Genomic DNA, 72,089 nt, shown 5'->3' with positions numbered 1-72,089 from the left:
ATTTGTGAAGGAGGTCATCAAGAACTAATTACCTTTGACCTTATAGCAGCCCCGCAATTTGGGTTGATTCTGGGAATGCCATGGTTAAGATTACATAACCCGCAAATTGATTGGGCACTACGGACAGTAAGGTTTGATGAACAACGGTGTCAAGAAAACATGCTACTTGAAACAGGCCCCACAGCATTGTTAATTGAGAAGGTAGTAGGGCCCCAAGTGGTGGGAGCAGTGGAAAAAAGAATTCCCTCACAGTACATGGAATTTGCAAAAGTGTATGACAAAAGAGTGGCGGAGCAGTTGCCTCCTCATAGGACCTATGATTGTGTTATTGAACTAGAAGAAGGGGCGAAGTTACCTTGTAGTAGAATATATGCCCTTACAGAAAAGGAAAATGAACACTTACGAGAGTATCTTGATGAAATGTTGTCTAAAGGATTTATTAGGCACTCTACTTCTCTAGTTTCTTCTCCATTATTTTTTGTCCCTAAAAAGGAAGGGACGCTACGCACATGCATAGACTATCGGGCATTAAACAAGGTGACCATCAAGAATCGATTCCCTTTACCTTTGATTTCGGTTCTATTGGACCAAGTAAAGAATGCAAAGATTTATACCAAATTGGATTTAAGGGGAGCCTATCATTTGATACTGGTAAAGGAGGGAGATGAGTGGAAGACGGCATTCAGAACAAAGTTTGGATTATTTGAGTATCTTGTCATGCCGTTTGGTTTGTGTAATGCCCCTGCTGCTTTTCAGTTTTTTATGCAAGAAGTATTGCATGAGTTTACTGATCTCTTTGTAATTGTGTACATTGATGATATTTTGATTTATTCAGATTCCCCAGAACAACATGTAAAACATGTAACAGCAGTGTTGAAAAGGTTACAAGAATATCAATTATGTGTGAAATCAGAGAAATGCGCATTTCATGTAAGTCAGGTGGAATTTCTGGGTTTTATATTGACAAACACCGGGATTGTGATGGACCCAAGGAAGGTGCAAGCAGTAGTGCATTGGCCTTCTCCACAATGTATAAAAGATATACAATCCTTCTTGGGGTTTGCTAATTTCTACAGACGTTTTATTGGCAATTTCTCCGAGATCGTTAGTCCAATTACACAACTACTAAAAAAGGCAGTGAGATTTACATGGAGTGTGGAGGCAGAGCAAGCATTTCAACAACTAAAAACAGCATTTACTACCGCTCCTGTGTTAAGGCATCCTAAACTAGAGAGAGCCTTTCAGGTGGAAACTGATGCTAGTAATGTGGCAGTAGGAGCTATTCTATCACAGAGGGAAGAAGAGAGGGTTGTTACAGCCCTTACCAACCCCAAGTCAGCTATGGACTTCCATTTCGATGGATTTCATTACGGATTTACCTCCTGATAATGGTTATGATACCATTTGGGTAGTAGTGGACTTCATGTCTAAGCAGGCTCACTTTGTTCCATGTGCAGGAATACCAGGAGCAGGAAAGTTGGCAGAGGTATTCTTGCAACATGTGGTCAGATTGCATGGGTTACCAAAGTGTATAATATCGGATAGAGGTTCACAATTCACCTCCAGGTTTTGGCGTGCCTTTTGTCAGATGCTGGGAATCAACTGTGCGCTCTCTACCAGCTATCATCCTCAAACTGATGGGCAAACAGAGCGCGTTAATCAGACCCTAGAGCAATATTTAAGAGGGTACTTGGGAGATGGCAGAGATTCTTGGGTACAAGCGTTATGGTTGGCAGAATTCACATACAATAATACCTATCACACTTCCCTGGGAATGGCACCAAATGAATATTTATATGGACAAGTGCAGAATATGCTACCCGAACATTTGCCAGAAGTGGGACAAATCCCCGCGTTACAAGAGCGAAAGCAGTTGCTTCTGGAGATCAGGCAAAAGGCACGGGCAAATTTAGAACAAGCCAAAAGACAATACAAAAGTCAAGCTGACAGACATAGACAAGCAGGTCCTAAATATGCAGTGGGAGATAAGGTGTGGTTATCCACACAAAATTTAGCCTTGATAGGCTCGCGAAAATTTCTGCCTCGTTTCATTGGGCCCTACGTGATAATTAAATGTGTGTCAGCCACTGCAATGAAATTACGTTTGCCAAAAAATGTACCTATCCATCCGGTATTCCATGTCTCTTTACTTAAACCCGCAGCATCGGGGATGACTGCTAAGAGACCACCAGCCATCATGAAAGAAGGTCAGATGGAGTATGAAGTGAAAAGTATTCTGGATGCAAAAATAAGGAATCAACGGTTATGGTACCTGATTAACTGGAAAGGTTATGGGCCGGAGGACTGTTCCTGGGAGCTGGCGGAATCAGTACATGCTCCAAGGTTGGTTAAACAATTTCATCGACAACATCCGGGTAAACCAGGTCCTGGGAAGGGCCCTCGGAGAGGAGGTAATGTCAGGAATAAGGGCAAGCATGTGTACACTGGGCTCAGAGAGCTAAAACACTGAAAAAGTCCAACAAAACTACAATTCCCAGCAGTACTTGGGAGGCTGGGTAGTTTACTGCCGTGCGCGCGTGGGGCCAGCTGATCTTGATTGCTAACGGTTTATGAGCGGCCCACGCCGCGCGGCAGGTGTGGCTTATTTTGTTTGGAGGTCGAAGCTGCGTCGGTCGAAGCAGCATTCGGAGAAGTCAGGAGCCGCCCGCTATGAAATTGGCAGGAACACGGAGGCGGCGGGCGTGAGCATTTTGCAGCGGGGAGAGGAGTGATCTTCACGGCTGCTACGGGCAACAGCATTCAACGTCCGGGAAGGCTCAGGAGCTTCCCGGACACAAGATAAGTGCGGAAAGGGTTTATTGGTCATTGATGAAATGCACATGTGATTACGAGCATGCTCATAGAAGTACCCAGCGTATGCTTTGCGAAAACACAAGATGGTGGGCAGTACGCAGTGGTGTCGGTAGAATTTGCATTGTACCACCTTTTTCCAACCCAGTAGGGGTTGCTACGGGGTCTTTATGGTGACAACGACCTACTGAGAGACTGTGCACATTTTTCTGTTATGCTGCAAGGAAGCATTCGACAAATCTTTATGTTCTACACGTTTAATTACTTGTTGTGCTTGTTGTACTTGTTAGTTGCTATAAGTGTTGCATATACCAGCCCAGGGGGCCATGTGTCATGTCTTCATCTTGGGAGTATTCCCATCGTATGTTTCATCTGCTAATCATGCTTTGTTTGTTTCATGTCAATGACATACAGTGTGTGAGATACATGTATTAAGATGTTCTCAAGGTATGGGTTATCAGGTAACAGGCAGTAATACCACATATGAAATCAAGTATTCAGAGTATTGCAGAGTATGATGTTATAAGTATTACTAAGTGTAGGATTTTTCCCTGTACTTCCCCCAGTCCTATCCAAACTAGGTTTTCCTCTACCCTCTATCCGGTATTCCTAAAACTCCTCACCCTGTCCACAACCTCTCCCTAACCCTCTGGCTGCCACGTGGTGTCCTGTCGATATATATATATATCAGGTACCTGTGCCAACCACGGTGGGAGGGTCGACTTCATTCGGCTTCTGTGGTTCGGGGGAGAGTGTCGACCTCTCCTCCTATTATTGTGTATTGTGACATAATGTGTTTCTTTTACAATTGCAGTGAAGACCATTCTCCTGAAAAGAAGCAGCCACATTTGAAGTACAAAGAACAAATAAGAAGTAACCTGCTCATTTTAGAAAAAAAGTAAGTTGAATACCAGCATAATATTTGTATTATTACTCAAACACACTGTAAGGTTAATTAATGCTATTTCTGTGCCTAAAAATAGAGATTGTGCACCATTCTGTCCAAAAATCCCTATTTCTTAAACAGCGAATTATAGCCAGAATGGCCCACAAATTCCTATTTTTTGACACACAAATTACCCAACTCAGCCGCTAGAATTTTGATGTTATAGAGCAAACAACTGTTTTAATTGTATAGCATTAGATTTACTATTTGTACTTCTCCACACCACTAGCTTATTTTTTTCTTTCATGTGAACCACAGTTTAGTAACACATTAATTCAAGAATACCCATCCCTACTAGTTGTAGTTGCCCAATGCACAATCACACACCATTACATACATCTTTATCATCTTACTCAAACAATCATGCACACAGCAAACATGCATTGCAGAACACCCATACCCTCTTTATTTTTTTCAACAGACCCTAAAGAATGCCTACCAAAAATGAAGTCCGTAGAAAGCAACGCAGAAGCAGAGCAAATGAAACATAGCAACATAGGCATCCATCTCTAGCAGAATGTGTAAGAAAAGTTGAAACAAAACAGCTAATACAGTCATTTAGTGAAACAAAAGAAGTTTCAAGTATAAACACTTTGCCTCCTCTATCACAATGTAAAACAAACCAGAAAACAGTTAACAAAAAAACAGCTATCACTACAGATAAAACTGCTTCTATAAATCTTGATATAGTGCAAAGTAAGCTTGCCAAGAAAAGTATTTTAGCCAAAATGTTCCGTCACTGAGTCCTTCAAAATCTTATAAAAACAGGAGTGAAACCAGGTTCAACCCTAAAACCTATTGTAGGAAATTAATCTTAGAAGTATTGATAGACAATGCAATTCTTCTCAAAAGAAAGTTATTTATTTTAGTGTTAAACAAAATGAAACCACTAACAAAACTAATGACTAAATTACAAAAAAGACTTCTCAATAAACGAAATGTCAACAGAAAGAACTTTTTTAAATATCTGCAGAGGTGAATGGAGTCACACTACAAGCACAGAACCATACTTTAATGAAGAAGCATACAAAGAAAAGCAAACAAATACAATTGCCATACATAGCAGTGGTCGAGGTTATGAAAAAGTTAATAACACCATAATGGAACAAGAAGTACTGCTTACAAAAATATGCCCTGAAAACTTAGAATTACCTCTCCATTCAACTGTATCAGAACGTCTAGTGTACAAATGGCCATGCACGTCAATGTGTACCGTTCCCAAAAAAAAAGTCTTTACACCAATTCCTCAATCAATATGTGAAAGTCAAAGACAAAATCAAAATTAAACTACTGCAAAATATGGATACCTGTCCAGTGCGCAAGTACACAGGACTACAAGGACATTCTTTGGCCTGCATTACAGGACCTATTTGCTAAACCACCTTCCATGATATCAAAAGGATATCAACACATCATTCAACTATAAGACATTTAGTCTATAAACTGTACTATGCTAAAAGTCCTGCTTTAGCACTAGCCAATTTAAATAACATTCGTCTACATGGTACACCAAAAGACCTACTTGAAGAAATCAACTATATCCAGAAAAAATATTTTGGAAGTGAAAGCCACTTACAAAATGAAATAGCTTTAAACCAAATTAGCAACAATTCTACACATGGCAAACTTTTACTACACACATACAAAAAAGAAATACTAACATTTAAAAGTACGTCAGCTGAAGTACCAAATCATGTGTGTGTATGTTGCCGCAGAACTTTTTATAAAAGTAACACAAAATATGTAGACCTATCATACAAAATAGAAGACAATGAAGATTATAAATGGTTTGAATTAGCTCTCTACCTTATAGCAGAAAACAAATACGAAATAACTGACCCCGTAATACTTTGTAGTTACTGCACTACAAAACTTGACAACAACCAAACTCCTTAACGTGCTATCACAAATAATTTGGAATTATATCCTCTACCAAAACCCCTACAACAACTTAATTTATATGAGAGCATCATAATTCAAACAGTACACCCATTTCAAGCAATAATACGCCAACAACCAAAAACAGCAAAATTACCTCCCTCTGAATTAGTGAAAGGTATTTGTGGAAAAACCATTACATCTAAAAGAAAATGTGCATACTCTAGGAGTGCAACGTCCAATGCAGCAATCTTTAATTATGTTAGTAAATGGAGTGCCTACAAAAGACAAAAAAATATGGCAACAGCTTGTAGATTTACATAAAGTTAGACAAGCCTTGCAATATCTTAAAGAAAATAATGAATACTACAAAGAAATTAATATTGAAGAAAACTTGAAGGATACAACTGAAATAATTCAAGAGACACAAGAAGCTGGTCAATTTGAGCTCCTAGATCCTGCTACAATATCAAATACTTTACAGCATTATACAATTCATCCAGTGCACTCTAATGACACCATAGAAGATGCACTAGAAGCATACCAAATGCGTCAAACAAAAGGATCACCAATCAGCATATGGGAAAAAAAGTATAGAAGCATGTGCTTTTCCTCTACTCTTTGCTACTGGCAAAGGAGGAAGGTACGATGATAGACCTATTCAAATATCAGCATCAGAATACCGCTCATTACAGATGTATTCTGAAGATCCCAGATTTAGACAAAATGTGAAATACATATTCCACCTACTCTTTGAAAGTGAACTAGCAACTTTATGTTACTGAGTTGCACAAACATTAAAATCAGGATCCCACTTTCAAAATATGTGAGCTACACAATTATTACAAAAAGTACAAAAAAAGATGAGGTTTTACAATCAAATATTGCAAATCTATTAGCAAACATGCGTGGTACTAAAGAGTACTGGTTTCAACGTCATGGAGATGTACGTTGTATGATCAGAATCCTTGGCCCACCCACTTGGTTTGTTACATTAAGTTGCGCCGAATATGCATGGGAAGATTTACATGATTTCCTACGCATATCAAACAATAACAAAACAAACATAGATATACTAACACCTGGAGAACTTTGTTCGCTGGATCCTGTTAATGTTTCAAGATATTTTCACCATCACTTCATTGCTATGCTACACTTTATTTGTTATAAAACTGTTCCTCCCCTTGGAGAAGTGCAACACTTCTTTTGGAGAAAAGAAAACCAAGCCAGAGGAGCACCACATATCCACATGCTTTTATGGATTAAAGATGCTCCTAAATTTGGTCAAGACAGTGAAAGCCACTGTTTTACAGTTTATTGAAAAATATGTCACTTGTGAAATTCCATCAGAAGCCACAAATAGTGATCTTCATGCACAATTTTACAATTTCAAAGACACAAATGTGTCAAATATTGTCGTTGCAAATACAAAAAACAAAGGGAAATATTACACCAAATGCGGCTTTGGTTTCCCTGGACCAGTTACAAATACAGGTCAAGTGAACACCCTCATGTCTTCAGTTAGACATAGTGTTAAAGGTAAGTCACCTAAAATACATATTACATAAGAAGAACAGAAGAAGAAAAATATATCGATGATTACAATGCAATCATTGCCCACTTATGGAATGCAAACATAGTTGTGCAGTAGATTGCAGACAATTCCACTGCAGTTGCACGATATGTTACAGCATACTTAACCAAAGCAGAAAAAACAGCTCCAAGACCTCTGGAATTACCTGTCATCAGATAAAACAGTGTCTCAGAAATTTTACAGCTTGGGCATAAAAATGCTCTCCCATAGAGAATGTGGATCCTATGAAGCAGCAGATCATTTAACTGGTACTGCATTATATGGTAGATCTGAAAATATAGTATGGCTAAGTCTTGGTCCTGCTAAATCTAGAAAAATAGTTCTAAAATCATACGAAGATATAGAAACAGTAGCCAAACATAATCCCAACAGCCAATACATTTTAAAAAACAATTTATTGGGCATATACTACCCAAACAGAAGTAATACTTTGGAAACCATGTGTCTATACCACATAGCCCAAAACTTCACATACAAAAATAATATTAAACTTGATGAAAAAAAAGGTAAATACAGAGTGACAGACTGTGAAGGCAGCTTAGTAAAACTCACCAGACCAAATTTAATTTATCATATCAAATTCTCATTAAAGACTCCTCAAAATAAAGAACTATATTAAATGTCCCTGCTACAACTCTTTAAACCATGGAGACAAGAAGAAGAAATACTAGATAACTATGACTCATATGAAGACGCTTTCAAAGCAAATGAAAGCACTATAACTGATGTAAACTTTACACAGTACAAAACAATGTTGCACAATGAACAGCAACACGAAGAAGAACTGCAGGCCCAACTAGATAAGGACACTCTTGACAGTTGTCAACCTTCTGTAAAAGGAAGCCAAGAACCACTGGGAGAACCACTAATAACAAATGAGGCATAATAACTATGACAGAAGTAGAAAACACCATGTGTCAGTATGAAGATAAAGAAGACTTAACTATACTACAATCAAAACTAAACAATGAGCAACATAGCATTTTTCAAGAAGTAACAAAAGAAATTGCACATGGTGTACAACATGAAAACAAAGAATGCACCTGCCAAAATTACAAACCTATACTACTGTACGTCAGTGGTGAAGCTGGTTCTAGCAAAACATTCCTAATCAAAATCATTAGTAAATTCCTTCAACAATTGACAAACAACAAACTGTCAGCTGTTGTCACTGCCCCCACAGGTTTAGCTGCCTACAACATAGACGGTGTCACTTTACAACGATTACTATTCTTGCCAGTAGAACACCAAAACAAATTAGACTATTACAATATTTCTACAGAAGCTGCAACGGAACTACGCAGAGTATTAAAACATATGAAAATGCTACTAATAGATGAAGTGAGCATGGTGCCCAACCTAATGTCGGCTTTGATTCACCTCAGATTACAAGAAGTACTCAAAAGAACCACGAAGAGGTCTTTGCAGGAAAACACATTATTGTTTTCGGAGATCTTCTTCAATTGACACCAGTAAAAGGTGAGCCTATTTTCAAAACATTAGGACACAAACTCTGCCGTAAATCTGTTGGCAGCATTGGAAATGTCAACCTTTGGCAACATTTCCAATACAGAGAATTAACAGAAAACATGTACCAATCTTTAGACCTCCCTTATGCCAACATCTTAAAAAATATTAGAGTTGGTATACTATCTAAAGAAGCACAAGCAATATTGAAAACCCGGCACATACATGCACTTTATGGCGATAATGCATGTGCTACAGATGTTATGGAACAATTAGTCCATAAAAATGTCAATTATATGGCCTTAATGCCAACTCTTGCAAGCTGTTTCAAATTCAATGAAATAATGTTAACTAAAGAAATGCAACCAATAATGGAAATTAGCGCCACAGACAAACTAGATGTACATGGTATGACACTACCCATGTGTGAGCAAGCCACAACAAGACTAAATAGTTTAGAAAATTCAATCTTCAGCACAGCTGGGTTGGAAAAGATATTAAAATTATCCTTAAATTGCAGAGTAATGCTTAAACGTAACATTGACGTGGACCAAGGACTAGTTAATGGAGCACTGGGTACAGTTGTTGACTTTCAAACATACCCACGTGACAACAAAATTCAGTTTGTCAATATTCTCTTGACAAACTTTCAGAAGTAAAAAGGAGAGGACGCTCAACAGCTCGATTCCTTCTCTTCAAAGACATGTATGTACGCAGAGAACAATTTTCTCTAACTCTTGCATACGCAGTCACCATTCATAAATCACAAGGTCTTACCCTAGACAAAGCAATGATAGACATTGGTAACACAGTCTTTAAAAAAGGCATGAGCTACCTAGCACTATCACTCTTACGTTCACTTGACGGTGTATTTCTAATCATCTTTAATGCAAGTAAAGTAAACGCTGATATTCCTTGCATTTTAGAATACAATAGATGTCGCTCACTATACACCCCCATCTAAACACATATTCTGTTCCACAAAAAATAAAACGTTGTAAAAGAAAACTAAATCAAACAGAAATACAACAGGATGTCACTGCAAATCCTCCAAAGAGAGTAAAAGAAACAAATACTTCATCAAGTACCACAAACATAAAAGAACCAATTAGGGAAAGTAAACCAGGTACTTCATTAAAGAAGGAAGAGAAACTCAAAAAAAGCACTCAGATACAGAACTACCTGGTCCATTTAAACTTTCAAATATAAGTGGTGTAAGTTGCTATGCAAATGTAGCAATGAATATTCTATTTCAATTGCCACCAATTGTTGACAACATTTATTTACACAGTACAGATCAATTGTGTTTGCAAATGTTAGTACCACATAGAAACGCAACAAACTATCCTGACAACACGTATAGTGTTTATGGAATAAGACAACAATTGGACTACTGTGGTGACATTCAGTATAAACTCAAAGGAAGATCCACAAGAATTTCGAATGTACTTACTACAAGTACTGGAAAACAAAAACATACATATGAATGAAATCTTCCAGATTTCATACATGTGGAAACATACATGCACTCTCTGCAACAATGTGACACAAGAACAAATCCCCAATGAGAGCTTTGTGTATGTATCAATACCTAATTGTGAATCCGTTCCATTTCAGCAACTTGTACAAAATGCAAACCATGGTAGATTATGTACTACCTCCAATTTGGATAATAGCTCCAGCTTACTAATACAAACACATAGTAAATTTGTAATACTAATGCTTCTACGTTACAATGAAAATGGTACCAAAAACAACTGCAAGCTGACTCGATTCACACATGGCCAAGTATCACTTGGTAAGAAAACCTTCACAACAATAGGTATAATCTACCACACAGGAGCCACAACCAATGCAGGTCACTATTTTGCATATATAAAAAAAATGTGGATGGTTCGAATGTAATGATAGTACCATTACTCTAAAGCAGTGATTACCAGCAAATATTACAAACACTTATTTAATCTTCTTAACACTAAAATGTATTAACTAAACTGTACTTAAACATTAACAACACTTCTATTAAAAAACTATTAACTGTTAGAATATGCCAACAGCTATCTAGCGGCTGCAAGATTCTACAACAACTAAACAGATAAATGAATACCACTAAATTATATCAAACAATAAACAGTTAGAATACGCCAACTGGTATCTAACTACCCCAAGATTTTCAATAACCAAACAGATACATCAATACCACTACATTATAACAAAAAATAGATAGTTAGAATAAGCCAACTTGTATCTAACTGACCCAAGATTTTACAATATCCAAACAGATAAATCAATGCCACTTCATTATAACAAAAAATAGACTATTAGAATATGCCAAAAGGTATCTAACTGCCCCAAGATTCTACAACAACTAAACAGATAAATGAATACCACTAAATGATATAAAAAAATAAACAGATAGAATACGCCAACTGGTATCTAACTGCCCCAAGATTTTCAATAACCAAATGGATAAATTCAATACCACTACATTATAACAAAAAATAGACAGTTAGAATATGCCAAATGGTATCTAACTGCCCCAAGATTTTACAATATCCAAACAGATAAATCAATACCACTTCATTGTAACAAAAAATAGACAGTTACAATATGTCAACAGGTATCTAACTGCTCCAAAAATCTGCAACAAGCCAACATATATAACATTAGCCAGAAACAACAATTGAACACTGAAAACAAACAAAAAAATAGACTGTAGCATAACAAGAAAATGTTTTTTTTAATCCGACATGGATTTCTTTTCCCCACAGACCCAATGATTTTATCAACAAACACAGAAACAGAGCAAATTGCACAGTACACTGGTTTGTAATCTACTAAATGAGGGTAAAAAAATATTGATTATTCAATTTTATAAGTCGTTACAAAATACCAATACTAACATGATCTTTTCTTTTATCACAGAAATTAAAAAGGAATATATGTACTCCAGTTACTAAACCAAACAGTAAGTATATTATAATAAGTACAACCATCACAGCGAATCACACCCATAGTGACTTAAAACTTCACTGTTTATAAATTTGATCTTGTCCATGCACCCAAGACTCTAGGCCCTGCCCACAACCACCACAGCATATCACACTCATACTGGCTTATAACTTTGTTGCTTATAAATTTCTTCTTGGTTCCCAAAGTTATAAGCCACTATGGGTGTGATATGCTGCGGTGGTTGTGGCCAGGGCATAGAGTCTTGGGTGCATGGCCTTATGGCCTTATGGCCATGCACCCAAGACTCTATGCCCTGGCTACAACCACCGCAGCATTTCACACCCATAGAGTCAAACATTTTAACTATGCCATATGGGCACTTTTGATGTCTGCGAACATGATGAGTGTTCTTAGAACAGTTTCAACTTGCCTACAAACAGTACGGACAGGTATAGCGTCCTCAGGACACCCCCATTTCGTTTATTTACAAACATTTCAGAACACCGCGCGTGTTCTTAGAAGAGTTTCAACTTGCCTGCGAAGAATACGGACGGGCATAGTGTCCTCAGGACACACCCATTTTGTTTATTTCCGAACATTTCAGGATACTGCCTGTGTTCTTAGAACAGTTTAAACTCGCCTGCAAACAATACGGACAGGCATAGCGTCCTGAGGTTACCCCATTTTGTTTATTTATGAACATCCTGGGACACTTCATGTGTTCTTAGAACAGTTTCAACCTACTTACGAACAGCACAGACAGGTCTAGCGTCCTCAGGACACCCCCATTTTGCAAATTTACGAACATTTCTGGACACTGCATGTGTTAGTTTGATTGCGGACATCCTGGACAACGAATGTGTTCTTAGAACAGTTTCAACTTGCATGTGAACAGTACGGACAGGTATAGTGGCCTTAGGATGCCCCCTATTTTTATTTCTTTACAGGCATTCTGGACACCCGCGCTATCCGCGGACACCTCAACTGCTTTTTAAAAAAGAACAAGAAATGAATTAGGACACAATATAATAATTTTACTTTATTATATGTGGATGCTAAATTTTTGACAGAGAAAGTGAAGCAGAAACTGAGACAAACACAGGAGAATTGGGGGTTTCAAGAGGATTTATATGAGGTGAAGAAGGGATGGAAGTCTAAGAATGGGATATGGTGAGGGGGGACAGGTACATGTGGGACAATGGTATCTAGTTTTTTTCTTTCAAGTGATCCTCCACAAAGTTTTTTAAATTGTTGAAATTTTCCATGAGTATGTCCATTTTTTCTTCCATGTGCTGGAGAGTCTTATCCAATATTTCTTTTTGTTTACTATTTTCAATGTTTGTATGGTCTGTACAACAAAAATGTATATGTTAAATGTATATAAAATAATATTTATCAATTGGTTTATACATAAAAGTGTCTACCATTAGGTTCATTATCTTCAGACATTTCCTCACGTGGGAAATGCCCCTCTAGCCACTCCAGAGTACTAGACATTTCTGTGAGAAAAAAAAAAAAAAACTTTTTTTGTATCTAATACAGACATTTTAGAAATATATGAGTAAAATGAAGTACACTTACTAGCTTCTGGTAAGGTCTGTTCTTACTGGTCTGTAGATCTGCTGTTGCTCTTAGTTGTGGAGTTTCTGTGAGGTAATCATGTTGGAAGCCTATCTTTCTTCTTTTGGTATATTCCATTTTAGAACATATTGCATTTAAATGAGTGGTTAATGTGTTATATATATATATGGGTTACACTTCTTATGTATTACTACATATAATGTGTATGTGTGCTGGTTTAAGAATTTGTGCAGTGTTCATATGTTATGATAAAACAATTAAAGATACCCCCCAGAATTTTTGGGTAGTGCTGCTGTTGTCTGCCCCTGTCCGCGGACATAAGAAGAGTTTGCGGACATCAAATTCAGAAGACGGGGTTCAGTATGTTCCATGTTACATGTACATACATTCAGGGATATTACTGTTAGGCTGTGCTACTAAAAACCTATGAAATTCAGTAAAAAAACTTTGTTAAAGGGACATTATGGTTAAGTTGCGCTACTAAAAACCTATCAAATTCAGAAAAAAAACTTTGTTAAGGAGACGTTATGGTTCCAAGTAAAACCGAAAAACCTCTGAAATTCGCTAGTTATGGCAAGTTAAACAACCATAACTCGTGCCACCACTGTGCACTGTTAAGACTAACACCCAGGACATCAAAGATGACATCACAAATGTAATTGATGACATCACTGATGCCTGTGGACAACAGAAAGGAAACAAAGAACTGTTGCACCTTAGGGACATTGAAACTCACCCAATGATTGATCCCCACCCGGCTCACCCCCTCACCCCACAACCCTCTTCGAAGGCCCACCTACCAAGAGGCGATTTGAAACTGCAAAGTCCACCGTGCTTTTACTTTTATTTGCCTGCATTTATTTGATAGTTTTCTACGATTCTCAGCAAGCACTCAGTTGCCTGGCCCGCTGTTCTCCAATGTATCTGTTGGTCCCATTCCCCTGCAGCCACTTTCTCTTGGGAACACTCATCTTGCAACAATTCTCCAGCATACTGCAGCAGTGGAGCGCTCGGGAAATTCATGTTTTCTCTGCGATCTGGGACTGAGGCTTCAAAAAGACAAATACTCTACTTACCTGTGGCCTATGCGCCAATATGCTTACTATGTTGTTTATTTTATGGTGTGTGGCCCCCTTTCTATCCCCTAAACCTGACACTTATTTCTAACCCTGGTGCCCCTTCACCCCATATCCCACTTGGTGCTCCCAACCACATCCCCACAGGCTTCTCTAGCTACACCAGCACACATGGTGCAGCTGTCAATAAAGTCCCCACCTCCTGGAGTGTCACCTCGGGAGGATTTCTCAGGGGCAACGTGCTCGCCTTGGTAGCAAGACGACACGGAGCACCACAGGTTCAATCCCCTGGTCCGCGCTTAGAAAGCTCTGGGTATTAAGCATGTTATTAATAACCCTACATTTCATAACCCTATCATTTCATAACCCTACCCTTTCCCACTGTGCTCCCCCCGTCAGTCCCATAATTGGTAGGTCCACCCCCTTTTGCAGCACTGAATTTGCACCTTTACTGCAATGTAATTAGTGATGTCATCATTGATGTCATGTATGATGTAATTAGTGATGTGACCAGTGATGCCATCAGTGATGCCATCTGTGATATCATCATTGTGGTCATACACTGCACATTAGGGGGCACATAGTTAATGCTGACTTGCTCAAAATATGATTGCTGAAATATCAAGTTTTTTTTGTGTTAAATGTGATCACCTTAACTCTCTCTTAACCAAAGTATTTCTCACTGAATTCCAAAGCTTTTGCTGTTATGTATTTTTCCATGTTAAATATGATCACCTTAACTCTCTCCTAACGAAAGTTTTTTCACTGAATTTCCAGGGTTTTGTCATACTGTAGTTTCTTCAGGGCTCACTAGACATGGCCTTTGGACATGGCCACTGTACATTTTGAAGCAATAGGTTTCTTTTGAGCCCAATATCCATGGCCTTCCAGAAATGGCCATTGGCCATGATTTTCAATCATGGCCAGTGGCCACAGCCTTTGGCTGTAAACACTTTAAATTTTGAATCCTGTGGCTTTTGTCCATGGACAGTGGGCTCGGCTTTCAGTCTTGGTCACTGGACGTGTTGCACCAATAGATTAATTTGGTCCCACTATCCATGCATTTGGTTGTGACCACTGTACATTTTGCACCAATAGGTTTCTTTGGAGCCCACTAAATCCGACACCTTCGGCTGTGGACACTGTCCATGTTACACAATAGGTTTAATTGGGAACCACAAGCCATGGCCTTTTGCCATGGCCAGTGGAAACTGCCTGTGGCTGTGGCCTCTGTACATGTTGCATCAATAGTTTTCTTTGGGGCCCACTAGCAATGACCTTCGGAACAGAAACCCATTGCCCCCTGCCCAGGAGATGTGATCACTGTAGGTGTCAAATTACATTTCTCATTTCACTATCGCCCCATTCCCATGGGATTCCCCCAATATTCCTGCGATAATGGCAAGGAACTACACATACAGCGTCATTGAACTACCTATGCCTGTGTGATTCACCCAGTGCACCCCCAACAATGCTAGAAAATCCCAAACTCTTGCCTGTCCTCACAGGCACTCACCAAGTGCCCTGCTTCTTTTTCCATGGTAGCGCTCTGTCCGCAGTTGCTTTATTCCTCCCTGCACCTCTCTTGGCAATTACCCTCATTCACTGTTTGCTTTGTGTGACATATTTTCTTCTCCGATGCGAACTTGATTTAAATGCAAGTGCTGAATTTCAGGGATTTTGTTGAGTTAAATTTGAGCATGGTAACTCTCAGAACAAATGGTTTTTCACTGAATTTCAATGGTTTTTCCATACCTTAGTTTCCTCCTGTCCCACTAGCTATGGTCTTCTGTTGTGGCCACTGTACATGGTTTACCAATAGTTTTCTTTTCGGTTGCATAGTTTCTCTAGTTATCACTAGCTATGGCATTCAGCCATAGCATTTGTACGTGGTGCACCAATATCTTTCTTTTGGACCCTATTGCCATTGCCATTGACCACGACACACCATTAATGTGTTACTAACACCCATTGCCCCATGCCCAGGAGATGTAGGAACTTAAGATGTTAAACCTTTCTTTTTCTAACTCCTTATTCCTGTGATAACTTCACAGCAATAATTCCCAATAACAGAAATTCCTGCTGTATAGTGGTGGTTCATCGATTCTCATGATAACAGGAACATTTTTTTAGAATTAAAAAGTCTTCCACATCCTCACAGGCACTCAAAACGTGTCCCCCTTTTTTTGTCCACGTCCCCTCTCTCCACTCAATTGCTTTTACCCTCCCTAATCTTCTCCCATTACCACCTATCACTCATTGCTCCGTTTGATGGAAATTTATTTATGAGTGCATCTTGCTGCGTTGCTGCTTTAATCTTGTGAGATTCACATGGTCTTACCCTGATCATTTGAAAATATTCTATCCGTAAATTGCTCCCAAAACAACCCCCAAATACCAAACTTCACATGGAGTCTTCTTTCCCACTCACAACCTCTAGTCTGATGTGAGTTGTGATTGCTATTAATATTTCAATTGGTATTGCTACTCATATAGGGCTTACGGCCAGGCCATCTTACTGATGCAGTGCAGAACAATCATTGTTCCCCAGGAGTGATTACATAAACAGAAAAGTGTTGATTCTCTTTCTAATGTTGAGAATATTATACTCTGTAAAGCCATGATATGATATGTTATGATAGTTTATTCATATAGCGCCTATAGACAATTTGTTTCAAAGTGAGGGAACAAGAGAAAATACGATGACATTTTTACAGGCCATGAACAGTATGGATGTGAAATTAACTGTCGTACTCGGCCTGACGACATTTCAGATAGTGCAAGAGCTAAGACATATATAAAGAAGGGAGGGTGATAGTGGGAAGGAAATGGAAAAAGACAGGCGACTGCCAAACTAGGTCTGATGACATTTCTGGTAGAGCCGGAGAAAGCGAAAGGTGAGGGAGAGGGGTGCAGAAAGAGAGGGGAGGAACAAAACAAGCGACTATCTTACTAGGCCTGACGACATTTTAGATAGCGCTGGAGGGTGGGATAGATAAGGGGCGGGGGAGGAGACACACAAGGTTGCTATCATACTAGGTCCCGTGACAATTCTGATAGAGTAAGTGCATAGAAGAAAGTAAGGGAGGAGGGGATGAGATAGGAAAAGGGAGAAAGGGAGAGAAGGAGAGAACAGAGAGTAAGCTGTCGAAAAGAGTGGGGAAGCACGAGGGGAGAGAGAATACAATCACAGAAGTCAGTAGTAACACATAATGTTGCTAGCCTGGATACAAGATGAACATAGGAACAGCATGAGTTTGGTCCAAATCTGCACAGCAGTTTTCATGCCATGGCTGTTCAAAAACTGGACTTTTTCTCTATGGGAAAACAAATGGAAGTAGGCTAAGAACTGTCTTTTTTTTTTTAATAACTTTCTCATTTTTTTGACGTATTGTTTCCACAATGTCCAGTTTGGGGGTCCTTGTCAAACCCTTGGTTTTGAAAATGTCTGCCAAATCCATCCAACAAGTCAAAAATGATTAGCTTCTCTCAGTCTCTCTACTGCAAAGCACCACAATTGATATAAAGGTTTTAAGACACAGATGGCACCCCATTCGTTGTTGAATATTTTAAAAGCTACTGGAAGGACTTACCCCAAAGCAGTCAAGACAATTAAGTCACCCCTTTGTGCCCAAATTGTTTCTTATTGTTCCCAAATTTGCCAAGTATTGTCACTCTATGGCTGCTAAATAGGTGCAATTGTTCTGGCTGGGAAAATAATGAATGCGAGTAGGCTGAAAACAGATTATTTATGTTTTCTTAATAACAGTTTCATATTCTAAAAAGGTGTTCCAAAAATGCGAGGTTTACTATGGCTCTTGATAAACTGTTTGTTTTGAAAATGTCAGCCAAATCCATCCAGAAAGTCAAAAGGTATTAGCCTCTCTACAGTAAAAAGCACCAATGCCGATATAAAGGTTTTAAGGAGCGGGGACACCCCCCCTCAAATATTTTAGAAACTAGTGGATGGATGTACACCAAACCAGTCAAGAAATTTTGGTCCAAATCTGCCTAACTTTTTATCGCGCTACGGCTGGTCAAACACTGCACTTATCTCTGCGCAAAAATGAATGGTTTGAAAAATGTAGTGGTTTGTTTTGCTTTATAATTTTTTTCATTTATAATGTATTGTTCCCACCATTTGCAATTTGGGACGGGGGTGTGACTTGACAAACTTTCTTTTTTGTGAATTGTATCCAAATCCATCAAGGAAATCGAAAGTTATTAGCAATAGTGTTTTGGGAATAAATTGCTGATTTTTCATTTCGGAAAAGCTTGTCAGCCTGTCTACTGCAAAGCACCATGGGAGATATAGCTATAGTTTTTTGAAGAAACTTCTCCATCAAATATTTTGGCTACTAGATGTAATAACCCCAGTCCCCTCCCGGATGTCAAGTCAACATATCATGCGCAAGTTAAATCAGAATTGGTCCAATTCGGTCCAGCATGTTTTTCTGCAGGCTGCACATACATTTTGACATTTTCTCTGTGGGGAAATGAATGGTATTAGGCTGAAAACAGTGTTTGTCATTCTTTCTTTTTCTTTTAAATATTTATTTATTGCAATCTGAAAGAACATAACAAGAACATAACAAGAGCATTACATTGTGTGATAATGCAGTTAAATAACTTGAATACTAGATCAAAAAGATGGTATTTGACATTTTCTAGATAGAGCACCCTCCACCCCTTCGATAAGAAAGGAAAATTGGACAGGAGCGAGGAAAATTAAGGACAGGAAAGAGAAACAATAGAGAACGTCCCCACTGCAAACCCCCCCCCACCCCTCTCAGGGTCCTAACTGCTTGGTTTGTCTGTTGTCATATAAGATATGAGAGATTGCGTTATCTGCCGGGAAGATGTGAACCGTGCGAAAGGCCATCTGAGTGTGTGCGTGAAGAACAGGGCCTAAGGGAAACAGGCTGAGTGGATAATGGTGACGGCCCATTTTCGGGCTAGTATAGGTATGAGTCCAGGTTGGAAAGCTCTGATTGGTCTTATGTCGTGTTTTTTGGCACTGATGCCAGTATGTGCACACCTGCGCGCACCCCCTCCAGAAATAGGGAGTAACACCCTCATACATTTTTTCCAGACGATGGGGGTCAGGTGCCACTGTGTGAGGATTCTGCAGTTGTGCATTTTGTATTGCATGGCAATGGAGGATCTCCAAACCCCTCTATATATGCCACCCCAGCCCTTTTGATTGTTGTCCCAGCCCAACTCCTTGTCCCACTTTGCTTTTGTGTTTGGGGGTGGGAGTTGACCCCTATCTATGAGAGCTCTGTGTATGCTAGTTATGAGACCCTTGGTGCCTAGATGCGTGTCCAGAATTTTCTTGAAAGGGGTGAGAGGATGTTGTAACTGGCATTTCCATTGCAGGTCTGTGATGATCCATTTCAACTGTAAATAAAGAAGGGGTTTGATGCTCAGGCCTTGCTGTGCGTTTCCAAGTTCCTCCTTGGTCAGGAAGATTCCGTCTTGCCACATTTGTCCAGCTCTGACAAGGCTTTTCTCGTATTGGGGTGGAAGCAGAGAGGTTCTGACATGGAATCTCTGATTGGGGGGCCCAAATGCAGCTGAGGGGTAACGGTCAGTTCGTAACTCCCACCATGCTAGGGTTTTTCCTATTCCATATGGCCAACATTGTTTCTAAGACTGGGTATTCCCATACTCTACGTGGGATCGCATTGGGCGGGGCCCATAACCATTCACCTATGGTCACTGGGGCGAAGAGGCAATTTTCCAGGTTGACTCATTGCTTACTTTTATACTCCCGGATGTCGTTTACAAGAATGCTCAGCTGTGTTGCTGCATAGTATGCATTAAGGTCTGGGTAGGCTAAGCCACCATTCTCCTTTCGGAGGATTAATGTGTTGTACGCAATTCGTGGTTTCTCCCCCCCCCAAAGGAATGTCAACACGGTTCCTTTGGCTGTGTTTAAGAATGCGACTGGAAGCGTGACAGGGAGGAATTGGAACAGGAAAAGGAGCCGTGGCAGGATGTTCATTTTTCTTGCAGTTAGCCTACCCGCCCATGACAGGTTCAGCTTATTCCAGTTGTCTAAGTCTCGCTGAATCATGGCCCAAAGCAGCTTATAGTTCGTCTGATCCCGTATGCTAGGCCGTGTGACTTTGAAGCCCCACATCTGGCTGCATTTGAATGCCTTTAAGCGGGAGGACTACTGTTTTGCCACGATTTATCCAAAACCCAGAGTGCAGCCCGTATTCGTCTATCACGCGCAGGAGAGCTGGAATTGATTGTGAGGGGTGAGTAACATAGGCTAGCACGTCATCCGCAAACAGAGCGAGCTTGTACTCTCTGCCATATATGACAAACCACTTGATCCTGTCATTGTTTCTAATATTTTGGGCGAGGGGTTCCATGACCAGAATATAGACAAGCGGTGAGAGGGGGCATCCCTGTCTGGTCCCTCTGGTTAGTGTGAACTATGGTGATGGTGGTGACACAACCCCATTGACTATGACTTTGGTGTGAGTGTTTCTATACCAAGCTTGCTCACCCTTACCCATACAGTGCCCAGGCCTGCTTTGTACAGAATATGTGACAAGAAGCCCCACTCTACATGCATCGACTGAGCTCAGCGTGGGTTCCGCTTCTGATGCCTCAATGGATGCCTTTAGATCTAGTGTCTTGCAGACATTATCCGCTCCTTGCCTTTCCATAACATACCCTGCTTGGTCATTGTGGATCAGATGGGGGAGGACTCTACTCAGTCTTTTGGCCAGGATGCTCACGTATATTTTGGCATTGACATTTAACAGAGATATCGGACTGCAAGAACTGCATTGTAGCCTGTCTTTCCCCACTTTGGGTATAACGATAATCATTGCCTCTGTAAAAGTGCGTGGGACTAGTCCAGTAGGCATATTGTCATTGAAAAGGAGGGCTGGGAATATGGTTAACATGCCCTTAAACCTTTTGTAATAAGCCAGAGTAAACCCATGTGAGCCTGGTGCTGACTCACTTTTAGGTGGGAAATAGCATGGTCTACCTCTTCCGTGGAGATGGGGGTATTCAGGTGCTCCTGGTCTGTGGCTGACAACAGTGGGAACCCGACTCTGGGCATGAACTCAGCAGCGCAATCTGGGCAGGGGTTTGTGTCAGATGGGTAAAATTGCTTGTAGTATTCGGCAAAATCGGCTGAGATTTCTGTTGGGTTCACCAAGACCGTTATCGAAGCATAATTGATTTTTAGAACCACCCTTTCCGCACTCTCTTTTCTGAGTCTGGCCGCAAGTAGTGTGTGCGCTTTGTCCCCTTGTCGAAATATTTTTGTTTCATGTATCGTAGGTGGGTTAGTGACTTCTCCTCCCATATTTCTTTCAATTCCCTTCTGAGGCCCCTGTTCTGTGCTCTGGTTTCTGATGTGTCTCCCTCCTTCCCCGTAAGGGCTTGTTCTCTGTCTTCTATCGCCTTCTTAACCTGGGTCTCTCTGAGGAGTTTGAATCATTTGACCAAGGATCCCTGGGCTATTAACAGGACTCTTATTGTGGCTTTCGCCGCTTCCCATACCGTGGGAAGGGGGATCTCTCCTGTGTTGTGTTTTTTTAAGATGTCACGTATTTCCTCGTCTAGCGATTCCTTAAAGGGCCTGTCTCTAAACAGCATATCGTTACACATCCACCGTTTGTCTACTGGCTTACCAGGGCCCAGATCGAGGTCAATTTTGACCATGTCATGATTCGACCATCCTACCACTTCTATGGCTGCCTTTACAATTAAGCGTTCAAAGTGTCCCTAAAGGAAAACAATCTATGCGGGAATATATTTGGTGCGGTGAAGAGTTTTGCTTTACAGGTGTTTGGCTCTCTACGCGTCAATTAATAGGTGTTCTGAAATAAGGTGTTGGAAGGACTTTCTGTCTGGGGGGGGGCTCTCTGTGAGATTTCCAGTCTAAGGCTGGGTCCATAATCAGGTTAAAGTCCCCCTCCCCGCAGATATGGGAACCCAATCTTTCTCTGTCTAACTTTACAAAGAGGTCCCTACAGAAAAATAGTTGCTGGGTGTTTGGGGCATATATTGTGCACAGTGTCACAGTTTTTGATCTAATGGTGCCTTGTATGATGAGGAACCTCCCCTTTCGATCTCTATGTGTATGTAAAATTTGAAGTCCCAGGGAGGAGAGATACAGGATGCCTACACCTCCTTTCTTCTCCGGCCCTGATGTCCATATGGTTCCTCCAAGGTATTTCCCTTTCCAGTCAAATTCCCTGTTGTGCCTAAATTTGATTTCCTGGACAAAGAGAATGTCTAAATTGGCCTGCCTGAATGTGCAAGCCAGCATGGATCACTTTTGTGGTGAATTGAGTCCCTTGGTGTTGAGGGACCCTTTTCGGATGGTGTCACCCGCCATTGTCTATGTATGGAGTGTACATTGGCTGAAGCCTGGTGTGTTGTGTTTTGGCCTGTGTACCTAGTTTTTCTTCTCTCATGTGTGACCGGGGCATGCGAGGACACAACTTCCCTCTTGTTAGACTGGAGCTCTGTTTACATTGTTGAAGTAAGTTTGGAAGAATTATCTCTCTGGTCTGTAATTTCTCATCTTTTCCTCCGTGCTTTGATAGGACCCCTGTGTTCCCTCCCCCTCGCGTCCCCATTGTAAAAGAAGAAAGAAGAGTAACAATAAGAACAAAGGAAGAAAGTATAGGTAATCTCCCAGTTACAATGGAGATGCCCTAGGCGTGAACATAGGGCCACACAACAGGTGTCACCCCATAACCCATCTAAACAACAGTTGCCATCTTCAACCAGTAAGTCATGCAAAAGCTTGCTGTCAACTTTTAGAAGTGCCCAGCCCAGCTGATTTTTAGGCAGTGAAGCGGAGAGAGGGGAGGCCGCAAGAGGAGGAAGGCACCTAGGTATGGGATGAGATTTTGGTAGTAGTTTGGATGGTGATGCTGAGTGTCATTTGAATCTCATTCATGGTGCACTATGCCTAACCCCCTCTCAGCTTGCTTTGTACGCAATTCTTTTCCCCCCTCTGGTCTTGTCATAGGGTGTTCAGTTTTTTATGCCTGTGGGCATTCATGACAGCTCCGAGGAGGAGGGCATTTCTTCATTGTCGGCTGTGTCTCCCCCTTTCTGCAGGCTCCCTAGTACACCGTTGGCTTCCTCTCCTGAGGTTAATCTGCTTTCCTCGTCTGCATAGGTAAATACAAGGGTTCCATCTATATCTTTTGCCCTTGAAAGAAGTCCTGACAGATTAAAATGTTTTAGTCCTTGAAGTCTATTGAGTCTTTCTCCTCCGCTCGCCAGAGAATGTCCACCTTGTGCTTATAATGATGGCACCTAGCCAGGACCAATCTTGGACCCCCGGGGGACCCTCAGGTCGGTGGACCCTTTTGAATTCGAGTTGTGGGTATATTGGCGAAGGCAGTATAGTGCCTATGAGCTCCTTGACTCTTCTCTCAGGGACGCCGGCGCATTATTAGCGGTTTCTTTTAGACCGTGGCTCCTTATGTTTGCCCTTCTTTCTCTATTTTCCAGGTTATCGACTTTGGCTTCTGCTCGAGCTCCTGGAATCGGCCCTCTGTTTTCATCTCGGGTATGTCAGCTGACTGCTAGTAGTTTTCGAACGCCTCCACTTTGTCCTCTATCCTGTGGACCTTTTCTTCAAGCACACTGACTTTTGTGGTCATGCTGATTCTGAATGCATGGATTTCATCCATTAAAAGGTGGCTGTCCACCTTAGTTGATGTTTCTTGGTCTCCTCCTGGGATTAGAGGCCCCTACTGGGAGGTTGGGGAGCTGCCATGGTTGTGCTCCCCCTTTGGAATTCCTGCAACCTCTGTGCTGTTTAGGTGGCTATCTTGTTCTGCATGTGCAGTACACTGCCGTTGCAACCCTGAGGGGAGTTTGCTGTAATTTTTGTGGGTTTACGGCGTATAGCTCCGAGTTCGCACTTTGTTTGACCCCCAATGTTGCCTCCCGGTTTACGTTGATGCTGTTCCTTCCTGCCCGAGGCGGCTGGGTAGGGTGGATGCCAGCTTTGCAGGATCGCTTTCCGAGCACTGCAGGGGCAGGTGAATGCTGCTGGAGCTGGTCTCCGGGATATATTTTCTGCAATTTAGTGTTGCTTGTGGTGGGGAAGAGCGGGCAGCTCAGTGCTTGAGCTTTTAGTAGGGTGTGAGTCACCGTGTCCTGTGCGACCCTCACAGCGAGTCGCTGGTAGCTGTCTCCAGGTGTCAGTGTGTGTCTCTGGCTGCAACTGTTTTGAGCGTCTGGGGAGTGACTTCCCCGCCAGACCCGCAGAGGTTTTAGGGGAGAGGCATGGCAATCGCCCCTTCTTCGTGCCTTGGACTCCCCCGCCTAATGTCACTTTTGCTTAGCCAAATAGCATGGGCCTTGATGCTTAGCAGGCCGCTTTTCAGCACGATCGCCGGTTGGTTGTGCGGCGGGGGGGTCGACTCTTGCCTGAGTTCCATCCGGTGCACTGCAGGTCCCTGTTGACTGATGCTGGTGATGGGCCGCTGGCTAATCAGCTTTCGAGCATTTGGTCAGTGATTTCTCAGCCGGGCCACTTTTGAGGTTTAACGGGGGCAGCTTACTGTTCAATCACTTGGGCTTTTACTTGTGTCCACCTCTTTTTGGTAATCAGTGCGGACCACAGGGTCTGGTGGGTCACTATTTCCAAAGCCTGGGTGGCTGTCTCAGACTTGCCTTTCTAGGCCAGGGCAATTTTTGCCATAAACCATTCTGATGGTGGGGGATAGGAGGCAGTGTAGTGGCCTCTGGGTGTTGGGACTTAAAAGGCAGGAATAGTGCTGGGAGGGGGAGAGTGGGTCAGAGTCTGAGGGTCTGCTCCCAGCTTTCCACCCGGCTTGGCTCTCAATTTAGCTGCCTAAGTCACTCCCGACTGGGTCCCTCCCGCTCTCCTTACCCGGACTGTTTGCTGATGGGGAGGGGGACCTCCTATCAGGGCTGCTGGTTCATTCTGGCCACTGGATGGTGACTCAAGGTCTTCTTAAGTGGTGCTTGGCTGTCTCTGGAGCTTGAATGAGCCCGGTTTGCTCCTCAGTGGCTTCTCCACGTTGAGCTTCAGAGACGCCCGCAAAGCTGTATTGTTCCGGTGTAGTAAAGTGGCTGCTGGGCTCTTCTCATCGGCGTGCTTCTACCCCTGGCAGTGGGATGGCACCTTCCCTTGCGCTGGGGAGGCTTTGAATTTGCAGCGGCTGTAGAGTTGTGTGCTGCTGCCCTTGCGTTACTTGGAGGGGTTGAATGCTGTTGGTGCTTGGGGCCTTACTGCATGCAGGTTGGGGCTACAGGCACCCCAAGAGTCTGGCGCTGGTGTTAGTTCTAAAGGTAGGTGGCTCGATTCTGTTCCCCTCACACTCTCTCTCCTTTGGTGCTGCCTGGGGAAGGGTGCGGGGAGCACTTCTCTTCCGATGTTATTTCCACTCCTTTGGTGGAGGAGTCACGGATGATTATTGCAACGGACCTGCCGTGTTTGCTTTCCCAGTCCTGATACCGAGCTTTGCGGGATGCGTCTTGAGTCTGTCGTGGATGAGTCAGTTCCGGGGTACCCGTTGTTGAGAGGGCATTGGAGGGTGCAGCAGTTCTGGGCAGGGCTAGATAGTCTATCTCACCGCCTGATTTTGCTGTAAACCCGAGCCTGTCTACCCTCTCATGAGCCCCAGTGTTGGGTTTAGTCAGTGGCGGGCTGTATGATGGGGGTTGTGTGTGGCTTTGATGCAGTTCAGTGTTTCCTTTAATCCGCTCAACGCCCTCAGGCATACTGCTTGTGTCCCCGCACTTCCAAGCAGGGCGGCCTTGTCGCAGAGATCTGGGTGCCAGGGAGGCAACTTCTGATGGTCCATTCTATGGGATCCCCGGTCCGATTTTACTCGGGTCAAGGACTGGTGGCTCTCTGCCCCTTAAGCCTCTCTGGTGGCGAGTGTTAGTTGCTTACGAGCTGGGCAAGCTGTTAGATTTTGATGCAAGCCGAGAGCTAACATGGAGAAAAACAATCAGGCATCCATACTGCCTGCTCCCCCTGGTGGTCTCCTCTTTCTTTGTTTCTTTCTTAATAACTTTATCATTTTTAACCAATCTGTCCAAACGATTCCAGTCTGGGGGCAAGAGGGGGAGCATGACAAACATGTCTTTGCAAAATATTAACCAGATCCATTACGGTAGTTAAACGTTATTTACAAATACATTTTCCAGGTTTCCTATAGAACTTGATAGTCACCATATCTATGCATACACATGCACGTACATTTGTGTCCTTAGTGTATTACCCACTTTTTTACACCCTCATAACCTGGCTCCCCAATTGTTCTAATCTTTGCGCTATTGTACAGTCACCCTTCATGGGAATTCCTCTACCATCTGTAAATGTGTTACTGTAAGTCAATTCTGTACACAATTGAAATTCCTGCTCTTTGAATAAATACAAATAAGTGCATTGCTTATGACAAGACACTGTGTACATTACACTACTCAATATGCCCCTCCAGAAACTACTCACATGCTGTGGCCAAAGAACATGTATTGTGCAAGTATTCCTATCGGATATATAATAATTGACCTTTTCACAATTGATTGCTGGAGAAATGAACGTCTGCACAATTGATCCAGAAATGAAGGTCAATTAGAACATATATGCAGGGGAACCCCCTGCAACCCTCCACTCAATCAAAAACCCCTCACAACCCCCTACCCAATCCCATTATATTATGTATTACCCCAAACCCACCCCACACACACACATATATATATATATATATATATATACAAAGTAAAATAAAGGTAAAAGTCAATTGCGCAGAAGGTCAATTCAGATCAATCACTATTATTAGGTCAATTACGGGACAAGGTCAATTGTAAAATGTCAATTTGTGTAATAATTTCCTATCATCATGGCTTTTGGGTACTGCCCCAGGGGAACGGTCTGTGGTATGTTGCTGGAATTATGAACCTACCTACATTATTCAGAGGAGATTGTATCATGCAATGGTGGTAATGGAGATGAGAGTTGCACAATGTCTGGTCACAGCCCCACCCACACATTCGAGCACCACCAAAAGTATAATCTGAGAACTAGTCAGTAAAACACCAAGAGCTATGTATTTGCCATTCAGAGTAGAATAGATTGTGCCTACAGGCAGAACATATTCAAATGTTCACACATGTAAACACAAAGAACACTAGCATGTAGACACGAATAACACTCACATGTAGAAATGAAGAATACATGCATGCAGACAAAAAGAACACTAACATGGTGGAGAATAAACAGGAATAACTCCATTACTCAGACCAAATCTAGCAAGGTCTTAAATCAAAATGCTATAACCTGATATAAAATTGCTTAACACACAGTTTCCAGGCATTAGGAAGCTCAGACAGTATACCCAGACACCCAGGTCAGTGTGCCGTAGGGTGTTTTGCTTAGAGATTACAACTGCACCAGATAACATTTCCCAGGGCACACAGTTGTAATCATTGAACTTAATTTGTTTCAGTGAGAAATACACATATCATTGAATATTAGGATCTAGTAGCTACCGTGCCAAGTGATCCCTTAACGAATGAGTACACAGCACCCCGAGTAGCTGCCAGAAGAAAGCACACACGTTAAGAAGTAGAAAACCAACAAATAGATGTATTTGAGCTCCGGACAGTGGCCCTCTACCACCTGATATCAAAAATAACTATTCATTCCCGACCCAAATAGATAGTGCATCTACCAATTCCTTAGCACATCCAGACACAGAGACGACAACCAAGGCCACCAAATAGGCTGCCAGATGGGACCTCAACAGTTACTAAATTTTGATTAGTTCAAGGGCCTTAGGTCTAGTCACCCTAGGTTTCCCAGGATCATCCAGACGTGGACCCCTTGCTCACTGTGTTCAGAGAGGCACAGCTCCACCTAACTGATGATGCCCAACAGGGCTGAAACATGTGTATGGGGTTGCTGTCAGTACTCTTGTCCAGAATAGAATTGCCATAGCATTTTGGTGCTGGACTGCCAATGTGGGTGGGAAAAGACTGATATCCAAATTGATATTTCCCATCTGTGAAAGGCACTGTGAGCTAAATTGTGGCTGCAGACTCTCGAGTGGGTACCTTCCCAAAGAACCGGTCAATGGGCCATGTTAATTCTCGCAGAGGGGTGCCTATGACTAAATTTCAATTGTTTCAAGAGCCTTGGGTCTAGTCACCCTATGTTTCCCAGGGTCATGCAGACATGGCCCCTTGCTCACTGTGCTAGGCCCAACAAGGCAGAATCATGTGTATGGGTTTGCTATTGGTATTCTTGTTCAGAAGAGAATTGCCATAGCATGTGGGTGGGACAACGACTGATATGCAAATGGTATTTCCCATCTGTGAAAGGTACTATGAGCTAAAGTGTGGCTGCAGACTCTCAAATGGATAGGTTCCCACTGAACAGGTCAATGGGCTGTGTGTGTTCTCGCAGAGGGGCACCTATGACTACATTTTGATTACATATCTACTCACACTACCACCCCATGCCCCTCCATCCTATCAATCCCACTTATTTCTCCCCAGTAATGAGCTTGCGCCACATTCATCAATGAAGTCCACTTTGTGCATCTTCTTGTGTTTGCTGATTTTGTGCAACAGACTCAGACTGACTCTGCATGATATGCCCAGTTACTCCTTTTTAGCAACTCATTTCCATCTCATGGAAACATGTATTTGGCTGCTGAAGTATGCTGAAGTACCTTGAATCTGGTATCATTGTTCCTTAGCTTTGCGTTAAGAAAGTAAGTGTTTTATAGGTACAGAGCAGTGAAATAAAACATTAAAAAAAAAAATATACAAAATCAAAGGATATCTAAACTATGTTTATGGAAAGAAAACAATCACATAATTATTTCTAGGAGCTCCTTCAGGCAGCGAAGAACCGTAGAATCTCTCTGCTGCTATGACAAATGACAACAGGAAGCAGGCGAGCCATCTAGCACGGCTTTCCAATGGAAGGTCAGGCTGTCAAAGTGGTTAGGCATCTGCTACACTTCAGCCCTTCGCAGGCAGTGATTGGCTGTGAAATTCAAGACAGGCCTCAAGGGGTCCCCGGCGACCTTTTCGCAGTCATAGAAAACATCATTGATGTCCCCGAAACATGCATGACAAGGTTAGGCTCTGAGATTTGTAAAGGTAACTAATGATACTGCTTTCTGTCCTCACCCAAGGAAAGGGTGACATTTCTGCTGAGCTGCTGAAATGTCACCTTGTACTTAGAGCGAGCATTGCCGGCTTAGCAGCAAAAGTGCACTAACGTGGAAGCCTGTCAGCTTGTGGTTTGTATTGCTAAGTACAGCTATGAGAAGGAGCAGAAGGTCAGACGGGAGATTTTAGCTTCAGTTTTTTTTGCACAGAGTTTTGGTCTGTGGAAGGGGTGTGAGTGCTCGCTTTGGTTCTGATGGCGCTCTCCCCCTGAAGCAGACATGATGCAGAGATCTGTCACAGGTAACATGGGCAGACCACTATAAAGTGTCAGTGCAAGCATGTATTTCTCCCCAAGCAGAGTGCCATTTTGGCGTCGCCAGTGTGGCCGCCTTGAATGTACATATTGTTGCCCGAGCCCTCCCTCCACTCGGAAGGAGATTTTGCCCATTCGTGTGATGTTCGTTTTCGACAATGATGTCTAAACGAATTAAGCTTGTCATGCTGCAGGGTGACACATTTCTATATTGAATGTACAGGCAGATCATGTTTGACTCCATTATATATATTGCTTGAAAACGACTTCTGCCCAGGGTCACCATTATAAGATATTAGTCTGGGGTCTCTGCTAATGTTAGCAGTTTTGTGTTTTGTGTTTTTAAAAGCAGCGTCCCTATTTCCCTGGCCCTTGCATAATAGCAATTCTGAATCTGATCGAGTATGGGCGAAATTGACAGAGGTACTTAGAAAAATTAACACCACCTCTACAGGCCGCCAGCAAATTCCAAGCTTAAAAAATCTATGCTCAAGTGTGTCTACTTCACCAATACAGCAGCATCCTTTTGTTAGAGTCACAAATCGCACATCTCTTTTAAGAACCTGTCTTTGATGAGGTGCCATTGCTCTACTTATTTTCCTGAGCTCTTCAATACGTGGTTCAATTTTCATAGTACATTCTTACAATAATCTGATTTAAGGTTGTTGTTTATTTTAATTATCTTTGTGCTCGGAGTTCCAGTATTAGTGACAACGGGACAATTCCAAGTCCCACTCACCTTCATCTGGATGGTACTGACTGTCTTTGGGGAGCATGCTTGGCTGTGCACCCCAGGATCAGGGAGCCTGATGTGAGCTCCCCGAGCTCAGTTTCCATTAATAGAGAAGGTGGCCATTCACTGGTTCACTGCTGATCCGTTTATCTGAGGTCATCCAAGCACGTGGTACATTTTAACTCCATTCCAAACACTGTTACGGGATCCTTTTAAATGAGACAGACAACAACACGGTCAGTTTGTCTTCATGGAGGGGAAAACACTTGGAATATATTAACTGTTCCACTAGGGGATAATGGACTGAAATGTAAATTAAAAGTGAAATGTGATGTTAGCGATCAGTGTCATTTTTTCCCCTCAGTCAAAATTAGGCTACTACATTTTGTCTTAAATCGTTTTTTATGTAGCATAAAACACTAGTTTTGGCTGTTTCTCAGAGCTATCTATGTCTTTAAACAATATGACCGGATGATGATTAGAACCCAGATCTTCACACTGATAGGACTGGAGTGAGCGGTGAGAGAATTAGGTTCTCATTGAATTCTATGCAGATATTGTGTGTGTGTCTTAACTGGGATAGCATGGCCAGAGATGGAAACACAAACTTCAGGGGATGTGCTGAACATTCAAATATTTCCAGGGCAAATGACCCAACATGTATGAGTTAAAGAACACGTGCATTGTTTGCATACCACATTGAGTGTATGAGAGACAATATGCACTTAGACAGTCATATAGAATGTACTCTTGCACTGAAAGTGTAGTAGGATGTTACACGGAAGAATGTTACATGGAAGGATGTTGCCTGCCAAGATGTGAGAATGCATCAATGCATATTATGGATGGACGTTAAAGTGAAATCAGACGAGGGCAAAGTGATATCATAAAGAATATATATGAACCTATGCTGAAATGATATGAAGATACTTAGAGGTAATTATGTAATTGAAACACTAAGAGTAACATTTACCTAAAGCTAAAGTAATCATGAATCTAAACAAGATGAAGTAACTTACTGACCAATAACTGTAAATACAAATTAACTCAAGGTAGAAAGAAAACATATACGCTTGCTATAGAGAAATTGATAACATGGCAAGAACGGCCATAATAGGGAGATGGACGCTAGCTCACATTGAACGTAACCATGCTACCTCAGAAACAGGATGAGGCTGTAGAATCAGGAGACATGGAAAAACAGCTCTGTGTGCGGAGCCGATGATGAGTCAATGTTGGCCAAGAGTTGAGGATGCTATTTTTAAAGGATAAGCACAGAGCACAAAGGGAGAATGCGGATAAGCTCTGAATGTTTGAGCCAAACTGCAGGCCATTTCAAATTATACAAAGTTTATGTGAGATAGTGTGGGCAAGTCTGTAGAAGCCAAGAGGAGCAAAAGCACCAGGCATAATAAAATCAAATAGAAGTAAATAGAAGGTTGACATGGACAAATGTGTGGTCTCTTCACACATGACTTAGAAGTCAAATACAAAGGTTATTCATTAGCGCCTCAAGCTAAAATAGTGGTCTGTTCACACTCCGTTGAATGTTCCCGGACAATGAGCAGGCAACAAGGTCAACTACAAATGGAAAACTGTGGCTTATGGTCTACCAACGAGAGATGATGTACTAATAGGGAAAATTGGGAGTAGTCTGAAGGGATTCAAACACCTATGTTTTTGTTTCACGTACATGCTCCTAAGGAGCTAAAAGTCCAATGTTGGGATAACATGCCAACCAATCAGTGGGGTTGAGGAACAAGATAGCGTGCATTTAGCATAGACCAATACACTGTTGTTTTGTCTGCTATAATCAGTATTATACGTTTTAGAGGTATTTCAAAGTGCGCACTACAGAGAAGGGGTAGCCAATGATGTACTAATCCTTATATGTTCTATAAATAGATATGTTCCCTTAAGCAATCTCTTCCCTTGATAGATTTTGTATTTTGCCATGTAGAATGACATCAGAGATGATGCATATTGTAGTATAAAAAGACCTCTATTTAATCAAGCTGCTATGCGAGTGTGAATACATCAGTCCGATGTCTGCGAGTTCTCCCTTCTTTATTAAATTACAATACAGTAGTACTTTGCCATATTCCTTGAGGTTTGCCAATTATTTAGTTTGAGATCATTATTGTAGTTCCATCTAGCACAAATAGATGCTTCAAGGTGCTAGATCACACATCCCAGACCACCTACTTCAGCATGAAAACCAATAGGATTATAATTGTATTATCCAAACAGGTTTTGTTAATGCATTTTATGGACCTGCCCCATGCACTTAATCAGTGGTCTGAGGATATGATATGCTTTCCCTTTTCTTCTTCTTTGTTCCTCTTCTGTGCCTTACATATATGAGGCGAACACAGGAGGCAGTACATGAGGATTCCCCAGAGCTCGCCCAGTCTTCCCTCGGTCAACCCACAACCCATTCTTTTGGCATCCCTGCAGCTATTGTTTCCTAGCGGAATTATCAAGAAATAAATTGCAAGAGAAACGAGGGGGAATGCTCTATAGTCCCAACTTCAGATTGGAGTACTGTTATGCTCAAGAAACCCTGAAGAAATCAGCCTCAGCAAAGGTCTGTACAGACTGCTGCATAGTTTATGAATGTAATTCTCACCATGGGGTGAATCCGATCACAGAGCAGCATTCCTTTGGTGCATTTTTGGTGCATAATCCTCACAGTGCATCACCAAGTAGTGCCTGCAAAAAAGTGGGTCTCATCCTGCAGAGAAAACACACACCACAAATGTGCACAGCGCAAACTTGGTTTCAGTGTGTGAGTGAAATTAATGAGGGCTCTTGCAGCTAGATAGCAGAACCACCCGGCCCTGACGACATCTAAACATGAACCCAGAAGGATGCACACCCTGTGTTAGTTTTGGGCTTGGTGCTAGGAACCTGAGCCAAGTGTATCACTAAATGAGACGACACTGCTGATTACATGTGGGCTTGTTGTACACACACACAAGGGAAGAAAGGACACGTTTGTCAGAACCAATCAAATGACCCTAGTCATATACGGAAATGGGGCAACCAATCAGAAATCTTATTGAAACAATTAGTGTCAAATGTTCAATCTAAAAAGAGGCATGAGCTTGATGGAGGTCCAAGAGTTAGGATGGCATGCAAGAGGGTTGGTGTTGTATCGGGGTGAGGAGCAGGAGACTGTGGGATAGAACATCAGGTGTCTCAGATTGGCTACACTGTGAGAGAAATGAGAAGCAGAGGGTGGCTAACATACTAGGCCACATTGTGAGAGGGCTTAGACCTGTAAGATAGACTAGAACAAGGAGTCTTTTGATGGTTTTGACTCGAAGCAAGCAAGAGACAGAGGTTCCTGGACAGAAGGAGTTAGAGGGCCAGGGATGATATCCTTGTAAAGACATCACAGCTGAAAAGCTTTAGCCTTTATTAACCTGTGAATAGTATGTAGCAGGAGCAAATCCAGGAGAGTGACCCTTATCTGAAAAGTGGTATTTACAGCATCCTAAAAAAGTGTCAGGTAGAAGAGACCCGTCTATCTACAGAAGCACCTCTAGCAAGAGCGGAAAACTGCAACAGCTTGTCTCTGTAGGAGTTCAAAGGGAACTCTAGGGCAAGAAGGAAATTGGGGTGCGGTCTTGCCCTCGTAGGTGTTCAGTGACACCCTGGGTCTGGGGGGTGAAGAGTCTTACCTGAGTAGGTGGGTTTCATAGGGCTGCATATTCCTATACGGTGGGTCACTTTTTGAACAGAAGGAAAGACAAGCTAACAACTGTACTAGATACAACCTTGAGACATTAAAGGACATGCTCATGAGTGTGGAAGTCCCAGAACAAGACATGTTGTATAATAGAGCCCTGGACTCTCGACGAAGAACACTGGGTCCTTGAACACTGCACCCGGTGCAACAGCATGTATCATGTGTTCTTCCACCCTAAAATGGTATGTATATAATGCCCGTTTTTGTTTTTGTTGTTTTTCCCTGGTCCACCTGAACCCACCCGCCCCCCCCCCCACCGTATCCCTCCCAAATTGTACCAATTCCAGAAGAGGGAAGTTGATTACAGTTTATCTGTGTCCGTAACCATAGAGAGGCTGCTTTGACGAATGTACGCAGTGTTCTATTGTCAGTGAAACAAAATGGTGTGGCTTACGTCTAAAACGTGGTTCCCAGAACATGATGTGTCCGGAGTCTCGTGTTTTTTTTTTCTCCCCAGTGACAATATATTGTTTCTTTTATACCCCTTTCCTTTCATCTCACTTTCTCCCCATTTTTCTTCCTCATCCTTTGTAATGCATGTGTCTTCTCGACTTTCTTGTGTAAGATTGAAACATATGAAATACAGGAAAAGGTTGGCGCAGGGTCTGGACATAGGCTACTTCCAAATTGTGCTTCCCCTTTTCTCCTGCCACGCCTGTGTATAGGTGTCTACTTTGAAGTGACCTCTGCAAAATTACATCTATGCAAAAAAGGAGAAGTAAAACGAGCATGTTATACGATATAGTGCCACGTTTGCATCCTCTCTGATTCACCATCAGCTAAAAAGAATTAAAAAAAAATAGCCCTGCACACCATTTTATGTGATCTGGCGCCTAATGTTCAAGCAATATGGATTATGAAAACACAATTTTATGAATGTATTGCCCCTAGCGCCTTGGGTAGCAAGGGGTGTTTAGAACATCGTTCTGAGTAAATTAAAAGTTCCTGCTAGAGCAGACAGATAATCATTTTTATATTTCTTGAAAGACATTAGATGCATAAAATGCAATGCTCGCTCAGCCTAAGACTGATTTGTGTGTTTATTTGCCTTAGACTTATGCTACTACATAAAGTAATTTCAGGAATGTCTTGACATTAAATGTGGCTTTTTTAATAGGTTGCTGCTTGTAGACCCATATCCCCATTCTGTGCAAAGACTGTTTTCTGCTCTACTGTTGAAAGTAGAGGAGCGCTACAACAGGCTCATTCAAGCCAGAAATCAATACGATGATGCACTGTTAATGTTCTATTACAATTCTATCAGCCATCTAGGCTGGACTGACAGCACACGTGATCAACCCAATATTGTCTTACTCTCTTTGCTGGTGTCAAGATTTGTGGCAGGGAGAAACAGAAATTAAGACTGGGGCTGGGGGCTAATTCTCCACAGGACAGGGCATCACCAAATCGTGCACCTAGTGCACTATTTTTAGTTGCCCTATTTTTGAGCACATGCACGTGACCGTATTCTCAACATTGGCCTGCAGATTTCCAGGGTGCTGTGCTGCAGCACAAATGATATGCCGGCCAGCTCCCTTGCAAATTTTAGTTTTTAGGGAGCATGCTCTAAACCCTAATGCACTACAGGCTCCGAGCAGCGATTTGGGGTCTGGCAGCACATTTCACAATTACGGCCATTACACATGTTGGTTAGGTTTATCCAAAACAAGGATTCCCTAGAAATATATTTCCGAATCTAAAAAAAAAAAAAAGATGTAGCTTCAAAAATAAAAAAATGGTTTTACACAAGTCGAAACATACAGAAAACACAGACACTCCATAACAAACCCACAAACATCCACACCATGCTCCCTGCCAACTAAAACACATTGCTTCCAAATCTTTGCCCAAGTTCTCGAATCACACATGGCCATCACAATCTCGCCTGAATCCTTGTGGTACTTCCTGAATCCCTGAGTGCGCTCCGGCTCGTCGCAAGGCTTCCATGGGTCCACATGAATCCAGTGGTTGAGCTTACTTAGATGTGCAGATAAGTTGTAGTGGGATTCACACAGTCGACTTCTAGCTCTATGGTCCCTTGGTTACAAGAGATGCCTACACCCGTAGTGGTAATAAAATGGCCATCCTCTTCGTCAACATGAATGAAGTAGCTGGAGACATGTTACTGACATTAGAGCAGGTGTTTAGTGCTGGATTATGAATATCCTAGCTCTGAGACACCATCACTCAGGTCAGGACATTGCCCTGGAGGTGGAGAGGGTTCAGGATGCAAGTTTCACGTGGCCCTAGCAATTTTGCCCTGTTAGGTCACCTTTGCAGAGTCCCTTCCATGCCCCCAGACAGAGTAAGGAATATGACTTCTACATATTTGCTGGATGGCATGATCTAGGATTACCAGGATCAACTGGTTAATTTTCACAGTGGCTTGCCTACTTTTGATCCCAAAATGGCCATAGCAGGAATGAAAGCCTTTGTACCCACTCTTGTGGGTGGATTCTATTGCTTTTTGTACTATGTGTGTGTGTTTTCTTATGCCAACTTACCTTAACTAAACATTTATCTATTCCTTAATGTATAAAGTCATTCAAAGTCAGTATTACAAAGTATATCAGAACAACAAAGATTACAGAAATGGCAAAATTAATTGTAGTTATAATTGCAATGTATGTACTTTTTTAAATAATTAAAATGACAGGTTTGACCAAGGCACATTTTGAGCCACTTTGTAATAGCATCATCATCAATCTAAAAACAAAAACCTAGGCATTCATCTATGTTTCTATGTAATTTAGTAGTATATTGGTTGCTCTTTTAAGTCTGACACATAAACTACGTCAGGTGCCAAAGATGGAGTTTATTCTGACTCACTATTGGAAGGAAGGTTCAACACCCACACTCGACCTGAGTGTCGCAGAGTGGATGTGAGGTTAGCACACTGAACCCCACCCCCCAACCTAAGGAACAAGGTGGGTGAAGATAGGCACTTAAGTTATTCCCCTCCTGGCAGGGCTGGACTTCCACTACGATGCAACAGTGGAGTCACTTAGTCCGGTGTATAGCACATCCTGGCCATGGCACAGTGTTCGACCCTGTCCAGCAGAGGAGTCGCTAGCACTGAGTAACTGATCACCATAGCATGTGTGTGTATGACTGTGTGTGTATGTGCACATGGATATCACGTCCATAGGATGTGTTTGTGAGTGTGTATTTTGTAAAATAGGGAAATGTGGGGTGATATGAAAGTGAATTGATGAAAAGCTTTGAGAAAAATCATAATTGTGGGAAGCAATGTGAAATGGCAACGTGATTTATGTGTGCATAGTTTTGACAAAAGGGGTGCATAATGACATTGCATGACAATTTCCTTAGGGCAATGTGAAGCTGGCATGGCCATTTCATCAGACAATGTTGATCTTAACATGGCAATATTCTGAGTTCCATTAGCGGGTCCCTTCCTTAACGTCTGGTTTTACAAGGCGTTATGGACAGGACCCCGTTAAGCGACTTTAGAGCTAATAACGGTACCGCAATTTGCAGTACCGTTATTAGTGCCTTCCCCTTCCCATTGAGGCCTTTGTGGGCTCAAATGGGAATGGGGAATGGCTTTTTCAATGGGGACTTACCGGTCCCGCAAAGGTCGGAATAGACCGGTAAGTTCCCATTGAACCGGTGCGGACTCGGTACCGGTATTGGAGGTAGTCATGGCGCAAATAGCGCCATGATTACCTCAATACTTGGAATGAGGCCCAAAGACACTGGGCCTCATTACGAGGTTGCTGCTAGTCATGGCGCTATTAGCGCCATGACTAGCACCAATAACAGAACCGTGTCCGCCCTCGTTCAATGGGGACTTACCGGTCCAGTCCGACCTTGGCGGGATCGGTAAATCCCCATTGTAAAAGCCAGTCCCCATTCCCACTTGAGCCCCCATAGGGCTCAATGGGAAGGGGGAAGGCGGCAATAACGGTACCGCAAATTGCGGTACCGTTATTGACACCGGTATCCCTTTGCCGGTCCCGTCAATAACGCCTGGTAAAACCAGGCGTTAAGGGAGGACTCGCAAAGGGAACTCGTAGTAGGGCCGTAAGGGATTACCGGCACCGATGCCCTTACCGGTGCCGGTAATCCCTTACCGCCCACCTCGTAATGACGCCCAATGTGCTTTAAGAAAGCCATTGCCATGCTGAAGCTGGCATGCCCATTTTCGGTGAACAATATGAAAGTGGCATAAATAAATTGTGTGGGGAATGTTAAACTAGTGTGGTCACTCCTGGACAATGCAGATAATAGCAGGACAAGTGACTTAAATTAGGCCAAATGAGCATTGCAATGTTGAATCTGGCACACCAATTCCTGCAGGAATGGTAACACTGGCATGACGCTTTTCTAGAGGCAATCTAAAACCTAATATTGAGATATGATTCACGGGGAACAACATGTGCGACACTGTTGAACATGTCTTAAAATCTTCTTGATGCAATGTGGCGATTTGCATGGAACTGTGCTTAATTGGCACAAAACTGATAATGTTGAGTAAGCTGTAATATTTCATAATTAACCGTGTTAATGTTGGCGAACATTAACTGCATGTTTTAACTGTATTCTTTATTATTTTTTGCAATACGTTATACATTCTGGCAAATCACTTAAAATCTGTGAGAACATTGACTCTCCCACATTTGAAAACATGCCTTCATTTCAACTGCCATGACAATTTTGAATGGTATTTATAAAATGTGATAGTGGCATACTCTATTCGGCTCTGCTTAATGAGGTAGCACATGTTTTGGCTATATATTCTGCCCTTAACTTAGCAAAATCGTATTATTACCTTGCCATTAAATGAATCTAATTTCCTCTCTCCATTCATGTGTCCACACAATCTCCTCTCCCCGTCTGGAAATGCATTCCCCCCTCACAGTGGAACCATCCCCTCATTCCTCTTAGCCCAATCATGTGCCTCTCTCAACGCCTTTAAAATATCCAAAATCATAGAAACGTTGGCTGCCCTCCTATCCCTCCTCATTGTCTTCTGACAACCACTTGCTTCTATTAAATCCTGTCTGACAAGCCTGGCATTCATCCTCCAGTGTTCCAAACTATCATGTTCACCTGTGGATCCCTTCATCCTGCAGACCATCAAAGAATTGGACATCCATGCTTGCTCTACCTCTCCCCTCTCTTCAAACACTATTCTGCGTGTGGGATATTCCCTTCTTGCTACAAGATTGCTACTGTCTGATCCTTTACCAAAACACTTTACTGACCCTAATAGCTATGCCATCTTTTGACATTTCTCCCTATGCTCTCACTACTCCAAAGATCCTTCAATATGCAGTGTTCAATCATATTACTTCCTATCTGGAGATTAATTTTCTCTGTGTACGCATTGAATCTAGATTCCACAGAAGCCAGTCCACTGACATTTCCCTCATTCAGGTCTCCTACGTCCTCAACCTGCCAACCATACCAAACCCCTCTCAAATGTCATTGCCCTTGTTAGGGAGAATTCTCTTCAAAGGCTAAGTTCCCTTACATATAGAGTCCCCCAGCAGCTTTGCTGGATTTGAAGGGTTTATTTCTTTCTCCTGCTAAGAGTGAGACCCTTTTATCCCACTCTTAGACATATTGCTAGTGTGTGTTTTAGGCTATCTTGTGTGCTTCTGGTCTATGAGGTTTCTCACCCTCATAGGATTAATCTTTTTAACATGTGTGGTACACAGCACCGTCCGTGCCATACCACAGGGGTGTCGTAGCGACCCCCAAACATAGACTCCATGCCCTGGGACTGACTGCTGTCTCCCAGGGCATGATAATTCCCCATTGACTTTACTAGTCAATTCTTAAGAACTAAACCAGTACAACCCATCTTACTATGGAAGTACTGGAAAGGGTTAATAGTTTTTCCCTAAAGTTCATTTTCGAGGGGGTACCGTACAGTCCCTCTCTCAAAAGTTTCTGGCTGGTGGCAGTGGTTACTACCATAAATATTCGACTGCAAATATTTCCCTATGGGATTTTCCCATTGTTTGAGGCTACCACTTTTACTGACAGCCTCTAACATACCGCCAGTTTATTTTATATTAACTTCACTCCGGTAGGTTTTTATTGCCAGAACTTTGATTATATTTTTTTCTCGTGTCTTTCTCTGTATTCCTAACCCAGGTAGGGGATCCTTTGTTCTTCCTTTCGGGGCTTCTGCACAGAAGCCCACCTCTCGGCACCACTGAGTCTTGGGTAGACAGGATGTGTTGGGGGGGGAATAGGCACCCTGGACAGGGTTGCCTATGCAACCCAGGTCGCACTCTACCCTGATAGGCTGGGGAGTTCTCCTGCCAGGAGAGCCACCCCACTGTGTGAGTGACAGCTAGGCTGTATGAATGGGGGTCTTGCTGCATAAAAGCAGAGTCCTGAGGACTGGAGGACAAGACGTTGCCACTGGAACTAAGAAACCGAAGAGTAGAGAAGCTGAAGACATCTGCAACAAATGAACCACCGTTGAAGCCCTGCTGCAGATCCTCACCACTTTTCTCCAGAGACTTGAGAAGATCTTCCTCGGAAAGAGTTGTCTTCCCTTGAGCTGGTGGGGCCAACCAGTTCGCCAATTGCCTTCCCGGACCTGCCTTGGTCGAATCGCCAGTGCCAAGCACTAGGAGACCAGATAGCCAGGCACCCGTCCACCCAGACCGCGATTTAAAGGAGCGTACTTTTTATTCGTTGGGCAGCACCGCTGCTGGTTTCATCCCTGGGCAGTGCAGTGACTCGAACCTTCCTCCATGACGAGAGCCTCTCTTCCTCTCTGGATCTCCCGAACTGCAGAAACTGTACCGCCACTGCAGGAGCCTCTTCTACTTTAAAGGTACATTGTTCCACCAGGCCTCCCGTTTCGTTGGGTATCGCTAAAGGTGTGTTAAATCCTTTACTTACCTACTGGGTTGGCCGCCCCTATCATCTAACATTGTCATTCACCCTCTGAAACCACCTTTTCGAATCGTTAAACAAAGACTTGACAGCAGCTACTAGAACATTTTGATCCTTGGCACATTGCCTTGTACCATTGACACTGGCACAGGCCTATTGACTCTGGCTAAATCTGTTATAACTGCCTTCTCTAGATTGATTCTCACCAAGAAATGTGTTGGTACACCTAAAACTTAGAACCACCTTTTCCTTCCCTTTTTTTAAACTTGTGAAGTGCCATTTTGCTCGGTTTTCACCTCAGTATTGCATATGCTAAAGTACTTCCTTGCTTAACTTGTTCACAATCTACTTGGGAAGTGTTGCTGTTGTGTTAAAGAGTCTAAACCTGTATAACTTGTCCTTTCCCTCCCTTTTGAGAAATTGTTAGAGTGCCATTTCTGCTTGGTTTTCACTGTGCCATTTTGCTCAGTTTTCACTCTTGCTCAAACGTGTCTACAATTTAAATAGGGAGTTGTGTATACTTTTCTTGACTGATTTAACTTGCTTTAATAACTTGAAAGCAGGTCGGGCTCTGTTTAAGCATTGGCATGACCAGAAGGCCAACATGGTTGAGATTGCTCAAGACCAGCTAGTTCTTGTTATGGTGCCAACAAGGCAGAGGGCCTTGCAGGATAAATTGATAGGACCCTTCAAGATAGTGTGGAAACTTGGAGAGGTGAACTATCTGGTGGACTTAGGCAATCCTAAGGAGGCTCCCAGAGTCTTTCACACCAACCGTCTAAAAGCTTATCTCTCGAGACCAGAACTGGGAGCTTTGCTTCTAGCTTCAGCTCAAGAGGAGGAGGAGAGTGAACCTATGCCTGACCTCCTCAGAGGCAAACCTTTAGATGAACAAATAGAAGGAGTCAATCTCTCTTCTAACCTGACTTCTGAACAACAGGAGGAGTGCACAGTTTTGTTAAATCAATTTGCCCCCTTGTTTTCACTTTCACCAGGCATGACCCCTTGGGGCCAGCATGACATAAACACTGGTGACTGTTTACCTGTCAAAAGCAGGGGTTGCAGGATGTCAGAAAATGTCAGAACCTACATCAAAGGAGAGGTCAACACGATGCTTGATCTCGGGGTAAGATAAACCTCTACTAGTCCATGGTCTAGCCCTGTTGTGTTAGTGTCAAAGGCAGGATCCAAGGAGTTGAGATTCTGTGTGGACTATAGAGCTCTAAATGCAGTCACCAAGACTGATGCCCACCCTTTGCCAAGGACAGATGAGCTGGTGGATAGACTTGGTTCAGCCACGTTCCTCAGCACATTTGATCTCACGTCAGGCTATTGGCAAAAATCCCTGACAGACCATGCCAAGAAGAAAACTGCATTCTTCTCCTCCCCCCACCCCCAGTTGGCTTATAACAGTTTAAGGTCATGCCTTTTTGCTTGAAGAATGCACCTGCAACATTCCAAAGGATGGTTAACCAGTTTCTGAATGGGATGGAGGACTTCTGCATGGCATACTTGGATGACATTGCAGTGTTCAGCCCTATTTGGAAAGAACATGTTGACCACTTAGGATATGTTTTGCAGGCTCTTGAGCAGGTGCAGCTGACCATAAAGGCAAGCAAATGTCAAATTGGTCCGAACAAAGTGGTCTACCGTGGTTATGAGGTAGGAGGTGGTGAAATAAGGCTTTTGTTCAGCAAGATAGAAGCTGTGCAAAATTGGACAACACCTTCTACTCAAACCCAGGTGAGAGCCTTCTTAGGTCTCACTGGGTATTACAGCAATTTGATTGAGAACTATGGGACTATTAATAATAGTGACTTGCGTGTGAACATCAGAGTGTGTAAAATGAATATATATATATTCTTTTTGATACCAAGCTTTGGTCAGTGTTTCCTTGTTCCATAGTATTGTAGTCCTAATGTGTAAACCATGAATACTGCTCATCTCCCTCTTGAGATAGGTCTGACTGCTTAGCCACGGCTACAACCTAAATCTTTGTGGTACAGACTGATACCAACGGGGATTTTCTTGCATATACCTGCAGTCTTAATCTTCTGTAGTGCTCCCTAAGGGAACTGCACAGGATTCTGCCTAACACTGGTGTACAGCGGCGAGGATAAAAGTATTGGATTTACATTTTAGAGTGCTGCTAGTACCTTGGTTCAATTAACCACAAGGCTTAACAATCACTAAAAGTTCATTTAAAAAAGTCAAAGATGGAAAGCTATAGCCAGGAGACCCTCCTTGTAAATACTGCTGATTATTTAAAGGATCTGTGCAGACAGAAAAGTCTTCCTGTCAAAGGCAAGAAATCAGAAATGATTGAAAGATTGTTAGAACACCAAAGACTGGAGAGTAGAGCTGTAGTGCCTACCCCTCCAGAAAATGTAGCAAATATTGAGGAGTATAATGTGGATGATGTTATTGTTGACGCAGATAAGGAAGAGGAGGATAACAATGTCACCCCCTCTGGCCCTCTGCCTGCTCAGAGGCCTCAACGTATGGCTACTGGACCATTGTCAGGTCCCACATTAAGTCCTGAATTTAACACTCTAGAAAAATTGAGACTTGAACTGGAATTCAAAAGAATGAGTGCCCAAACTGAACAGAAACATCAAGAACTAAGGCTCAAAGAAATGGAGCTCAATCATGAGCTATAGATGAAGAAATTGTCTTTGGAGAATGCTTCTCTCCCCGAATCCTCTAGATCCTCCAGTCCAAAAAGACCCTGGCTGCCTAAAGAGATTGTGGGTATGTATGAACCTAAGTTGGATGTGTTAGATTGGTTAGCTATGTTTGAACACAATCATGGCTCCAGTATATCACAGGGAATCAGTTGATCCCCTGGTTGTTCTATAGGCTCCCCCCTGTTGCATCTGATGTGGTAATGGAGTTGGGAGAGTTGGGGAGGTGGATAGGATGGATTATGAATGTGTGAAACTAGCTTTGATAGCTAGATTTGGGAAGACCCCTTCCCAGTACCTTAAGAGGTTTAGGACCCTCAAAAACATGATAGTACCCCTTGGGATACTTGGGTGAATGAGTGTTTTCAAAACTTAGAGGGATGGATTAAGGGTTACGGAGTGAACATTTATGAAGGAATGAGAAATCTTGTAATGTTGTAGTCTATCTATGATGCCTGCTCTCCTGAGCTCAGACAGCACTTGGCTGATTCAAAAGAACTGGATTCTAAGAAGCTAGCTACGGTTGCTGACTTGTGGATTGCCAACAGGTCTACTCACAAGGAGTCAGGGGTCACTCAGAAAAAGGATGAGGGAAAGCAGCCTAAGAAAGACAACAAAGAGAATTCAAACAATTTCAATTCCAAAGAGGGCCACAAACAAAATTCTAAGGGTAAGCCACAAGGGAAACCGAATCAGGCTAGTGTACCTTCTGGTCCCAGTCCAGAAGGAGGTCAGAGCAAGCTAAGCCACCATTCATGAAGACATTTGGAACATGTTATGTTTGTGGCTCAACTGACCATGTGAAAGGGGATCCCAGATGTAAGGGTACACCTTCAGGGATCCACATGGTCTCCTTAGCCTTCACTCCAGATGAGGAAGTACCAATGACCAGTGGAAACCTTCAACTTCTTGCTGAAGACCCCATCCAAGTCTCAGCTTGTGTATCTTTAATATCCTTGGGGTTGTGGGAACAACAGAATTTAGGTGTGTATAATCCTATCCCAAATAATACTAACAAGTATTATAAGGACAGTGTCCAAGTGAATGGTCAGGAGACCCCTGCCATAAGGGACACCGGGTCCAGCATAACTGTGGTGGATGAATCTTTTTTCAAGGTAGGGGATGTTGCTAAGGCACCCAAATGCCTCACCAAGTTAGCTGGAGGGCCTGTGCAGATGCTTCCCCAGTTACCAGCTCTCATCCAGTGCAATGACATGACTGTCAAAATACCTGTTAGTATCCAATCTGAAGTACCTGGAAGGGTGTTGTTGGGCAATAATCACAGAGATCTTGGAATAGTGTCAAGTACTCCCAGACCTCCTAGTAAGAGATTACAGGAGCTCCCCAGACCTGCAAGGCAGAGGACCTTGAGAGGCTCTCCTGAGGAGATGATAGAAAAGGAAATCACTCCTACTCCACTGGAGTTACTAACTGCAATTTCAAAGCAACCAGAAGCAAAGGGGAAACCCAAGACTTCAAAGAAGAAGCCAGCAGAAAACACTCCAGTGCTTCTAACCAGGAGATCTCCTAGGTTGTCAAAAATCACTCCTGTGATTCCTCCTTCAGCTGAGGCTGAGAGGGAGGTACCACCCTGTGTGGTTGAACTAGAGCCTGAGGATTCAGATCTAGTAGAGGGCCAGGATCTTATTGGTGATCTGGACCCTTTGGACCACCCTGAGCTGCAGTCTTTACTGGCAGAAGGTAGCCTCAACAGGGCAGACTTCAGTAGGGGACAAAGAGAATGTACAACTCGGGAAGGTCTTCGCCACCAGGCAGCTTCTCAGCTTGAAGGGCAAGAGCCTGGGAAGTATAGGTTACACTGGGAAGATGGCCTCTTCTATATTGAACCGACTGAGTCCACCCCTGGAGACTTACAAAAGACTTGTAGTGCCCCAAGAGAACAGACTCCAATTCTAGAAACTAGCCCATAAGATACCTTTGGCTGGTCACTTGAGTTTCAAGAAGACCAAGGAAAGGCTCTTCTCTACATTTATTGGTCTAAAATGGGGGCTGAGGTAGATAAGTATTGCAAGAGTTGCCACACCTGCCAAATTTCTGGTAAGAGTGGTTCCAAGAACGTGGTACCTTTAGTGCCTCTCCCTGTGGTGGGAGTACTATTTGAGAGGGTGGGAATCGACATTGTGGGTCCTCTTGACCCTCCAACCTCTTCAGGAAAAAGGTTCATCCTTGTTGTAGCAGACCATGCTACTAGGTACCCTGAAGCCATTTCTATGAAGACTTTTACAGCTCAGGCTGTGGCTAAGGCCCTCCTTGGTATTTTTACCAGGGTTGGGTTTCCTAAGGAGGTAATATCTGACAGGGGGGCACATTTTATGTCCCACTACATGAAGGCCATGTGGAAAAACTGTGGAGTTAGCTACAAGTTCTCAAAAGCATACCACCCTCAGACAAATGACTTGGTAGAAAGGTTTAACAGAACCATGAAGAGCATAATAGGAGCTTTGGAGGACCCCCTTAAGAAAAAGTGAGATCTTCTACTGCCATGCTTTCTCTTTGCATATAGAGAAGTCCCTCAGGAGGGAGTGGGTTACAGTTCCTTAAAACTTCTCTATGACCATCCGGTCACAGGTCCATTAGCCCTGATCAAGGAGGGGTTGGAGAGTGCTCCTTCCCCCAAGCCAGTCAGAGTGACTGACTGTGTGATAGGACTCCAGAGGAGAATGTCACACATGATGGCTGAGGCAAGTGATAACCTGAAAGCTGGTCAGGCTCTGGTTAAGCATTGGCATGACCAGAAGGCCAACATGGTTGAGTTCCCTTAAAACCAGTTAGTTCTTGTTATGGTGCCAACAAGGTGGAGGGCCTTGCAGGACAAATGGATAAGACCCTTCAGGATAGTGGGAAAACTTAGAGAGGTGAACTATCTGGTGGACTTAGGCAATCCTAAGGAGGCTCACAACGTCTTTCACACCAACCGTCTAAAAGCTTATGTCTCGAGACCAGAACTGGGAGCTTTGCTTCTAGCTTCAGCACAAGAGGAGGAGGAGGAGGAGAGTGAACCTCTGCCTGACCTCCTCAGAGGCAAACCTTTAGATGAGCAAATAGAAGGAGTCAATCTCTCTTCTAACCTGACTTTTGAACAACAGGAGGAGTGCACAGTTTTGTTAAATCAATTTGCCCCCTTGTTTTCACTTTCACCAGGCTTGTCCCCTTGGGGCCAGCATGACATAAACACTGGTGACTGTTTACCTGTCAAAAGCAGGGGTTGCAGAATGTCAGAAAATGTCAGAACCTACATCAAAAGAGAGGTCAAGACGATGCTTGATCTCGGGGTAATAGAACCCTCTACTAGTCCAAGGTATAGGCCAGTTATGTTAGTACCAAAGGCAGGATCCAAGTAGTTGAGATTCTGTGTGGACTATAGAGCTCTAAATGCAGTCACCAAGACTGATGCCCACCCTTTGCCAAGGACAGATGAGCTGGTGGATAGACTTTGTTCAGCTAAGTTCCTCAGCACATTTGATCTCACATCAGTCTATTGGCAAATAGCCCTGACAGACCATGCCAAGTCGAAAACTGCATTCTCCCCCCAGTTCGCTTATACCAGTTTAAGTGTATGCCTTTTGGCTTAAAGAATGCACCTGCAACATCCCAAAGGATGGTTAACTAGGTTCTGAATGGGATGGAGGACTTCTGCATGGCATACTTGGATGACATTGCAGTGTTAAGCCCTACTTGGAAATAACATGTTGACCACTTAGGATCTGTTTTGCAGGCTCTTGAGCAGGCCCAGCTGACCATAAAGGCAAGCAAATGTCAAATTGGTCAGAGCAAAGTGGTTTACCTTGGTCATGAGGTAGGAGGTGGTGAAATAAGGCCTTTGCTCAGCAAGATAGAAGCTGTGCAAAATTGGACAACATCTACTACTGAAACCCAGGTGAGAGCCTTCTTAGGTCTCACTGGTTATTACACGAATGTCACTGAGAACTATGGGACTATTAATAATAGTGACTTGTGTGTGAACATCAGAGTGTGTAAAATAAATATATATATATTCTTTTTGATTCCAAGCTTTGGTCAGTTTCCTTTTTCCATAGTACTGTAGTCCTAATGTGTAAACCCTGAATACTGCTCATCTCCCTCTTGAGATAAGTCTGACTGCTTAGCCACGGCTACCAACTAAATCTTTGTGGTACAGACTGATACCAAAGGGGATTTTCCTGCATATACCGGTAGTCTTAATCTTATGTAGTGCTCCCTAAGGGAACTGCACAGGATTCTGCCTAACAGCCCTCGATTGCTCTGCTACTTTTGACACTGTTGACTACCCTACCACCTAACGTTCAGTGGGGAGTTTTCAAGAATAGGCCCTTGCCCCCTCTTCACTTCATGCTAGAGCACTCCATGTTTGGCAAACTAATAACCTTTTGGAATTTTATAACACCCACATCCATTTTCCCTTCACTTTGTTCACTCCTGGCCTTGCATCTCATGTATACATCTGTCTGTCCACCACTAGGCAGTGGATGACTCTTTGATGTTTTGTGATTATCTACTCAAAGTCTGAAATCATCTTCCTGCCTGCTTCCAATGCCTCTCTATTCATTAGCCTTCATCTCATCACCTCTGTGCCAAAGGTTTCCAAACTTGGGTTCTTCTTCGGGAACAAAAAGTAAAAGTGTATCACTTCATTACATCACAACATTATGTTAAACCTTCTATATAGTCTTCAGTTGTGTCCTCTGTAAAAAGCAGGATTTTCTCCCTGACCTGCAACCACCTTGTCCATTGAACTAGCCTCCTCTTGGGCCTTCAGAACTATTCCTCCCCCCCATTACAGTTAATGATTTTGACACTCACAGTCTCTCTAACCTTCCAGACTCATCTACTGCATCCACACCTTAAATTAACACAGGATGGTTCTTTGTGCATCACATGACCCTCTCCAAACGTCTCCTGCTGCAATGTATATGTATTCACGGAATGCCCCAATACATGGATGACCTAGGGCCTGATTACAAGTTTGGCGGTAGCCGTGCCTGTTTTACAGGCACAGCTACCACCAAACTCGTGACAGGCACCGCCACCTGTGATTGGGCAATAACCGGCCCATAAAGAGTAGAATGAGCTGGTATTTGCCCATTCGTGGGTGGCGGTATTGCCGGGCTCCCAATCCCCATTCTTCCCCATAGGGCAGAATGGGGGTGGGGAGCATGGTTGCACCGGCACCGTTGATAATGGAGCCGGTGCAATTACGGCCTATGCTCGCGGGTGCCGCTCAGTCCGCCAGGTCTAACCGGGCGGGCTGTCTGGCACCCGCGAGTAGAACTCATAATTTGCCGGCATGGTATGAACGGTGCCGGTGCCTTACTGGCACCGTTCATACCATGGCCGCCAAATTTATAATGAGGCCCCTTGTCTCCTCGTATTCCCACTCGCAAGGCAGCACAACCTGACCTTTCCTCATCTCCATTTGCTAACTCTGACCTATGTTTCATCACCCTCCTTCTACCCAACCTCTGGAAATGTCCCCCAAACAATTTTTGTATCCATGAAAGTGTCACTGGAAGCCTGCAGGGAAACATCCCTAACCCCAACACTCATGTCCCCCATGCATGATGCTGCTTCTCTTTAGTCAAATCATTAAATGTACTCAATGGAAATAGTAACATGTGAATACCATGGACATAGTTTGTTGTTAACCAAAATCAACCCAAATCAATTGTTCAATTTAAATCTTTCCCATCCCAACAGATGATCAGCTTAAAGTTTTCCACTCACTGTTATTGCAATCATATGCAGTGTTGCTGATCTAAGCCATTGCCTTCCTGCTCAAATCAATGAAAATTAAAATAGTGTTAGTCCAGTCTTTCTATTAATTTTCTGATGGGCATGATTGCTGTAGGAAATGTAACTTTTTGCTGTTTTAGAACAGATATCTGAAGTATTACAATAATTCACTTGTTCTCCATAAGAACTGTTCTTAAATCCTGTGACTTTTAACCATTTTCAAAATATGTGTTGGGTGTTGGTGATGGAGGAACCCCCACAATCTACTCTCTGGTCCATGTTTGTCTTATTTTCTTGAACAACCCTTATGACACCAGACACTAGAGTCCAGCTAGACCTATATTTGGTCATAAAGTAATGGCACCGAGTTTTCGAGCCCGTTTTGCAGCTCATGTTAGCATAGAGCATGTGTACTATATGTCTCTTAGTTTTTCAGTAACACTAGAGTCCAGCTAGACCTATATTTGGTAATGACGTAATGCAACCAAGTTTTTGAGCCCTTTTTGCTGCTCATATTAGCACAGAGCACGTGTGTATCTGTTGAGAAACATAAGAACGTTTTAGTGTTTTGGTAGAGAAGGCAGAATTTTGCGTAAAACCTTGGTATATCTCAGCTGGAGGTAATTATACCAGTGAGTATGGTAAGCAGCAGTGTTCCTTTAAACATATCCATTGTAGTATCAGAGCGTAACGTTAGTCAGGTGATCGCCAGTACGTTCCTGAGACGTTTGAGTGAGGAGGAGATTGATGTTTTAGAAACAAGTAAGCTCTCAATGGCCATAGCGGGTGGTCCAGAGCAAGATTACAACTCTGCACTCGTGTTTGCTCAAATGAAGTTTAAACCTATAGAGATGGTATTAATGCAATGCCTGTTCCTTTCCTGTAACGTTTTGAGTGAATTGTGGTGACGAAACCAGGAGAGTTCAAATAATTGCCTATAAAAGCTAACAGCTGTCTGTTTCGTGGATGCATTTCAGAGAAGGATTCAGCAATACGTAACTGGGAGCCTTGAGTGGCATGAGGCAAGGTATGAAGAGTTATACTTTAATGTGTGTGCTTGTTAGACATAGTTTGCTTTCATTCAACCAGCAGTCGGTAATTGGCACCCCATTGCGAGAAGGCGACTTTTTTATAGCAAGTTACACAAACCAGTTTGTCTTTATTGTCGAACGAGGGCATACGAGTAAGATCCAAAGTAAGAATACTTTATCCAGTGTTGTGATGCACTGTAAATTATGAGCAGTGCTGATTAGATGTTACACTAAGCAGTAAAGTAAAGGAAATAGATTTCGTTACAACTGCTTTTTTCAGCTATGCTCTTCTAGAACATGTCGCTATTTCTTAGAATACGAGTAGTACTTAAGCTGAAGCAGACGAACCGCTGCAATAGTGTTGCACTTTTTGAGACAGCAAAGAGTCAAAAATGACCACAGCTGGCGTTAATATGGAGCTATACTGTTACAGACAGGTTGAGGCGCTTGTTAATGGCACACAATTCTATTTAGCCAAATAGGGGAGGAGGCAGGAATAATCAGCTTCTTACCAGACTATGGCCCTCATTAGGACTCCGGCTCTAAACCATGGTGCTATTAGCACCATGGTCGATGCCGGAGTCCGCAATGGCGGAATGGGGAATTACCAGCCCATTCCGAGGTTGGCGGGGCGGTAATTCCCCATGTCGCCATGGCCCTTCCCCATTCCCATTTTTGCCACATAAGGCTCAATGGGAATGGGGAAGGCGGCAATTATGGTACCGCAAATTGCGGTACCGTAATTGCCATCAAGGTCCCTTTGCGGGTCCATACTTTAACGGCTGGTGTAGACCAGCCGTTAAGGTCGGGTCCCGCAAAGGGACCTCGTAATTAGGCGCTAAGTGTTTAACGGCGCTGCAGCCTTTTACAGCGCTGTTAAACACTTAGCGCCAGGGTCCTAATGAGGGCCTATGAACTTATGGTTTTATGTAATGGAAAGGATTAAACAGGCTCGGTTCGACCAGCTTCCTTACTATGTGTGTTGTTCCAACAGATTGGAGTCTATTAAGAAGACGACCCCACCACACTGTTTAATGTTGAGAAAGAAACTCCTCCACGGTGAGCCTACATTAGGGGATACGTGCTCCTTTAGTTGTATGGCATTAGCAACGATTGACAGCTGTTTATTTGTGTTATCTTTTTTAATTCTTGGGAAGAACGTCTGAACAGACATTTTAAACTATTGTTGAAGAAGCAAGCACATACAATAGTTCTCATATTTTGGATTCCCCTGATGAAGTTCTTGCAATAGTCATGATAATGATAAAAAAAGAATGAAACATGTTGGTTTATTTGATGCTAGATTGATGAATAGCATTTGTAAACAAGAAATGCATTTTTTAAAAACCTCTTTTCTTAATGTAAGAAGGATTATCCCATCTGTTATAGATTAAGAATTAAGAGAACAACCATCCACATTAGGAGTTCTCTATTTTGTTATCCAACGCTATTTGAGAGTATGCACTTTATTCGACACATTTGAGTCTATGATTCTAAAATAAAAAAAGGTAATCTCTATGTAACTTTGCATTTTGGGATCCTTATTTGCACTCTTCACTTTTTTGATTCAATCATGTGTAAAAAAGATATGTGGTTTTAGACATTTGATTAATGGATTATTAATTAAATTGATTATATTTTTTTACAATGTACATGTGTTAAACACACAGCTCTTTATTTGTTTTGAGACTGTGTCTAGTGGGGGTTCTTGCCTCCAATTACAGAGATAACGCAAAGGCAGTGGGGTTCTTTAGTCTGTAAGCTTATACGCTAGCTGTTTTTGGGGGCGGATTCCATTACCATTAAGCTTCCCACTGTCTCCTTTTTTGTGTTTTCGACAGCCCAAATCACACCAATTAGAAGGAAACAAATTTGCACTTTACTTGAGAGAATGAGTTGAGAGAATGTGTCTATATATTTTACTATTAACAGGGTCTTGAACCCCAGGACTGGGGAGGGACCATTGGTAAACAGAGACTGATAGTGCCATAGAAATATTATCAAAGTAACATGGTTCTCTCTGGGCTAGGGGAACTTGCACTATAGGGGTAGGAGGAAGAGTTTGAAGAAATGGCGAAGAGAAGAGCAATAACTGATCCCGCATCACTAAAGGCAGCAAAAAGATCAGTGAAGCTTAGTGAAACAATAGACGGAGTTAATATTGAAATTCGTGAAATTGCAGGCCTTCTTAAGGACCTGGCCCTCCCAAAGTGTAGTGTAAACACCCCGGGCAATGTAAAATCGAGTGAAAGGAACTGTATCGCACACTTGACAAAAGATCAACTATCGATTGTGCCCCATAGCTCCCAAGAGAGAGCTGAGTGTAAAAGCGTTAACAACGAGGGGAATAAAAGGAGGAAGCTATTACCCCAGATGTACAAATTTAAAAGGGCCACAAACAATTGGTCAACAATGACAGTGCTACTAGAGATTTAGGAAACACTTCCTGATTTTGAAGTACCAAAGAAATTAACGCAAGCAAGAGGTAAACATTATAATGTCCTGTCCGAACTACATGATACTGTCATTGCCAAATCCGTTCAGGAAAAGGTCAAGGAGAGTTATCCCCCTGAAATTTTGATTACAAGCAGGTTTATTTCGTAGGCTGAAGAAGTAATGAGCAATCCAACACTATAATAATAAGTGCAGAAGCCGAGGCTGCACCTTCTTTCAAGGCTAATGAGCAGGCAGGTATTAGAGCCAGCAGAGGGCAAGTACGGGTAGGTTCGGCAAGGGACCAGGGATGTCAAAGAGAGATGGAGTGAGAGATACCTAGAGATAACATGCTAGTGAGACAAGAGGATGGTGAACTTTGCCTTAGTTGTATGCAATTAAGATTCGAGTGAAGGGATCTAAGGGAAGCCTCGATCAGAAATCTGAAAAGAATGAAAACACTTTACAATGAAACTAAATCATAATTCGGATGATTTTGAATCAGATAAAGGGGGAGGCGTGATTGATGATGGAGGAAATCGAAGGTCCAACCCTCCAACTAGGAGCTCCGCCCTTGCAAGAAACATAGAAAGAGTGATAGATTCCTATTCATTATGAAATCCTCCAAGGGGATGTGAACATCCATATCTCCATCAAGGGATATGAAGAGCGGGGTGGTGTTAATTGCCAGAGGAGTCAAATGGGGACTTAGAACCGGGCCACAGCCTTCTTCCAGGGCAGCAGCCATTGCCTTCGGCCATGGTCAGTGGTCTCACCCTTCCTCCATGTCCAATTTACTTGTTCCCCAACATGTTACTTTTGGACCCACCATGTGGCCACGGCTGTCAAATGTGGCAATTATTCATGCCTTTGGCTGTGTCCACTGTATTTGGTCCCCCAATATGTTTCCAAATAGCTGGCCTACTCCGTGCCCACTATATATTTTAAAAAACTACTGAGCCACTACCTATGGTTTTTGCCCATGGCAAGTGGCCACAGCCTTTGGCCGTGTCCAGTTTACATATTCCCCCAATATGTTTCTTTTTGACCCACTAGGTGGTCAATGCCTTCAGCTGCCAGCTAGCCATGGCCTTTTGCCATGACCACATGTTGCAACAATATGCTTCTTTTTAACCCACTAGCCATTGCGTTCTGCCATGGCCATTGTTCACAGCATTTGGCTGTGGCTGCGGTACATGTTGCACCAGTAGGATTATTTGGGGCCCAAATAAGCTTGATAAGATTGGTATTGCAATTCCTATATCATTCAAAACAGTCAGTGTTCCACTAGGAGTGACTCCATAAACAGAAGATTTTTGAGACTCTTTCTGATTTCAAAAACGTTATTAGACGCTGTAAGGTTGTGGGGAAATTAATTCCAAAGTATGATGGCATCCTTTTTTGTCCTCCATATACCATTTTGAGTTCTTTCATTTGTGTCTTCTCCCGGTAATATGGCGGCACAATAAAATTGGCAGAATTTCATTTCTGACAAGCCTCTCAAAGCAATCTCTATATTACACTGCTTGTCTTAGCGGCCATGTAGTTATGGTTAAGTTGCTAAACCCATAGGGTGGCATATAACTTTGCTCCCCCTGGATGAATCTTCACCAAACTCTGCAAAAAAAGCCCACTCTGAATTTTTTCACAAAGTTTGGTGAGGTTTGGTCTAAGGGGGGCAAAGTTATAGGGGAGGTCCCAAAATGTCTTTTTTTCCCATAGACTGAATGTAGAAAAACTTTGATCACACCTACAGCCAAAACTGCTGGATGGACTTTCACCAAATTTGCAGCAGGCGTGGCGGGTTGGTCCCAAAATCATGCTTTTGTAAATTTGGTGGAAATCCGTCCAGTAGTTTTTTTAAAATGACCAAAAAGTAGGTCTACAAAAATTAGTGATATCTAGGTCCGCTCTGTGGACACACTTCCCTGTTCGCTCCGCAGACAGGACACCAATTGGATAATCGGCTTGTGTAGTGTCCGCTGACATATGACATGTTTGCTGATTGGTTGGGGTGAAGCGTGAGGTGTGTCACATTCTTTCGATGCACCGGCCATATTGGATCTGCGGACATCCATGGACAGCGCAGCGTGGAAGTGAGCATAAATCTAATTTTGAACAGTGTGTTGGTGTGTAGGAGTGGCTGCAGAGGATGGGGGGGTGAGAGATGGGTCAAATGCTGTATTTCGTAGGTGGGAGAAGGCTGTGATGTTTTTGCGTTGTCCGCGGTCACCGTGGTTGTCCGCAAACATAGTAAGCACTGGGCGCACTACTTGTTATTTTACTTTACTTTGATGTTGGTTTTGGGTCGTTAGTAGAGCATTGGGTGAAGAGGTCATGTATTGAAGAGTTTGTGCGTTGGTTGTAATTATTGTTTTAGAATGTTCATTGAAGTGGATGGGTTTTTAGGTGGATGTATTATGTTTTTGGGTTGTGGTCATTTGGTAGGTGTTTGCTTCTATGGGTGTGTTATGCTGCGGTGGTTGTGGCCATGGCCTAGAGTCTTGGGGGCATGGCCATGCACCCAATACTCTAGGCCCTGGCCACAGCCACCATAGCATAACACACCTTGTTGGCAAATATTTTGACTTTGGTATGTTTGCTGCTTAGGGGATATGTTTTCAAAAGTGTGGGTGCTGATTGACAGTAGTGTAATATTGTTTATAGGATAGTGAGATGATGTGTGTTAGTTGGTTTGTTGGATTGTGTTCAGAATGTTGGTATTGAAGATTCTAGGCATTTTGGGTTGTATTTATTGGTGAAGTGTTCGTTTGCATGGGTGTGTTATGTTGCAAGGTTGTCATGTGCAAGGGTGAAGTTTCACAGGAAAATACCTTGTATTGTATTTTTTGTGTCTGGAGCCCGGCCTGTGTTCGTGAACAAGGACCGACGCTTAGCGTGGGTGCGGTCACATGATGACGTCACAGACACGTTCGCGAATGGCACGGGTGTCCGTAGGACACCAAATGCATGGGGTCTGGTGTACGCATTCGTGCTGGTGTTCTACGGACAGTGTTTGTGTCCCTGAACTAATTCAAAGTGCTGACGGACAGTTACGGACAGGCACGATGTTCGTAGGACTCAAGGGTGTGTTACGCATGCGTGTGTGTGTTCTACGGACATTGTTCAGGTCCCCAAACAAATTAAATGTGTGTCACAACTTTGCAGACAGTCGGACAGGCTATGTGTTCTACGGACATATTCATTCTGGTTGCGGACAATGCAAACAGCGGTATGTTCTTAGGACACCTTATTTTGAATAATTCCGGACGTGCAAATGGATTTAGTGTCCTGCGGGCACCTCCATTTTGCGTGCGGATCGGTATAGTGTCCTTAGGACAGCCCAATTTTGGTTAATTGCGGACATTCCGGACACCCGCGTTGTCCGCGAACACCCTAACGCCCTTTAAAAAGACAAAAAAACCACAGAGGAATATAGTAACAGCACACTGTTTTACTATTGTATAAAAATATAAAAATTATGAAAGCGAGGGAGAACCCGAAATTGATACAGATACAGGGGAATTAGGGGTTTGTACATGTTGGATGGTAGGTTTCATCATAACGTTTTTCGAGATGGGGATTTTTGGGGATGGTTGGCTGGGATTTGGAGAAGTGGTACAGGTGCATGTGGGACAGTGATATTTCATTTTGTCCTTTTATATGGTTCTCTACAAAGTTTTTCAAAATTATGATTTGTCATTGATCAATTTTTTGCTCTAAACGCTGCAGATGTTTTTCCAAGGTGTCTGTTTCAGTATTATTCTTATTGTCTGTATGTTCTGTAAAAAAAAAATATATATATAAGTACACATACAATAATGTTTGTTAATTGGCTTATTTAAAGAAGTGTAGTCTCTACCATTAGTATTACTGTTTTCACTCATTTCGTCCTGAGGACAATTTTCTTCTCGCAATTCCAAAGTACTAGACATTTCTGTGTAAAAAAAAAAATATATATATATATTTTTCAGTGTACCCTACTACAGAAAGTTTATAAATATAGGAATTAATGTAGTGTACTTACCAGTTTGTTTTTTAGTTACTGCTTTGTAGGTGCGCTGTTGATATTTGCTGTGCAGTTTCTGTGAGATAATTCTGCTGGAGGCATATGTTATTTTTTTTTTTGTTCTGTTCCATTATGTTCCATATGCTATGTAATTGGACTGTTGGTGTCATATTCTTACATATACAGTTTCCACTTCTTATTTATTTTTTAATGTAATTTATTTATATGCTGCTCTTTGAACATGTTCAGTGTTTGTATTGCATGACAGAACAATGTAAGATATCCCCTGAGTTTTTGGATAGTGTTGATGTTGACCGAGTCCTTCGCAGACATGCACACAGTCCGCAGACATCAGAACCACTATCGTGGGACAGGGGGTTCAGTATGTTCTATGTTACATATATATAAACTAAGGGAATCCTACTAAAAACCTATTAAATTCATGCTACCTATATCTATATTCAATGAAAACATCTTTTTTAAGAGGAATTTATGGTTAAGTTGTGCTTCTAAAAACCTATGAAATTCAATTAAAAATGGACGTTCTGGTTTTAAGTAAAACCAAAAAACCCTAGAAATTCACCAGTTATTGTAAGCTAAGCAACCATAACTTGCGCCAACACCAGGCACTGCCAAGACTAATAAAAACAGAAATGAGCTGGCACCACTTGATAATAGATCGACGAGTATCAATTTTCAAAAAATGTAAACCAAATGGTCGATTAGTTCAAATATTTCTTATCCTAATTTTCAAAAAGGAGCTGGCTGTGATGAATTCGGAGACACCCAAATCCAAAATACATGTGCAGCAGAAGAAGACCAAGTGAGATACAAGGTCACACAGCCGCTCTCACAGGAACCCAATCCGGGTTTATAAGTGGACAAAAATCATTTCAAGTTCAATTAGTTAGTAAAAAATACATGTTGTTGATTGAAGAATGACAACGTTGTGGTTCAGTTGTGTTTCAACATCATTTTATCAAAGAAAGGAATCTCTTATGTGAGAAGTCACTAATACACTCTTAGTGAGGAAGAAATTGCCACATCAAGTTTTTCAATCAGACCAAAAAATTGTCAATGCATTTCGGAATAACATTTCCTTCATCAGGGCAGGTCTATAAATAATGTATACCAAACCATCAAGTAACGTTAACCATCATCATGTGACAAAACACATTAACACATGTAAGTGTCATATATATATAAGAATGTAAAGAACATACCATTTGGTTGAAGTAACAGTAGTGGATGGTAAAGACGAGGAAGCAAATTTGAGAAAAAGAAAATAGAAAATAATGAGGCTCTATACGGTATGAGTTAAGGACAGTGAGGTAAAAAAAAAAAAAAAAGGAAATATTTTACCTGAAATAGCAAAATGCGTGTGCTGTGTGTGGCGTTGTCAGCTATTTAGAATTCAAAACTGCCTGATGTAAAATCAGCGCAGAAGAACATCCTTCAGCAGTATGGCTGTAATCAGAAAGCATATGTGTTGGTAAGCGGGTGAAATCCGTGTGTAGGAAACAGAATGTAAGCGTTAAGACAAGCTTACTGTGCTGGAAACGGGGAACTGTGGTGCTCCCGTTGCCTGCTCATGAAACACTGCGGCTGTAGCATCTAGGCGTCGCTAGGGCAACGCTTCCTTAAAAAGACACGTGACCGCAAGACAGCCCAAATTGGCGCGCGGTCGAACATGGGAGGCTACATTCAAACCTATGGGTTTGTTTAGGACAAATATGAATATTTGTCTGGCATCATGGCTATTAATAAGGAATTGTGGAGTATTGAAAAATGGAAAACCAAAATTGAAATGATAGAAATAAAAGAAATACTATGCTAAAGTCAAAATCAAAAGAGCCATAAATACAATTAGTATAAATGTCAGCCTGGCCGTGCCAAGGGCTGATGACCCCTGGTAAGTGGTGTGCAGTAAAAACATTAGTGACATGGAGAGGGCAACACTTAAGTTCACACATTAGCATATATATACTGTGTTATAGGTGGGGACGTCCAAGGGGGACCCCTTAAGGTCCATAGGGTACCAGACATGATGCAGTGGCATGTGTCATACATAGAAGAAAACCTAACTACATGGTTATATATTGTTACACTTTCAATTTACATGTCTAGACCCCTGCTACGCTTGGTGTCGTCAAAGGCGGCACCTTGGGTCCCAGACAATATGTTCAGGAAATGCTGCAGGGTAACATATAGGTCCACATTCATAGGGTACGAAGAACATATCAATCAAAACAGTTAAAATTACGGATCATAAGAAGCAGTGGTAATTGATTTCTTCGTTAATTCCATTTGGGGCCAGACTACCAAGTTTGTCGATCCAAAACGTCTCTCTGCGGTTCAACCGCTGGTTCAAGTCCTCATGTGGATTGTTTCTCGCGATTACTTCCAAAATCACAAATCTTATTTGAGTCAGATTGTGTCCATTTTCAATCCAATGGCGTGCCACAGCTGAGTTCATGTTTGCATTCCGGATGCAAGACCAGTGTTCGTTCCATCTCGTTCTGGCCATTCTTGTGGATTGGCCGACATAGAACTTTCCACATGGGCATTTGATGCCGTAGATAATGTTTGTGCTGTCACAGGTTCCGTAGGTTTTTAGGAGAATCTTTCTTCCGGTTCTTGGGTGGTTGACAACATTCCCCTTGATTATTGAGTTACAGTTGCTACAATGAAGACAAGGGAATGTATCAGTTCTCTGAGTTATGGGTTCTTTGAGAGGCGGTCTGGTATGTACCAGTTCGTCCCTGAGATTCTTGCTGCGCTGGTATGCAAACACTGGTAATTCACTAAATAAATTCTGTACCCTGGTGTCATTTTTCAAGATCCCCCAGTGTTTGCTGATGGTTTTCTTAATCTTATTGCTTTGGATTGAGAATTTGGAAACATACACAGGTGACTTAAGTTCTCTTTTGGTTTTAGGATTTTGGGTTGATATCAGAGTTTCGCGTGCCATGGCGCTCACCCTGGCAGACGCCAAGTCGAGTTCCTTCTGTTTATAACCACGTGCCAAAAACTTTTCTTTCATCACAAGCTGTTGAGCTGTGCAGTCCTCTAGGTCACTTACAATTTTCTTTACCCGTAACAGTTGGCTATATGGAAGATTTCTGAGCAAACTAGGCTGATGAAAACTCAAACGATGTAGAAGATTATTGCGATCAGTTGGTTTGCGGAACAGAGAGGTGCTGTAGCCGGTAGTTTGCTTTTTGATGAGGACGTCCAGAAAAGTAATAGTGTCATGTGAGATTTCCCTCGTGAACTGAATACGTTGATCGATGTTATTAAGGTATTCAAAAAAAGAGTCAAAATCGGCCCTCGTGCCTCTCCACACGCCAAAAAATTTCATCAATGTAACGTGTCCATAAGTGGATGTCTTTATTCCACATCTGTTTGTTGAGTACATTGTCCGTTTCAAATTTAAACATAAAGCAGTTAGCACATGTGGGTGCCATAGTGGCCCCCATAGATGTTCCTGAAGTCTGTAGATAGAACTGGTTACCGTATTGAAAGTAAGAATTTTCTGAAATGAACTGTAACAGTGCCAGTATAAACTCCTTCTGTGCACAGATTTCTGATGCTTGTAATAATAGCCATTCAACTGATTTGATGCCCAGGTCATGTGGTATGGATGTGTAAAGGCTTCTGACATCAATGGTGAACATTAGGTCATCCTGTTGAAAAGTGGTGGAGCGAAGTTTTTGAAGGAAATGAGTGGTATCACGAGTGTACGTAGAGGTTTTTTGTATGAGAGGCTGTAAGAAGAAATCTATGTAAATACCCAATGGTTGGTTGATGCTTTCCATACCCGCAACTATAGGTCTCCCTGGTGGTTTGAGGGTGTCCTTGTGGCTCTTGGGTAATGTATAAACGTTCGGGATCCTAGGGTGATTATTGAGCAAAAACTTGTGTGTGTGTTCATTGATCCATTCTAGCTCAAGAGCTTTATCCAGCAGAGTCTTCAGATTCAGTCTTATTGCAGTGGTTGGATTATGGTCCAAGGTAATATATATTGTTCTATCTTGAAGTTGTCTGATACATTCTATTTCATAATCCACTGTATTTTGGATAACTAATGCGCCCCCTTTGTCAGCTGGGCGAATAGTCACACTCTTGTCACTGTAAAGATCCTTAATCAGTCTCATTTCATGAGGTTTCAAATTCCTATGTGGAGGGGTTTTATAGCTGATCTGTGATAGGTGGAACAATGATAAGCAGGTTTGTTCCACCAATCACAGTTCTATCTATTGACATTTTTCAGAAACTAGTGACCCGCGACCTAGAGAGGATGATGTCATGGGTATTAGTCTTAGCAGAGCATGGTGGTGGCGCAAGCTATGGTTGCTTAGCTTACCATAACTGGCAAATTTCTAGTGTTTTTTGGGTTTACTTAAAACCAAACAAAGTTTTTTCACTGAATTTCATAGGTTTTTAGGAGAACAACTTAACCATAACGTCCCTTTAACAAAGTTTTTTCACTGAATGTGTGTCTATCTATCTATCTATATATATATATATATGGTTTGCCATTTTCTTTGTTGAATATTTTATAAACTACTTCATGGATCTACCCCAAACCAGTCAAGGTAATGTAGTCAAAGCTTTGTGCCCAAACCATTTCTTATTTGGTCCAAATCTGCTGAGCTGTTTCCATGCTATGGCTGTACAAAAACTGCACATTTTCTCTGGAAGATTAATGAGAATATGCTGAAAACTGTGTTTGTATATTTTCGTAATAACTTTTTCATTTTTTTAACAAATTGTTCATCAAAATGACCAGTTTTGTTTACAACATTTCATTCAAATCCATGCAGCAATTCAAATGTTATTAGCCTCTCGAGCAAGGGGCCCCCTATTTTCTGTTGAATATTTTCTAAACTACTGGATGAATTTACCCCAAACCACTCAAGGAAATTAAGTCAAAGCGTTGTGCCCAAATTGTTGCTTATTTGGGCCGAATCTGAAAAGCGGATTTCACACTATGGCTACTCAAAAAGCACACTTTTTCTCTGTGATAAAATGATTGGGAGCAGGCAGAAAATTGCATTTTTATGTTTTCATAATAACATTTACATTTTTTTACAAACTCTCTCCCCCCTTACCCCTCCATTCCATCTCCTCCTCTCCCTCCTACTCTACTCGCTCCTCCTGATGCCTAGTCCTCTTCACTATTTTCCCCCACATTCTCCTACTCATCCTCCTTCCTTTTTTCATCGCCCTAACCTTCTTTACCCCCCCACCGCCAACCAATCTGCCCTCATAAACACTGCTCTCTGGAACGCCAGATCCATCTGTAACAAGACCGCTGCTAGCCTTGATCTTTTCTTACGCCTCAATCTTCATTTCCTCTGCCTAACTGAGACATGGATTCCACCTCAAAACACCTCTGTCCCTGTTTCCTTAACAACCTCGTCTTCCTCTTTCATCCATACCCCTCGTGCCTCCGGACGAGGTGGCGGCGTAGGTCTCTTATTCCACCCGAAATTCATTTCCTCCTCTTCTTCTCCAACTCTCCCCTCTTTCTCTACTTTTGAATTCCTCTACAAGTCCTTCTCTTCTCCCTACTCTATTTCCTTCCTGATCATCTATCGACCCCCTGGTCCTCTCTCCTCTTTCCTGGCTGATCTGGATCACCTCCTCTCACTTATTTCTCCACCTACCTCTCCTTTAGTGGTACTTGGCGACTTTAACATCCATCTACCTTCTCCCCCACAATCTTCTCCTCTCCTATCCATCCTTGACTCCTACCTCCTCTCCCTCCTCCCTTCGCCCTCTACTCACTCCTCTGGCTCTCCTATTGATATCATCTTTTCCTCCTCCCACTCCTCCTCCCGTGTCTCCTCTCTCCCTGTTTATCTCTCAGATCATGCTCTGCTCTCTTTCTCCCTTTCTCCTCTTTCTACACCTACTACCACTAATCCTTCTCCCCCTATCTACTCGTGTCATGACCTCTGCGACTTCGACACTACCCTCTTCTTTGACACCTGCTCTTCTTCAGTCCCATCTCACCAAGACTTTGCATTACTGTCTGCCAATGATGCTCTCTCTTCCCTTTCATCCTCTATCTCCACTATCCTTGACCAACTTTACCCCCTTTCTCTCTTTCGCCCTACACGCAAGCCTTCTCAACCTTGGCTTACCCCCCATCTCCGCTCTATGCGATGCCTTCTCAGGCGGTTAGAGAGACTCTGGCTCAAAAATCCCTCGCTCTCTAATTGAACCTCTTACTTTTCTTATCATGCTCTTTACAACTCCTGTCTTGCAACCACCAAGTCCTCCTACTACTCTAACCTCCTCCAGTCTCAAGCATCTCATCCTCGGCGAATCTTTCAAACTCTTACCCGTCTTCTCACTCCTCCTACTCCTGCTCCTTCATCCAATTCCACGCTCTCTCCCTCTGATTTTGCTAACTTCGTCTCCTCCAAAATCATCTCACTCCGCCAAAAAATTAACTCCGCCTCTAACTCCCTCTCTTCTCCTCCTCCCTCTCCTCCCTCTTCCGATATGTCTGTTTTCTCACCCGTCTCTATGTCGGATGTCTCTTCACTCCTGTCCAAAGCTCACCCCACATCCGCTCCCTCTGACCCTCTCCCCTCTGTTCTCATCCCCAAAATCTACCCTCTTCTTATCCCATAACTTACCACTTTCTTTAACTCCTGCCTCTCCTCTTCTACATTTCCCTCAGCCTTCAAACATGCAACGATTATTCCTATCCTAAAAAAACCCTCGGCTGACCCACTCCTTACCTCTAACTACAGACCTATCTCCCTTCTACCTTTCCTTTCTAAACTCCTTGAGCGTCTCGCTTATTCTCAACTCTCTTCTTTTGTCTCCTCCTCCTCTCTCCTTCCTCCCTTTCAATCTGGCTTCCGACCTAAAAATTCCACTGAAACCGCTCTCACTTCTATCCTCAACTCTCTCCTCTCTGCTCAGCATGCCAAGCAATCATCCATCCTTATTCTCCTTGACCTCTCTGCTGCCTTTGACACTGTTGATCACCCACTCCTCCTACACACTCTCTCCTCCTTTGGTTTCAAGGGCCCTGTTCTGAATTGGCTATCTTCCTACCTCTCTTCTCGTTCCTTTACCGTCTCATGGGGAGGTCAGACCTCTTCTTCCTTCCCGCTAACATACAGTGTTCCACAAGGCTCTGTACTTGGTCCTTTCCTCTTCTCTCTTTATACCTCACTCATCGCCCCTGTTATCACCTCCTTTGACATCTCCTATCACTTTTATGCTGATGATACTCAACTCTTTCTCTCTTTCTCCTCCTTCACACCTGACCTCCATCTCAAACTCTCCTCCTGTCTCACAGCTATCAAGAACTGGATGTCCTCCCGCTTCCTCTCTCTTAACACTGATAACTCACTTCTCCCTTCCTCTCCTCCCCCATTCATCCACTTTCCCCCCTCCAACCTCCCTATCTCCTCCCATGCTCGTAATCTGGGCATTATATTTGACTCCTCTCTCTCCTTCTCACAACACATTTCACTTACCTCTCGCTCATGCCGCTACCACCTATACAACATTCGCAAAATCCGTCCCTCCCTCACATTCCATGCAACCAAACTCCTTATCTCCTCTCTCATCTTTTTCCGACTATTCTACTGCTCCCCTTTATTCTTTGGACTTCCTGCATCACTGCTTACCGTCCTTAAATCCATTTACCACTCTGCTGTTCGTACTCTTTGTCTCCTTACCTCCTGTGATTCCATGTCCTCCTCGCTCTCTCATCTTTGTTGGCTACCTTTCCACTTTCAGTTAAAATTCTGTTTTCTCTGCCTTGTTTTTAAATCCTTACATGGTCTAGCTCTTCCTTATGTCTCCTCCCTTCTCACCTTTTTCTCCCCCTCACGCTCTCTTCGTTCTGCTGACCGTTTCCTCCTCTATGTACATACTTCCCCTTGTGCTTCTTCCAGGTTCCGCTCCTTCGAACTCCATGCTCTTCTTCACTAGAACGCACTCCCTCTCTCAATCCGCTCTTCCACTACCCTTCCCTCATTTCGCACGTCCCTTAAATCCCTTCTCCTCCACTCTCCTCCTTGAAGATCTCCCTATTCTCTCTTCATCCCCCCTCTCTCCCTCTTCTAACTCCTTAATCCCCACTTCCTTCTTATTCTCCCACCTTCCTATTCTTCACTTGTTCTATCCTTCTCTGTTCCCCCACACCAATCCTACTTCCTCTCCACTTCCCCTTCTCCCCAGTTAATTGCTTTTTGCACTGTTTTGCTGTCGAATGATTCAACATGTAATTTTGCCCACATTGTTTATTGTTTATTGTTGTTCACTGTATGAGTTGTTCCATTGTACAGCGCCTTTGTATAAAGCGCTCTATAAATAAACAAATCAATCAATCAATCAATCAATCAATCAATCATATTGTTGCCAAAATGTCCAGTTCGGGGGTTTGACAAATGTTTTGGATTTGATCGTTTCATCCAAATCTATCCACTAAGTCAAAAGTTAGAGAATTTTGGGAAGAAATGGCTGTTTTTTCATTTCTGAAAAGCATCTCTGCTGCAAAGCACCATGGGTGAGATAGTTATTCTTTTGGGAGTCGCCGCGTCTGGAGAAACTGTGAAAAGTATTTTGTTTGGAAAATATCAGCCAAATCTCTCCTGAAAGTCAAACGTTATTAGCAATTGAATGTTTGCATTTCCTATGGATCACTCGTATTTCCTATGAGTCACTCACCATAACTATAGTGCAGCGACCGCGTGATTGGCTGCAATGTTAAAAAAAAAAGGGGAAGAATTGTTAAAAAATGAAGTGATTAAGAAAGCAAAAACATGCTGTTTTCAGGTTACTCCCATTCCTTTTCCCAAAGAGAAATTATCAACATTTTATCAAGCCAAAGCACAGAAACCACTGCAGGGAATCGCAGCAAATAAGAAAAGAAAACGTGGCCACAATGAGCTTAATTTCTGGGACAGTCTTGGTGTTATTCCATTCAGTAGTTTTTAAAATGTTTGATGGGGAGGGTGTTAGCCCGTTCTCCCAGAAACATAGCTATATCTTCCATGGTGCATACAGATATGCTTTTCAGAAAAGAAAATGTGCCATTTCTTTGTTTTTTTTGTTGTTGATCGATGCAAGCGATTACCGCTGGTACTGGAGGAGGAAAAAGGTTGAAATCACATCAGACTGGGGACAGGGAAAGAGGACACCATGTGAAGTTGGTGGAGTTGTCTGTGGAACCAGTTACAGTTTGGATGTTTTTGCATTATATGGGAAATACCATGAGAATCTCGTGAGATTACCACGTTCATAATTGGGAGATTATAGAGGGAATGGAAACTGAGGAAAAATAAATAAATGGGGGACATCTGTAGTGATCAGATCTACCTGGCAGGAGGAAATGGTTCTTTGTACCAGTGGCCCTGGTCAATGGGCCCTAATGAAACATATTGGTTCAACATGTGCAACATCCGCGGCCAATAGCCATGTCCACTGAACATGGCTGAAGGTCATGACGACTGGGCTTGAAAGAAACATAGTGTTTAAAAATATAGAGCAGCCAAAAAGTGCTAAAAAAGCTATTTGGAGGAGGAATAAGGTGGAGATCATAAAAATGCAGATTTCAGACTACACCCATTCATTTACAAATAGCGAAAAAGTGCAGTATTTGAATAGTCGTAGCTTGAAAACCGCTTGGCGGATTCTTATCTAATTAGAAACAATTTGGAAGAAAGCACTGGCTTAATTTCCTTGACTGTTTTGTGGTAAATCCATCCAGTAGTTTTCTCAATTATGCGACAGAGAACGGGGTGCCCTATGCACCTTAAAATCTTTTTATCAGTCTTCATGGTTTATAGCAAAGAGGCTGGGAGTGGCTAATAACTTTCGACTTGCTAGATTGATTTGGATGAAACTTTCTAAACCAAACTGGAAATATTTGGAACAATTCATCAAACAATGAAAAAATTATTAGGAATACATACAAACACAATGTTCAGCCTAATCCCATTGATTTTTTCAATAGAGAAAAGGTGAATTTTAGTGCAAAATCAGCTGGGCAGCTTTGGACCACACTTTGGAGTGAACTCCCCCATGACTTTACAAAGGATAATAATGTTCTTGACATCAGAAATAGACTCAAAACTCCTCTGCTTATGTAGTCACTCCTAGAGAAATACTGATTGCTTTGAACTTCAGTGCTTAGATGGCCTAGCTGTAGGTGTTATATACATTTCAACAGCAATAGCAATAGCAATCACATCAGGCTAGAGGTTGGGAGAGGGAAAAAAGGCATCATGTGAAGTTTGGGATTTGGGGGTGGGTTGGGGAGCCAATTATGGGTAGAAAATGTTATGTTTATCACAGGAAGACCGCATGAATCTCAGAAACAACTGTGCGTCACATGAAGCGACGATTGATAGGGGTAATTCGAGAGGCTTAGGGAGGGAAAAGGCAATTGAGTGGAGTGAGGGGGAACAAAAAGGGGGACACATGTTGAGTGCCTGTGAGGACATGGCATACTTTTTAATCCTGAGCAATTGTTACCGTTATTGCAGGAATCAGTGACCCACCTCTCTACCCAGGAATTTCTGTTATTGGAAATGATTACTGTGAAATTATCATGGGAACAAGGAGTAAGAAAAAAAAAAGGTGTAATGTCTGCAGTGTCTACATCTGTGGGGCAGGGGACAATGGGTGTTTGGTACAGTACTAGATTCATACATCAAATAAATATGTTTCTACTTCTGTCTATTCTTATTTTTTTTTCCAACTACTTTTACTTATTAAATTATGCTTCGAGTACCAGAAAAAGATTGACCAGAGTCAGGTACTTCCCCTGCATTGAAGTATTGAAATTGTCTACTAATATATGAAATTCAAACCATTTGCAGTACAAACATATTGTTATTTTAAAGTTCATACGTTGATAAGTATTACAAATGAATGCACCACACATAATCATATCATACTTCTGAATCAGTGCATTTTTCCATGTCGTGTTGTTAATATTGTTATCAAAAGAGGTCAACAAAAAATATTATCGATCTCACTGCTCATGTCATGGATGATGTAAGTTGTGATGTCACCAGTGATGTCATATGTGATGTCATCATTGTGGTCATGCACTGCAAAACAGGGGGTGCATAGTTAAGGTGGACGTGCTCGAAATGTTATTGCTGAATTTCAGGAGTTTTGTTTTGTTAAATCTGATCACCTTAATTCTCTCTTAACCAAGGTTTTTTCACTGAATATATAGTAAGAAAGTAAATTTAAGCCAACGTTACACATTTAACAATGCCACCGAGTAGCCATCGCTGGAAATACACCTCCAGTTCCAAGCCATACCAACAAGGCATTGTGGTATGCAAATTGGCCCACGTGAAAACCTTTTTCTCCAGGAAATTGTCTTTTTCTTGCGAGAATGGAGAACAACAAAAAAACATGTTTACACCTGAAGTGATCACATCTACTAGTCAGGGGACAATGAGTATGTGTGGCCTTTGGCCTTGGCCACTGTATGTGAGGCAACTATAGGTTTTCTGGGGGCCCATATGCCATGGCCGTCAGCCTTGGCCACTGTAAAGGTTGCACCAATAGTTTTCTTTGGGGCCTACAAGGCATAGCCTTCTGTTAAGAGGGGTTTAAGGTAATCAGATGTAATACAACAAACCCCTGAAGTTGAGCACTTGCATTTTAAGCAAGTCCACCTTAAACATTGGCCATCTGTTCCACAGCATATGACCATGAAGATGACATCAGTGATTATATCAATGAGGACATCACTGGTGACATTGCTAATTATGTCATACATGACATCACTGATGACATATCTGATTTTGTCACTAAGGACAGCATCTTGACATCACTGATATCACTGGTTTGACCAATTATATTTTTAAGTATGAGAACTTTGTTTTGTTACATAACATTTCATATTTACACAGTGTGTGTTCTGTCCTTGTTTCTTTAAATGTAATGTATGTTGCACAATAGGTACATAGAGATATTATTACATTGTAAATTGGAAGGTAATCTGTTACATTGGAATAAGAGTTCATAATATATTTTCAAAAGAAAAATAATATTAGTATTACTCCTTCTATGTCTGTAATTAAATATGAACTATCCCTGACCCAACCAAAATCCCTGCCTTACATGACCAGTCTCACATTGCACTGGGAGGAAGTCCTGCCATTGCCACTTTGGCTGTGGGTAGTTTTGCTTTCAACTCCCACTAATTCTTTGGAGACCTGGGGCATTTCAACTGACAGGGATAGTTCTTTAGGGTACAGACATGAGATTAGATGTGTGTCTCTTCCATGTCCTCGAGAGATCTGAAGCTGAAATTGGCTGATGAACCTGGTCATCTGATTTGAAATGAAAATGGGAGGATCCATACGATCTGAATCTTTGGAGATGCATAAGATCCCACCTTTGCAGCTGGGTTTTATGTCACTGAGATTCTGGATTCAGTGAGATGCCACTTGTGGTTTGAGGAGAGACAACATTCTCCAAGGGTTACTGGGAGTCCTACTAGGGACACTTGCTTTGCGCTTAAGGTCAGATATGCACATGGAAGCACTCAGGGAATATCCAATTGACAATAATTCTGAAGTTTGTGAACTTGGCCTAATGACAAAGCAACCCTTTTTCGCAGTGCCACATGTGGATGCAAAGCACCTGGACAGTGATGGTGCTGTGTCCTGGTCCATTTATCTCAAGAAATCTGTGTGAAAGAGGGTATTTTATAATATCAGTTGGAGCATGATACCCTCTACAGAAATATCTTACCCAAGCTAAACAAGTGCTTCTGGGACCAGATGGAGGATAAGTGCATAAAGGCATCTGGCAGGAAGATATGCCATGAGTGCTTTGCTGTAACAAATCTTGTTTGTTTGAAGTGTATCTGTGTTGGATCAGCGACAGGAGGGCCAGGTCACTAGTAGTGCTCAGAACTCTTGGAAACAGTCCAGTGGGTTCCTCTAATCATTTTGAGTGGTTTCCACCCACATCATTAGATTCCCTGGCTTTTCAGTGGGTTGAACCTCACCTTGAATTTTGATGTGGGTTTTGAGTTCTGTGCTCCAATCTAGAGGTGCGAAACTCAATAAGAATGTTTGTCCAGCCAATTAGAGGCATACAGCTATTCAAATATACGTTTAAGGGTTGTAAATTAGCCACTTGACTTCATGCTTCCTTCTTGTCTTGCATTTGGCTTCTAGTTGGAATGTACACGGTGGTCTCTTACATTTTAAGGCCTTGAGGGTACTTCTCGGGCAACATGTTTGTCTTGGAAGCAATACAAGGCAGAGCAACACATGCTTGAATCCAAGTACCAGGCTTGGAGACTAGTCTCTGGTATTGATGTTGGTGCATTAAGGATACTTTTGGTGTACTTGAGAACTTTACTTATTGTTTGTGGAGGTTGTTTATCCCGATCCCTGTTGAATACTTTTTGTTTAAGTGTTTTAGCACCCATCTTATCTTACACTTGTTTACTCTTATACACCAAAATAGTTTCAATTGTACATTACACAATACTTCTGTCACCTAAAAACATGAAACAAAAAAAAAAATCCTAATACCTTTCTTTTCTTTCCACTGAGAAAAATTAGAATCATTTAAATGAACATGAGCAACCTTACTTTGCATTATTAGTACCCAGGTATTGGGGGTGTGTGTGTCCTCCCAGCCATTCAGGAATCTGAGAATGGTGGCTTTACTGCATGGTAAAACTTCCACTCTGAGTATCCTTGCAAGAGGGAGGCAGCCTTCCTCCCCACTGGAAATCAGTTATGGTTGTCCCAATGCTCCCTTTCCCATCTTTACCCCCCTCCACCCCCAATGTTTACGTCCACCACCCATATCCACCCCCTTCCCATTTACCTTGGGCTCCTTTGTCCCTCAATGGCACCAAGAACACCCAGTGTTCCTTGCACAGCTTCATCATGGCAATGGCTGCCATGACAAGAAAGCAGGGACTAGGTGTAGTTTCCTTCTTCCCGATCCATGACAGCCTCTTACATTGTCATTTTTTTTTCAAGTTGCGAAACCATCCTGGTACAATGTGCTGGGATACTAATAGCAAATACCCCTCCTGATGGGGGCATTACCTGTCCTGGGGCTAACATTAAAGTCATGGCTTTTGCACAGGCTTGGCTCGGATTTCTACATTGCAGAGGTTATTACCTTCCCCGCTAAAGCTCTGGACCGTCTGGGTTTTTTTATGAAGTAAGTCACCTCCCGATGTGTCTGTGCGTTCAATAACCCCTACCAACTGTCTATGTGATTCTTGGATGCATCCATTTGTTTGTCTTATTCACTTGTGTATGATGGCAACAGGTTGTTGTACCTGGAGAGTGAGGTCGGGGTGGAGATGTGGAGCTGGATTACCACTGGTCAGAGTATGAGGTATTCAGCCAGACCTGTTAGGAGGGGTGTGTGATTCTGCTGTTGTATGACATGCCCCCTTTCAAGCACTGCATGCACAACAGATGTTGCCTGACATGGGACAGTTCTTAGGGAAGAGGAGACAAAACTGACCTGTAAAAGGAGTGGTTGTCAGGTCCTGAGGGGGTAGAGGGTAGAAGAGACACAATTATGATTGGAGGCAATGATGGGGGAGGGATTGATGGAAGCGGCAGGCCATTCAGATGGGGCCATGTTGGGGCATGGAGTCCTTGGGCTAGAGGTAGTGGAAAGAGATTGTGAGGTGGATTTGGAGGTCAGGGCTATCATGGCAATTTAGGAGATAGTTGTGGTAGCTGCAGATAACTCCAAGGGTGACACAGGTGCAGGAGTATGGGATGGATGAGGGAACAGCATATGCAGCAGTAGTCTAAAAAGCTGAGTGTGGAGATGCCAGAAATGGTCCACAAAATGATGGCTCTTGAGGAAACTGCTATCGTTGAAAAATGTCCTGCCCTTAAATAGGGAGCAATGCAAGCACAGGCTTCCCTTGAGAAGATCCAAGAGAGTCTGGAGACATCCTTTCCTTGGATAGAGTGCATCTTGCCCTGGTTATGGGCCTACTTCAACTTGCCAGCAGTTAATACTCTCAG

This window comes from Ambystoma mexicanum, chromosome 3q (assembly GCF_040938575.1).
Source record: "Ambystoma mexicanum isolate Mex_15411 chromosome 3q, UKY_AmexF1_1, whole genome shotgun sequence".
Classification (NCBI taxonomy): Eukaryota; Metazoa; Chordata; class Amphibia; order Caudata; family Ambystomatidae; genus Ambystoma; species Ambystoma mexicanum.
The sequence above is the reverse complement of the archived record's forward strand: the minus strand, read 5'-3'. Positions refer to the sequence as shown.